At 47.5% G+C, this 71,411-nt stretch overlaps 3 protein-coding genes and 1 long non-coding RNA gene across 6 annotated transcripts; 2 read left to right on the forward strand and 2 right to left on the reverse strand.

Moving 5' to 3' along the window:
* Positions 1-487: 487 nt before the first annotated feature.
* Positions 488-9,575, forward strand: LOC109761236 (uncharacterized). Its single transcript, XM_073502068.1, has 5 exons — positions 488-656; positions 1,919-2,898; positions 8,832-8,892; positions 9,010-9,109; positions 9,198-9,575. The coding sequence occupies exons 2-5, from the start codon at positions 1,944-1,946 to the stop codon at positions 9,573-9,575; spliced, it is 1,494 nt and encodes a 497-aa protein (XP_073358169.1). The 5' UTR covers positions 488-656; positions 1,919-1,943.
* A 13,141-nt stretch (positions 9,576-22,716) lies between these two features.
* Positions 22,717-24,500, forward strand: LOC120966544 (uncharacterized). The gene is made up of 3 exons (XR_005760419.3): positions 22,717-23,546; positions 23,628-23,817; positions 24,140-24,500. It is a non-coding gene; the product is annotated as an uncharacterized lncRNA (long non-coding RNA).
* A 1,080-nt stretch (positions 24,501-25,580) lies between these two features.
* LOC120969265 (uncharacterized) lies at positions 25,581-34,695 on the reverse strand. Of its 3 annotated transcripts, none has more exons than XM_073501973.1 (12): positions 34,391-34,695; positions 30,918-33,139; positions 30,515-30,828; positions 30,339-30,438; positions 28,939-30,250; positions 28,668-28,857; positions 27,966-28,343; positions 27,765-27,878; positions 27,388-27,672; positions 27,255-27,317; positions 27,108-27,176; positions 25,581-25,988 (listed from the first exon to the last, which is right to left on the reverse strand). In XM_073501973.1, exons 5-12 carry the CDS (start codon positions 29,127-29,129, stop codon positions 25,770-25,772), a joined length of 1,509 nt encoding a protein of 502 aa, XP_073358074.1. In that variant the 5' UTR covers positions 29,130-30,250; positions 30,339-30,438; positions 30,515-30,828; positions 30,918-33,139; positions 34,391-34,695; the 3' UTR covers positions 25,581-25,769. The 3 variants fall into 3 exon arrangements, with proteins under 3 accessions (XP_073358074.1, XP_073358073.1, XP_073358075.1); XM_073501972.1 differs by having other exon boundaries at positions 30,511-30,828; XM_073501974.1 differs by lacking the exons at positions 30,339-30,438; positions 30,515-30,828; positions 30,918-33,139 and having other exon boundaries at positions 28,939-29,130.
* Positions 34,696-44,675: 9,980 nt separating this feature from the next.
* LOC141026103 (uncharacterized) lies at positions 44,676-46,634 on the reverse strand. The gene has a single exon (XM_073502069.1). The coding sequence runs from the start codon at positions 46,632-46,634 to the stop codon at positions 44,676-44,678; it is 1,959 nt and encodes a 652-aa protein (XP_073358170.1).
* Between the last annotated feature and the right edge of the window lie 24,777 nt (positions 46,635-71,411).

Genomic DNA, 71,411 nt, shown 5'->3' on the forward strand with positions numbered 1-71,411 from the left:
CATGTCAAAAAAAAGGAATCATGTATGTGCCAAACTAACTGTGAAAATCTAAGAATAAAAATAGGATTTAAAAAACAAATGGCCCAAAAAATAAAATTTAAAAGTTATTGTACTCCTATATGATTTCATACGTACTATAATAATTAATGAATAATGCGTGTGCAAAAGTTAAGTGCACCGCATGGTTCGAACTCAAGACCAAATAGGCTAGCCTAGCGTGCTATACCAGGTGGACATCAGACAAGTTGTGACATATGCCTCCTCAGATATTATCTATACAGACCTTCTCAAAGCACCGTTGACCAGCCCCGCCGCTTATATCCCCTCAGTCCTGCGGCTCACATTCACCTCTCTCTCAACGCCGGTCGCCGCCTAGATGTGTCACCTGACTTGCCACCGTCCTCCACTCTCGTCTCAGATTTGACCCCAAAGTCAAGCGGCAGGCAGCAGCAGCAGGTTCCCGTGTCGCCATGAGCTGGATGGGGAAGCGGGGGTTGGGTGGGGAGAGCCCGCACTGGCGGAGAAGACGGACGAGGACCGGCGGCCCCAGAGCTACCTCGCCGCCGCGTCCAGTTCGACCCTGCCTCCTGCAAGCACGGCGACTTCTTCGACACCGTCTGGGCGGGCCACGACCTAACCACGCCCAATCTCTTCAGGTCAGTACAGTACAGTACAGTAGGGAATTTGGGATTTTTTTTTTTGAAACTGAAATTGAGGAAATTTTGACACAAATAAATGTGGAGACTGAGTTGTTTGGTCAATTAGTTAATCAACATGTACACCAGAGACAATTTGTTCCAACATTGACACGATTTGTGATCTAGAGATAATGAGATATGCTCATGTTCTATTGCTACTCGAACCATGACATGTACCGTGGTTTTCGTGGGATAATATAATTGAGTCCATTCAATCCGTTGAGGAGGCCTCGTGGTTATCTATTTTTTTTCATGTTTCTCGCGTAGTGGTTAGTGCCCGCCTCGCAGCCGTGGACTCCTGTTACCGAATTATTTGGCGATCTGGCGCTGATTTTTTGGTGCGGCCACCAAAAAATTCTCGCGCGCCGGCGCACCACGCACCAAATCAGGTCCTAAACTAACCGCCATAGTCTCCTGGTCCTCTTTGAAAACAAACACATCCTCGTTCTCCAAACCAATCTAGCTCGAGGGGTGCCCGACGTCCCTCTGCTTCCACTCCGACTAGTCAGGAGTTCCTCTGCTTCCTTTACGATGGCCGATCAATCGGCACGCAACGATCACAGTGGGGCGCCACGGTATCATTCTCTTCTCCCTCCCCATTCCCCTCTCTCCTCGTCTCTGTCACACCCCCTTGAGTACTTTTCTTCTTTTCTGTCTTGCGTGATTGTGCTGATTGTCCATTATTTGTACGTTGCAATTTCTTTTCTGCACGAACCATCAGTATCGGTCTGTTGGCGGTTCATAATTTTAGTTTGGCAATTTTTCTTGTTGTACAAGTTGAACTTGTTTTCTTTCTTTTCTTTCTAAACCATGTTAGCCGGGAACTAATTATGTAAGAAACGGAGAGAATATTTGTAGAACCTTAAATCTAGGATTCAGCTGGTATGCTCACAAAAAGGTTATGTTTTATGTGTTTACTACAGTAGCAACTTATGCCCAACTAGTATGTTCTTCTGATGGCCATGAATAACCTGAATAGTTCCCTCAGTTTCTGGTTCAGAAAGTTGAAATAGGTATTAATAAACTTGCACATTAGTTAGCTTGTTTGGATAGAGCTCCTAGTGACCATCTTGTTAGTTATGGCCAATGTAGGCCAAATATAGAATTGTTTGATTGATGTTCTCATTGTTACTATATAATTAATATATATCACACTTTACGTTCATGATTAAATCCAATGCTTATACTATACCTCCTACTTCCATTCTACATTTTTGTAGCAATGTTGATGTCGACCGTAGTTGGATGTACAAAGAGAGACGAGGGAAGTTGACCAGTGATGCTTGGCAACATGGAGTAGATAATTTTCTAGATCATGCATTCTCATTGCCCGATGCTGCTGTAGACGGGAAATCCCATTGTCCTTGCAGCAAGTGCTTTTGCGGTCATAAGTGCACAAGGGATGTCATGACCACACACTTGTGCAACAATGGGTTCATGTTAGGATATGAGAGATGGACTAGCCACGGGGAGTCTGATGCACCTGAAAATGTAGAGCATGATAACGTGGGGGATGGAGATAGAATGAATGACATGCTAGTTGATGCAATTGTTGCTGAAGGAGTTTCTAAAGGTGATGAGCCAACAAAAGCTGCCAAAAAATTCTATGAAATGTTGATGGAAGCCGACAAACGTTTGCATGAGAAGACCACACAATCACGTCTATCCATTGTAGGAAGGCTAATGACTATTAAAACACAACATAATCTATCAGAAGCTTGTTACAATGAGATGATGACTCTTATACATGACATTGTTGGGGACGATGCTGCAAAAGATCTCCCAGCAAACTTCCATAGGTCCAAGAAGCTTGTGCATAGTCTAGCAATGCCTTACGTCAAAATTCATGCACGCCCCAATAATTGTATGCTTTATTATAAAGAGAATGAAAATAAAGAAAAATGCACTATCTGCAAAGAACCTAGATATGAGGAAACAACCGCAGGAAATAAATCTACGAAGATACCAAGAAAAGTTCTGCGCTATCTCCCAATTACTCCTAGGCTACAACGGTTGTACATGTCACAAGGCACTGCCAAGCACATGGACTATCACGCAAGGCCTCATAACAATGATGAAGTAATGGTTCACCCTTCTCATGGTGAAGCTTGGAAGGAATTTAATAAGGAATTTAAAAATTTTGCTGAGGAAGTAAGGAATATAAGGCTGTGTCTAGCGACTGACGGCTTCACACCTTTTGGTATTAAAGCAGCCTCCTACTCATGTTGTGTCACGACCGGTTTTCCAATAAAACATTTATTGAGAAACCGACCTTTTTATCGGACCAGTAGAGAAGAATCCTTCTTACTGGTGGACAAATCGTTGATACAGAAATCCAGAAGTACTAAATATAATACAAGGTTGAGCGGAGGCTGCTCAACAATTTATTACAAGCACGCCGATATTATACATAAAGGCGGATATGACACAAGGGGTATGGTGGCATAACCACTGACTCGTAATAAAAGTGGTGGTGGATATGTCACAGTGAAGAGGGTGACATGAATCCTAAACCTTACAACTCATCGAGCGCCGGAGTGAGGCTCGAAGACTTTTATTCTGGGTAGCGGAAGCGTATATAATACAAGTGGCCAAATTCCAGGATCGCACGGGACTGACTGGGACTCCTCTAGGCGTCGGACTCGCTATCGAACTCTTCATCCATAAGATCGCCTTCGTCAACATCTGGCCAAATCAACAAGCCAGGTGAGTACTATGAAAGTACTCGGAAGACAGTTTGGACATAAGATATAACAAATGCAAACATGGTGCACATGAGCAGATTTGTAATGCGCACTCAGATAATAAAATTGCACTGCATGGTAAATAAAAAGGAAGTCGGGCGGTAGTCCTCCCGAAATCCCAATGAAATAACTGAAGACCGATCGAGTGTCTAAAGCGACGCCTCGAAAAGGGTAAAAATAAAATTAACAATGCCGCAGTCGGGCGTCAGGCGACACAACATAAAGGGCTTATATTGGAATGTAAATGACAGTGCGTGCCACAGTCGGACGTCTGAGCGACATCACATAAAGGGCTTATATCAAAAGTAAATAACGAGAGTGCCTCAGTCGGACGTCTGTGCGACATCACATAAAGGGCTTATATCAAAAGTAAATAACAAGAGTGCCACAGTCGGACGTCTGAGCGACATCACATAAAGGGCTTATATCGAAAGTAAATAACAAGAGTGCCACAGTCGGACGTCTGAGCGACATCGCATAAAGGGCTTATATCAATAGTAAATGACAAGAGTGCCACAGTCGGACGTCTGAGCGACATCGCATAAAGGGCTTATATCAAAAGTAAATAACGAGAGTGCCTCAATCGGACGTCTGAGCGACATCACATAAAGGGCTTATATCGAAAGTAAATAACAAGAGTGCCACAGTCGGACGTCTGAGCGACATCACATAAAGGGCTTATATCGAAAGTAAATAACAAGAGTGCCACAGTCGGACGTCTGAGCGACATCGCATAAAGGGCTTATATCAATAGTAAATGACAAGAGTGCCACAGTCGAACGTCTGAGCGACATCACATAAAGGGATTATATTTCATTATACGAATTCAAGTAGCTCATAAATTTAATTCATCTCAAGGAAATGCTCAGGTACGTAATAATAAAATGGTTAGTCCATCCACATTCAACCTGGTTTACCACTCATGTTTGTTCACCGGGGATTTTTACTGAGACTGACTCAGAGACTGACGCTGAGACTGATATGGATATGTTTACCAAGGTCCTTGACCATGGACACGATTACTCGGAAGGTTTTGACTCTGCAGAGTTTTGTACTTTTAACCACAGCCAACGGATTTCAGTAGTCACAAGGGACTAGTTCCGTTTACGGTGTTTTAGGAGAAACACATCTAACCAGTACACACCCATTCCACATTCCGCTGCCAGGCATCACCATAGGCAACGTTTAAGAAAAACCTTGAGACGGGGAGGCTACAACCTCGCGTAGCATGGGATCAAATTTATATCGCGTGCTCTAAGGGGTGCCCCCCTCTCGGTCCCAACCGGAAACACCCATGCCCCCTGACCAGATGACTGGCTTTAATCCAGGGCCATGGAACCCTCATCACGGCCCCTCTATTTGGTGTGTACAAGGAAAGAGGTTTGCAACTTACTAAATCGTATTCTTTGCAGAAAACATGTGGCAGCACGAAAAGGGAATGAACGGTAACGTGGCTCGGTCCACGTTAATGTCGGAGTTTGACGGTTGACATAAGACTGGCATGCTTCAACAATACCATCTTACCACCTTTCATGTCACCACATGCTCAGGTTATCTCCCATCAAAAGATCGCATCAAGTTTCGAAGCATACTGGTATTTGCCTTGCATGCAATATAACACTCATTAATGCTCATGTAAACATGCCATGCACTACTGTTCAAGCAAACATGCAAAACACTTGTCATATCAAAGGTTCAAACATGCTTGCCTGGTTCAGAGTAGTCGGAGTCTAGCTCGGCGAAGTTCGCGGTTCCGTCACCTCCTCCGGTATCTACGGTATAAAGAAACCGCATACTAACGTAAATACCGTGTGTGTGTAAAAATTATTCCATTTTTTTCAAATAAATACTATAAAAAACTAGACAAAAATATAAATCTGACAGAAAAAGAATCAACCAAAAAGTATCTTTTGTTTAAAAGATATAAGAGTTTTAGTCCAAGGACTATTCTGTGATGAAACAGAAAAGACCCAGGGGCTAGTTTGAAAAAACAGAAAACGTTTCGGTTAGGAATATGCCAGCCCAGAAGGCAAACGCACTTTGCCCGACGGCGCTTTTAGAAAACAGTTCGAATAAGAGAGAGAGAGGCTGACGGGGGGGGGGGGGGGGTCCCACCCGTCAGGTTCAAACTTCGAACAGAGCTCGCCGGTGCCGAGGCTCGCGGTGGTCGCTGGCGTTGATCCACGGCGAGGTAGGGGGATCGGAGGGTACCTACAGGTTCACTGTGTCTTTCCGCGTCGGTGGGTGCTGGACTTGGCCGTCGGCGAGCACCACGTCGACGGTGGCCTTAACTCCGGCGGACGGCGGTTCGGGCGAGGATGATACTCTCCGACGGGAGCTGCAACCTTCAAATTAGGGCGCGAGTTAGAGAAGTGGATGCACTAGAAGGCTACTGGCATGGTTTGAGAGGCGGGGGTGCACGCACTTTAGCCAATCTTGCCGGATCCCGAAGCGGGTCGGGGCGGCCGGAGTCGGGGAAGAAGACCTCCCCGAGGTCTCCCCAGTGGCTGAGCGTGGTTCTGGTGATGTGGAGTGATGGTGCTTGGTCGAAGGCGAGCTCGGGGTCGCTATTTATAGCCGGCCCGAGGCAGTTGCCGTGAACGGATAACTCTGGCGGGCGATTACGGCGAGGCAGTGGTCGGGATGGAGGTTTAGGTGATTGGGCATCAACGTGATGGTCCACTGGTTCCGTTCAAGGGCTAAACTTGGTATGGTATGGGTGATACTCCAAGCTCTCGACGGAACGGCCTCACGGGCACGCCGGCGGCAGAGAGCGTGCTCTGTGCTGTCCAGGCCACGACGATGGCTCTGCAGCACGCACAGGGACGGGGACGGCCACGCGGAGGCTTCTGGTGGCTTGGGCGAAGCTGGACAGCGCCGTCCCTCGCTGCGCCTCTTTGGCAGCCGCGGCAAGTGCTGCTGCCACCGCTCACGGGGCGATGCACCTCTGCCAGCTCGCCGCCGACGCCCGCAACCGTCCAGGCGACCGTGCGGCGCGGTGGATAAGAAGGAGGAACAAGGAGCAAGGCGCCACTGCAGTTACTGGCGAGATCGACGAGAGGTTCTGAAGAAAACGACACTGACGACTGAAACTGTTCTCTGAAACTCTGAACTTGACAGTAACAGTGCACGCCAGCTGTTCGACGAAAGGTTTTGGGCATGAGGAAATTTTTTCTGGAGCTGGGACTTGGTGAGGTGACCTCTTGATGCATCTAGAGGCTGCCTGATTTTTCTCAGATTTTTAGGAGAAGAATACAAATGAATTTCACCAAAATTGGCAAATATGGTCCAAACTTGCAGCAAGCATATTTTGAAAATTTTGAACTGTGGACTAGTGGATCTTCATGGATCTTGGTTGAGGGTTCTAAGGACTAGCCAGGGAAACTTGTTTGGAATCAAAACCCAAAGGAAATCTAGTGGTTCCTTTGCAAATCTCTAAGGGCCAAAATAGAAGACAAAAGATTTTTGATTCAAAATAAATGGAAATAAATCCAAGGGGAAGTTTAACTTGCTGGATTTGAAGCTTGACTTGACACAAAGTGGGAAGATGGCTTTTGGGAGGGAGATTTCAACTTAGGTCATGGCAAGAGATAATTTTTGAAAGGGGAAGGATCACTCCATAAGCCATAGGGTTATTTTTAAAAGAAAAGATTTCAAAAACTTTCCCAAAGAAAAACATTTGTGTTGAGTCAACACAAGATGAAAAACCCTCAAGACCAAAGATCAAGTTTTGGATGAACCCAAAGAAAATACTTGTCATAAAAGAAAATTTTGAGAAGGAGAGTCCTTTAGAAAAAAATTTAGACCACCTCCTTCAAATCAAATAAAGAATTTGATAAAACCAAATAATTTTTTTGGGGTGTTACATGTTGGCCAGTATTTGTTGTGCCTTATAATCTTCCACCGGAAATGTGCATGAAGCAGAGTAACCTGATCCTTGCACTAGTTATTCCCGGTCCAGATCATCCAGGAAAGAACCTAAACGTTTTTATGCAGCCTCTAGTTGACGAACTTGATGATTTGTGGAGAAATGGTGTAGAAACTTATGATAGTTATCGAAAGCAAAATTTCACCTTAAAGGCAGCTTTGCTTTCGACTATTCATGACTTTCCAGCTTATGGATTGTAGCATGCTGGAGCACTCATGGAAAGCTTGCTTGCCCTATATGTGGATCTGACATAAAGACATTCTCATTGAAGAATGGGAGAAAGCCATGCTGGTTTGACTGCCATAGGAGATTCCTTCCCACTGACCATGCATTTCGTAGGAGTGTGAAATGTTTTCGCAAGAAAAAAACAGTTTTAGATCCTCCACCAAAGCACTTGTCCGGAGAAGAGGTGTATGAAGAACTCCAAAGTCTTGTCCATGATGAAACTGGCAAGAGTAAATTTGAGGGGTTTGGGAAGGAGCACAATTGATAGCTATAAGTGGTTTGTGGCAGCTAGAGTATTTTCGGAAGTTGCTGCTTCGCCATAACATTGATGTAATGCACAATGAGAAAAATGTATCTGAGGCTTTACTAAACACATGCCTTGATATTCCTGAGAAAACTAAGGATAACAACAAAGCACGCCAGGATGTTGATTTATATTGTGATCGACCAAAGCTACACCTGAACAAGAATTCAAGGGGTGTGTGGAAGAAACCTAGAGCAAAATATTGTGTCAGCAAGGAAGATAGAATGACCATCCTTAAGTGGTTTAAAGAAGTGAAGTTTTCTGATGGGTTTGCTGCTAATTTGAGTAAAACTGTCAACTTGAGTAAAAACAAATTCATTGGGCTGAAAAGCCATGACCAGCACATCATCATGGAGCGCCTCCTGCCAGTTGCCCTACGAGGCTTCATCCCAGAACCTGAATGGAAGGTCATAGCAGAGTTAAGTTTTTTTTATCGGCAATTGTGTGCCAAAGAAATTGCTCCAAAACGGATGCGTGGACTTGAGGAGGAGGTTCCTGTTCTATTATGCAAGCTTGAGAAAATGTTCCCACCAGGCTTCTTCAATGTAATGCAACACCTGATAGTGCATCTTCCATATGAGGCAAGGGTTGGCGGCCCTGTGGCATATCGTTGGATGTATGTTTTTGAGAGGTATGTTAGACTATATAACATTGATCTATACATTATGTTTTGATATATTTATGTCATTTATTGCTGAAACTTCTAATATTTTGTTATAGGGCAATGCACTATCTTCGTTTAAAAGTGTGAAACAAGGCAAGAGTGGAGGGTTCAATCGTTGAAGCTTGTATTGTGCAGGAGATCACGAATTGTGTTTCTCTTTACTTTAGTGATCATGTTCGCACTATATGGAAGAAGAATCCTCGATATAATAATGGAGGAACACGCGTGCAGAATGATGGTTGCACCTTAGATGTGTTTGAGCATGTAGGAAACCTACATGGGAGGCCTATTGCCCGAGAACTATCGCGTGAAGAGTTGAATGCAGCAAGGTTGTACATTTTGACTAACTGCTCTGCTGTTGATAGATTTCGTGAGTAAGTGATGAATACTTTGTAATTTTAGAATTGAAGTGTGCAAGATGTTTATAATCATACGCGGATTTGCAGAACATTTGAAGATGAAAAATATGCAAGTCATCCAAACTTGACATCGGAGGGCCTTGATGAAATGATGGCATCCGAATTTGTGGAATGGTTCGAGATTGCTGTAAGCACATTTTAATTAGCATTATATCCTCTCCATTCAACTACTACTATGTTTCATAATCCGAGTTTTTCTTTTCATTTCATTGTAGTGCAAAGAAGATCCCAATTCTGATGAGGACTTGTGGAATTTAGCTAATGGATGCAGCTCTAGAGCCTATTCCTATAGCTCCTATGATGTGAATGGCTTTCGCTTTAGATCAGAGATATCTGAGAAAAAACGTAGAAGGTTGAAAACGGTGAACACAGGGGTTTGTTTGTCATCCTTCATCTCAAAGACTGAACAACTTGAGTACTATGGTGTCATTGAGGAAATTATCAAAGTATCCTTCACAGCTGGTAGAAAAATTGAGATGGTACTCTTCAAATGCCGTTGGTTTGACCCCATCAAGGGTGTGAAGCCAAATGCGAAATTAGGTTTGGTGGAGATAAAGTGGTCTTCAAGGCTAAGTAATTTTGAACCATGTTGAGGATATAACCATTAGAGTCACCCGCCCAGGAGGGGCTGGGTTACGTCATAATGATCATCACGTGAAGCCCAGTACCAAGCTCGAGGATGGCGGTTCAGTAATGGGCTTAAGACCCGGAGGTGGCTTAAGGCCCGTAGTGATAAACCGCCGTCATGGCAAGACTTGTAGTGTAAGGCAAGGATAGTTAAGAGTCCGAGCCGGACACTGTTATGAGCCGGCTGGGACTCTGAGAGCCGCTGGGCGTCAAGCTCTCTATATAAAGGGACGACCCGGCGGCGGTTCAGGGACAAGTAAGATCAAATCGATAACCAGGCAGGGCGGTTTAGCTCCTGGTCGTCGAAACCCCAAGCAATACAACCTCAACTGGACGTAGGCTTTTACCTTCACTGTAAGGGGCCGAACCAGTATAATCCTCGTGTCCTTTGTCCCGCCTAACCCCTTTAAGCTTCCTAGCTGCGATGGCTCCACGACTAAGTCCTTGCACGAGGACATCTGCCGTGACAATTCCACGACAGTTGGCGCCCACCGTGGGGCCAACGCACGGTGGATTTGAGTTCTTGAAGGGCAGCTTCGAAGGGCTCAAGGGATACGCTGTGGGCCGGATGACCAAGAGTCGTCGCGGCAAGCTCTACATCGACGATGCAAACTGGGGCCCCGCCGCCGGCTCAATCGAGTACGGGTACCGGGTCCCCTTCGGCGGAATCCATGTCTTCATTGGCAAGATCGGTGAGCCGGGCCCTGAGCCGGACCTCTGCGCCGATCTCATCGAGACGGCTCAGCGTCCACGACCTGCCCGGACTCTGCCTGCCTTGAAGCGTGCTTTCGTGGGATGCGTCCATGGAGGACTCTGTGAAGGATCTGGATCTGGCGATGAGACGGCCGCTCGCTCTGACGGCGAGTCATCCACAGAGGAGACCGATTCGTTATACCAACTTCAAGATGGCAGGCTCAGGGGTTGTTCCGATGGCGACAGTATTCTGGACCCCTTTGAGCCGCCGAGCCGGGTTGGAATCTTTATGGCCGGTGCACAACCTGTTCAAAACCCCGCCGCCGGGGCAGGAGGCCCTGTGCACTCGCCGGCTCAGGTGCTGATGGATCTCACAGACAAGATGACGGCCCTGTTAACCACTACGGTCACCCCAGTGGATCAAGCTCAACATGATGCGGAGGTGGCACAGTTAAAGCTGGACATCGCAAGAGCCAAGGAAGATCTAGCAGCAGAAGGGATCAGGATGGCTACAGAGAGGGCGGCTCTCGACGCCCAGACTCAGCTGATTCAGGCGCAATCTTTCCGGCTCACGATGGATCAAAACACGTCCAATGAGATCATGAGAAGGAGGCATCAAAAGGCTCAATCTCGACTCCCTCCGGTTTACGATCCTCGAAACCTCTTCAACACGCCTGGTGCAGGGCCTAGTAACCCGCCAGACATCACGGCGCCCGGGGCTGGAACGCCAATTCAGCCCCAAGTGATGGGGCCTCCCCAGGTGAACACTACCCCGCCTCAGTACGTGCCGATACCACCGGGTCATTATGCCAACCCGTTGGAAAACATGGTCGCCGCGGCGGCGCGACTGGCGGCTCTCCCAATCGAGGGCGACTCTCCAACGGCGGTCGAAACCCACCGGGTCAGAGAACTCCTTCAGACGGCTCTGGCGCAACAGGAGGCATATTCATATAGCCGGGACAGGATTCATTCAACCCCCCATCCAGGCCGGAGCCCGAGTTATAGCAGACACATGGTCTCAGCGACCGGCTCAAGCAATGTCCAACGCCGTGACTTGCCTACTGGCCACGGCCCAGTTCATAATGGAGCTTTTAACACGGTAGACCAAGACAGAGCACGGCAAGAGGCGGAGCAGGCGCCTCAGTTGACGGCTTACCAGCCCCTCCCGGTTTATCCAACGGCTTCTATCGAAGCGGGTATACCTACAAGGACCGGAGGTGTCCCCTGTCTGGTGCCGGCTCTCCGTAATGAACGTCTGCCCAAGGATTTCAAAGGACCTAGGAAGGTACCTAATTACACGGCTGATTTACAGCCCGGGGCATGGATCGAGAGCTACGAGATGGCTATGGAGTTGCTGGAGGTCAGCGAAGCGGCAATGGCCAAATACTTCACCATGATGTTGGATGGGACTGCCCGCACTTGGTTGAAGGGACTGCCGCCTAATTCTATCGCGTCATGGGCAGAGTTAAAAGCCTGGTTCATCCAAAACTTCAAGGATACGTGTAGGCAATCTATGTCAATTATGGATTTGACTAACTGCAAGCAGCAAGAGGGCGAGTCCACAACCCATTGGGTTCGCCGGGTCAAAGAGATAATACATTCGTCTGATAAGATGGATGCCAGCTCTGCAGTTTTAATGTTGGAGCAAAATTGTCGCTTTGCGCCCCTGAAGATGAAGCTCGGGCGGCTCAAGCGCGATTGCAATGATATGGGTACGCTGATGGCGGCTCTGGTCAAGTACGCCGACTCTGATAGTACCAAGGATCCCGTGTCGGATGATGAAAGGACAGGGAAGGGAAAGAAGAACGGCAATGGCAAGGGCCCTCAGCATAACCCGGCGAGCCAGGGAGGTAGCAAACATAAGGCTAATGGCAGTATGGAGTTTGTGGCCAACGCCAATGCGCAGGGCAACAACCACCGTCGCAAGGGAAGACCACCTCCCCGAGCCGGGGGGTCAGGCTCGACACTTGAGCAGTTGTTGAATGAACCTTGTCCAAGGCATGGCTCTAGGGAGAAGCCGGCTACTCATCTATGGAAAGACTGCGCAATCATGAAGGCCTTCAAAAATTCCAATGCTTTTAATGGCAACAATGGGCCAGGCGGCGGCTCAGGCGCCGGCGGCTTTCATGGCCCGGGCGGCGGCTCAAATTCCAATTCTCAGAATTTTCAAGGGGGCTTTAATCAGCAGTCCGGCCAGGGTCATCAGCAGCAGCAGCAGGGGGGATACCAGATCAATCCAAAGCAGCTCAATGGCGGGCAGTATCATGTGTTTACTACCAGTTTGTGCAAGCGAGAGCAGACGCTCCATAAAAGGGCTGTGAATGCTGTTGAGCCGGCGGTTCCACGCTATTTAAGATGGTCTGAGCAGCCTATTGTGTGGAGTAGGGAAGATCATCCTCCCCGGGTGGATAATCCGGGTCACCTGGCATTGGTGGTGGCTCCTCAGGTTGGGGGGTATAAATTCACTAAAGTGCTCATGGACGGAGGCAGCAGCATCAACATCCTCTATTATGAGACCTTCCGTCGTATGGGTTTAACTGATAAAAACCTCAGCCAGTCCAATACTGTTTTCCATGGGGTGGTGCCCGGTAAGTCGGCGTATCCAGTCGGAAAGATCGAGCTGGAAGTAGCCTTTGGAGATGAGTACAACTACAGGGCGGAAAAACTAACCTTTGAGGTGGTTAAGATAAGAAGTCCGTACCATGCTTTATTTGGGCGGCCGGCTTACGCCAAGTTCATGGCACGACCGTGTTACGTATATTTACAGCTCAAGATGCCGGGTCACAATGGGACCATTACGGTTCATGGCAGCCGAAAGATAGCCTTGGAGTGTGAGGAAGGTGACGCGGCTTACGCTGAATCTGTTTGTGCAACGGAGGAGTTGAAGTTTTACAAGGACAATGTTGACCCGACGGATATGACGTCTTTGAAGAAGCCAACCACGGAGCATGAGCCGGTAATGAAATTTAAGTCAGCTGATGAGACTAAACTTGTTGACTTTGTTCCAGGTGACTCATCTCAGCAGTTCAGCATCAGTGCCAATCTGGATCCGAAATAGGAAGGCGCGCTCATCGAGTTCATCCGTGAGAATAGGGACATCTTTGCATGGAAACCTTCCGACATGCCGGGTGTACCTAGAGAACTCGCTGAGCACACTCTCAATATTGATCCGAAATTTAAGCCGGTCAGGCAATTCCTCCGGCAGTTTAATGAGGAGAGGCGGAAAGCCATTGGCGAGGAGGTAGCCCGGCTCTTGGCGGCCGGGTTCATTGTTGAAGTTTTTCATCCAGAATGGTTAGCTAACCCGGTGCTCGTGCTCAAGAAGAACAGCACCTGGCGGATGTGTGTGGACTATACGGATTTAAACAAAGCTTGTCCGGTTGATCCTTTGCTCTCCCCCGTATTAATCAAATTATTGATGCTACGGCGGGCTGTGAGCGTTTAAGCTTTTTGGATGCTTACTCTGGATACCATCAGATCAAAATGGCAGTTAAGGACCAGGAGAAGACAGCGTTCATCACTCCCTTTGGAGCCTTCTGTTATGTGTCTATGCCTTTTGGGCTCAAGAGTGCACAGGCGACTTACCAACGTTGCGTGCAGAATTGTCTTCATCACCAGATTGGGCGCAACGTTCATGCCTATGTGGATGATATCGTGGTTAAATCCAGGGAGAAGGAGACCTTGATAGATGATCTGAGAGAGACCTTTGATAATCTCCGGGTCTACAAGATGATGCTTAACCTGGCCAAGTGTGTTTTTGGTGTTCCTGCAGGCAAGCTCTTGGGTTTTCTGGTTTCTCACAGAGGCATTGAAGCTAACCCGGAAAAGATCAAGGCAATCACCTCTCTGGCTAAGCCGGCGTGCATAAACAACGTCCAGCGTCTGGCGGGTCGCATCGCTGCGTTGAGCCGGTTTATAAGCCGGTTGGGTGAAAAGGCCATGCCGCTGTATCAGCTGATGAAGAAGACAGATAACTTTGTCTGGAATGATGCTGCTAATGCTGCTTTTGAGGATTTAAAACGACAGCTGGCTGATCCACCAGTCCTTGTTGCTCCTGTCGACAAGGAGCCTTTATTGTTGTATATAGCCGCTAACACGCGAGCCGTTAGTGTGGCTATGGTGGTGGAGCGTAAGGAAGCGGGTAAGGAACATCCGGTTCAGCGGCCGGTTTACTACATCAGCGAAGTACTCATTGAGTCCAAACAGTGGTATCCACATTGGCAGAAGCTTGTTTATGGTGTGTTCATGGCAAGCAGAAAGCTTAAGCATTATTTCCAGGGCCACCCTATCACTGTGGTCAGTTCTGCCCCCCTAGGAGATATCATCCAAAATAGAGAAGCCACCGGAAGGGTTGCTAAGTGGGCTATAGAACTTGGGCCTCATGGTCTAAAATACGTGCCGCACACTGCTATCAAATCTCAAGCATTGGTGGATTTCATCAACGATTGGACAAAGCTGCAGGTGCCTGAAGAGAAACCTGATAATACATACTGGACTATTCACTTCGACGGGTCCAGGCAATTGGAGGGCTCGGGGGCTAGAGTTGTATTAGCTTCCCCTCGAGGTGACAAGTTTTGCTATGTGCTACGGTTGATGTTTCCCTGTACTAACAATGCAGCTGAGTACGAGGCCTTGCTCCATGGTCTTCGGATGGCTAAGGAGATGAGCTTAAGCCGGGTAAGGTGCTTTGGCGACTCAGATTTAGTGGCCCAGCAAGTGTCAGGCAAGTGGGATTCCAAGGACCCCCTCATGGCGGCTTATCGCCACGAAGTTGATGCCATTGCTGGCCATTTTCAGGGTTACCAAGTAGAGCACATCGATCGCAGGAAGAACGAGGCGGCTGATGCATTAAGCCGGCTAGGCTCTCAGCGAAAGCCGGTGCCGCCTAATACTTTCTTGGATATTTTGCATAACCCTTCTGTTAAGTTGCCTACAGAGGAAGTCTTGGCTGTTCCTGACCTGGAAGCACAGTTGGTGGCGGCTCTCCACATTATCCCAGATTGGACAATACCATACTTGGCTTACATGACCCGGGGAGAATTACCTGAGGATGAAACTTTGGCCAGACAAATAACCCGGCGGTCTAAGTCAATGATAATTATCAATGGCGAGCTGCATCGTCGCAGTGTCACTGGAACTTTCCAGCGTTGTGTTTCCCCTGAGGAAGGTCAAGAAATTTTACGTGAGATCCACGAGGGGGATTGTGGCCATCATGCCGGCTCAAAATCCCTTGTGGCCAAGGCTTTTCGTCATGGGTTTTATTGGCTGACGGCTCATGCTGATGCAGAGGACTTGGTCAGTAAATGTGACGGTTGTCAGAGGTTCTCACGACGGGCTCATGTACCGGCTCAAGAGTTGAGGATGATTCCAATCACCTGGCCATTTGCGGTCTGGGGGCTTGATATGGTTGGGCCTTTTAAAAGGTCCAAGGATAAGAAGACCCACCTCTTGGTGGCGGTCGACAAGTTCACAAAGTGGGTTGAGGCAGAGCCAGTTAGTAAGTGTGACGCACCACAGCAGTTCAGTTCATGAAAAGGGTGATATTTCGCTTTGGTTTTCCACACAGCATTATAACTGACAATGGCACCAATTTGTCTAAGGGCGCCATGGAGGAATTTTGTCAACGAGAGCATATTCGGCTCGATGTTTCATCAGTGGCTCACCCTCAATCCAATGGTCAGGCTGAGAGAGCCAATCAGGAGATCTTGAAGGGCATCAAGCCCCGGCTTTTGGTCCCTTTGCAACGGACGCCGGGTTGTTGGGTGGAGGAGTTACCCTCCGTGTTATGGAGCATCAATACCACTCCTAACAGGTCTACGGGTTACATGCCTTTCTTCATGGTTTATGGAGCGGAAGCGGTCCTCCCTAGTGAGATCCGTCATGACTCGCCTCGAGTGGCGGCTTATGTTGAGGCGGATAATGAGCAGGCGCGTCAAGATGCTCTTGACTTGTTGGACGAACAGCGTGATGTGGCAGCAGCTCGCTCGGTGGTTTACCAATAAGACCTGCGCCGCTATCACAGCCGCTGGGTTAAGTCCAGGGTCTTTCAGGAAGGTGATCTGGTGCTCCGGCTCATCCAAGATCAAACAGATGCACACAAGTTATCCCCGCCTTGGGAAGGGCCCTTTGTGGTCAGCAAGAACTTGCACAATGGGTCATACTACCTTATTGATGTTCGGGAGCACAAAGATTCACGTAAATCGGAGGAAGAGACCCGTCGGCCGTGGAACATAGCTCAGCTTCGGCCTTATTACACTTGAGCCACTGGCTCTCATAATGTACATATTTCTATAGCCATGTATATATTATGATGAATAATAAAGCAGGACCTCTGCCCTTTTTTCCCCTCCAAAGGTAAATGTGGCATTGTTATTTTCATTATGATATCATATGATCATTTGGAGATTGATCCGGCTTATGACAGTATTCGAATCTAGCCGTTAAATATATGATCACTTGGGGGCTTCCTGTTCAAACATAGGTCGTATTCGAACCAAAGAGAACATAGCTGTCGATACCCACTTGATTGGCATATTGCCGAGCTCATTGGGGAGTTTTTCTTGATCATATTTGAATCATAGCTCAACCCCCTTTGGGAACCGACGTGGATCGTATTCGAATCAGCGTCGTTAAACAACTCTCAAGGTCATTTGGGGGCTTCCTGTTCAAACATAGGTCGTATTCGAACCAAAATGAACATAGCTGTCGGTACCCTCTTGATCGGCAACGCCAAAGCCACTGGGGGCTATATGATCGCATTCGAATCTTAGCTTAACCCCTTTGGGACGGTTCTCTGGTCGTATTCGAATCAGAAGCCCCTAAGTTTTGATCTTGTGGTTTGCAACAAGTTCTTTTGATAATATCACAAGTGGGCAAGGGTGGTTCTTATTCCATCGGCTTAACTTTGATTAATAATGTTGATAGCATACAATAAGAATTATAGGTGCTGGTGAACCGGAGTTGAGTTCTCAACCTCATTATTTGGGTTATATAAACCGGAAGTGTACCTGAAGGCTTGCAGCCGCCTAGAGACTTGTGATTTGTATTTCTATGCAGGACAATTAAAGACAACTCTTTAAGATTAAGGAAAGTAGATAATCAAACATAACCCGGAGGAATATAAAAGAGCAGCTTCAACAGAGTTAAGAGCTGCACACGTGCACGATGGCACGACAAAATTAAGTGTTTGTCCTACTCTATTACAGGGCTCCCCGAGTCCAAAAGGTGAGTCATTGTTTTAAGGCGTAACCATGAGCCGCCTGAGAAATCAAGGTGCTTGTTGGGTTGAAGCTCCCGGCTCATCCCTCTCCGCTCCTCCGGCTGTTTCCATGACCTGGAAGGTTGATGATTTCCAGTCAATGCCACTCAAGGCTTCAAATTGAGCCTCATCATCAATTAACCCGGCCGGGTCAACTTCTGGGGCGAAGGTATGCTTACGCGTCGGAGGGATTAGGCTGACTGCTTCATAGCGTGGGGTTGGGATCCTCTGATTCTCCGCGTCATAGCCCGGCTGATACTTGGTAAGGTCTGTGTCATTCCCAATCAAGGTGGCCACCGGGCGCATGCTCTTCACACAGGCGGCGAAGTCTTTCTGGTCAAAGGGGGTGCCGTCTTCCTTCAGGCTGGGGTATCCAAGAGCGATGTCGGCCGGGTCTAGCTCCGGTAGAAACGCCTTGGCCCGGCTCAGAGCAGCTATAGCTCCGGCTCTTGCAGAAGCCCGTCTCAGCTCTTGGAAGCGCTGAGGAAGTACGGCAAGCCGCCTGAGTACATCTGCCAGGTGAGTGGGAACTTCATTGGACAGAGCCACAACGGCTAAAGCACGTTGTGACCCGGTGTAAAGTTGCTCCACCAAAGTGTAAACCGCCTTCAGCTTGGTCAGCATGCTCTGGTTGAGGTTGGAACTCCTGGGACCTGCGTTACAAAGTCGAGTGAGCTGTTGGCAGTTGAAATGTTTCTGGGAACTAAATGATGTGAACTGATTAGAAATTTACCAAAGATTGCGGAGACCATCTGAGAGACATGGCGTTTTAAGCCGGACAGCTCGGCGGTTCTCTCAGTAAGAGTGGCCTCCGCCTGTTCGGCCCGGCTGAGCAAAGCAGCTTTTTCATCTGCCCAGGCTTTCCTTTCTGCTTCAAATTTTTTCTTCAGTTTCTCTTGTGCAGATACACTGAGTTCAAATTTGGAGTTGGCTTTGTGGGTTTCACTTTCCTGGGTCTTCAACCGGTTCTTCAAATCAGAGATTTCCGATTGAAATTTCTTACAGGCGGCCTGTACAAATTCCGGGTTACAGTTCAGGTGATTACAATGCAATATTAAGTCCCAAGCACTTTGCAAGCAAAGACACTTGGCACTTGGGGACTAATGTATGCCGAAAGACTCTATCTACAGTGCCGGTTCATGAAAGTAAGTCCCGAGCACTTTGCAGGCAAAGGTGCTCGGTACTTGGGGGCTAATGTGCAAAGTTGCTCAACTACTTGATTAAAACATAAGGTAAAAGACCGGTTCACCTAGGCTGTTTAACCAGGTAAGCCGGTATTAAGTCTACAACATATTCTATCATAAGTAATAGACTTGGGGGCTAGCATGGTAAGGATGACTATGGAGTAAGCAAGAGAGTTGTACCTCAGATTTTTGCTGTATCTGCTTCACCATGTCAATTTCTAGGTCCTGGCTGTTGTGCACTTGACCAATATAACCAGCGACAATATCTCCAATGCTCAGATTGGTATAGTTAGTAATGTCTAGCCTGGCTCTACGGCGTTCCAGAAATTCCTCCTTAGCAGAGCACTTAGCCAGCACGGTGGGTCTTCCCGGTTCAACAAATTCGGTCCGGGTAATCACCACATCCGGGTCATCTGGGTGAGCCGGGCTGGGGATCTCCGGGTTATCAGAACCCTCCATAACTTGCTCGTCAGATGGGGCGGTGGTGGTTTCTGGAGTTGGTGCAGACGGCGGCTCAGAGGCAGAGGCGTTGGGTTCAGTCAAGACCGGCTTTTCGACCGGTTTATTTTTCTTTGCCCTCTTGCTGGGCTTTGCTTGTGCACTGAAAGTCAAAAGGTTAGTGCAAAAACATGAGTAAGATAAGCACAAAATAAGCTGATCATCATTACCCGGGTGCGGTCTTGAAAGCCGGCAAGTTAGATTGCATGGAGTCACCGGAGGAAGGTGAAGTTTCCTGATAGTTTGAATCAGAAGAATTGAGTGGTTGACGAGTGACGCCCGCCAAAGGATGAAAAGAATATAAGTTGGAGATAACCTCGGTCCGGCGCTTCCTTGATGCTTCAGGTAAGCCGGAGGAGAGGTCCGCATCCTTGTTGGTCCGGGTTTGCCTCCGGCTCTCATGAATCTGTCGCTTCAAAAGAAATTGAGGATCTTGATAAGCTAAAGGATGTGAAAATCTTACTTTCCGGGTTACTCTTCGGACTTCCAGCCTTGGCAAGGGCTCCGAGTCGGAGGAAAGTATAGTTACCTCTTCAATCACCGGGTTACTCGCTCCGGTATCCTCCTGCTGATAGTCAGTGTCAATAAGGTGGTTAAAAACAAACAAAAAACAAAAGAAGAGCATAAGAATCAAGGGCTACCTCTGACTCGGAGGTGTCATCCAGCTGAAGCAGGTCTGAGGCGCTAGGCTTACTCCCCTTTTTGCGGGGAGCGGCTCTCCTGGCGGCTTTTTTAGCCTTCCTGGCTTTTTTAGCAGCCTCATGGTCATACCTGACCTTCCAGAACTTATCATTAGCCTGAAAAATACAACAAAGGTTTCTTGAAGTTGAGACGATAATTGTTAAAATGGAAAGTAAGGTGCTCAGATCAGTAGCTTACCGCCGGAGCCGGGTTAGCTTTGCAGAAGGGACTTAAGCCTGTTCTCCCGCAATCTGCTAAGCTCTCGTTCAGAAGGGACTTGGTCATGTCATCAACGACGTCCTCAGGTAAGTCGTTGGGGCTGTGTCGAAGAGGATAATCCTTCCGGCCCGTGTAATCACACATTAAGCCGGGGCGGCGGCTTAGAGGAATCACCCGCCAGGCAATCCAGACCCGGACCAGATCAACGCCGTTAAGGCCATTTCCCATAAGAGCTTTGATTTTGTTGATGGTGGGGATAAGTGGTTGACGCTCAGCTTGAGATAATTTGTCTGGCAGGGGGTGATTTGACTCGAGACGTAGGGCGCGAAAGCCGGGCAGAGGGTTCTCATCAGCCGGAGAAGTATCCTGGCAGTAGAACCATGTCTGGTTCCAGTCCTTTGGGTGGCTTGGCGGCTCAGCATAAGGAAAGAGACAATCCCTCCGTCGTTGAATTGAGATTCCACCAAGTTCCAAGCTAGGCCCGTTGGCGCATTCATTCTGGCGGTTCAGGTAAAATAACTCCCTAAAGAGTAGCAGGCTGGGTTCTTCTCCAAGGTATACCTCACAGAACACTTGAAAGTTACAAATGTTTGACACGGAATTGGGTCCAATGTCTTGAGGTCGCAGATTGAAAAAGTTCAGAACATCTCTGAAGAATTTTGAGCCAGGAGGAGCAAAGCACCGGCTCATGTGGTCAGCAAATATAACAACCTCTCCGTCTTTTGGTTGAGGTCTCTCTTCGGACAGGTCAGGCGCACGGTAGGACATGACCTCCTTTTTAGGCAGGTAACCCGTTTTTTCAAAGTCATCTAAGGTGCTTTCAGTAACGTTGGACCTCACCCAGTTGCACGTAATGGGCGCCTTGGGAGCCTTGGGCGGCATTGTGGAAAATGGAAGCCTATGACAAAGGAAAATTTCCGGTTCAAATTTAAGCCGGAGAAAGATTTCAGTTTAGTACTCAAGATGGCGGCTTATGAAGGGGCCTAATGATATATGGCTAATGGTGTCGGGTTATCTAAGCCGCTGTCGATATCATAAGTAATTCAAGTTATTTAAAACTCTATTATGAATGAGCCGGAAATTTCGCAAAGCATGGCCTCTTTTAAGCCGGCGATATGAGCCGCCCTGGCTAACAGATGCAGTTCTTTTTTCTAAGTGTTGCACAAACAAGTTTCACAGATTGCAGGGGTAATTTTGGATCAAACGATTGTCCAGAAAGAAAAAATTTCTAGACCTAAAAACTGATACAGAGAAGTTCATAAGCTCTAAAAATGAGGTCTTTTTGCGAGCAAGAGGGATCTGCTAGCATAAAAATGGGTGAGAAACTACTACCGCAGGAATTTTGTACCATTTTCGGATCAAAAGGAACCTCGGTGGAGGAACTGCGAAGAAACCGAGATGAAACTATGAAGAACAGGGAAGAAAACATGGAACCCTAATGCGAATCTACTGTACGGGGTAGCAAAGATTTACTGGTGCCGATGAGCAGCGGAGGTCGCCGCCGTTTCTCTGGACCGACTCAGGGTGATGCAGCGGCCGAGGTTGATGAAGACGAGGGGCGCGGCGGCGGCGGCGGAGCTCGGGCTCTAGAGCGTCAGAGGAGGAAGATGATGAAGGGGAAGAGTGACGAAGGCCTATGGGCCGGGCCTATTTATAAGGGACGGCTCATAAATGGGTGCGAGAAACGAGGAGGCTGGAGACATGATTATCTTGCCGCAGAAACGCCTCTATTCTCGGGATGGTTATTAAGATAAGATCTGTTGGGATATGACAGAATAAAAAATGAATTTAATGGAAGATGACGTCATGGCGGGTTACCAGGAATCCAGAAGATGACGTCACGGCGGGTTATGACCTTCGCACAAGCAGAAGCCGGAAGATTTCTTCTTAAGGGGATTGAAGATTGACATGAACCGGTTCAAATCAATCTGGGGCCTAATGTTGAGGATATAACCATTAGAGTCACCCGCCCAGGAGGGGCTGGGTTACGTCATAATGATCATCACGTGAAGCCCAGTACCAAGCTCGAGGATGGCGGTTCAGTAATGGGCTTAAGACCCGGAGGCGGCTTAAGGCCCGTAGTGATAAGCCGCCGTCATGGCAAGACTTGTAGTGTAAGGCAAGGATAGTTAAGAGTCCGAGCCGGACACTGTTATGAGCCGGCTGGGACTCTGAGAGCCGCTGGGCGTCAACCTCTCTATATAAAGGGACGACCCGGCGGCGGTTCAGGGACAAGTAAGATCAAATCGATAACCAGGCAGGGCGGTTTAGCTCCTGGTCGTCGAAACCCCAAGCAATACAACCTCAACTGGACGAAGGCTTTTACCTTCACTGTAAGGGGCCAAACCAGTATAATCCTCGTGTCCTTTGTCCCGCCTAACCCCTTTAAGCTTCCTAGCTGCGATGGCTCCACAACTAAGTCCTTGCACGAGGACATCTGCCGTGACAATTCCACGACAAACCATTTGCCATGGCTCACCAAGCTACACAAGCTTATTACTTGCATTACGCATCCTCCAGGAGAGATCTTCGTGATTGGAGGGTTGTTTACACTATTCAGCCAAGTACCAACTTGACTAACTTTGAGGACTGCGCAAATGACCCATCTGCTACAGATGAATATTTCCAGGAAGGTGGTCAGCTGGGTTGTTTTTCTGTAGATGGTGGCAAATTTGTTGATGAATCTACTGAGCCAAGAAAGGAGTCAGATGATGTGGAGCTTGATCCCTCTAAAATTTATGTAATAGAAAATCAAGGCAATAATTATGAGGGAGAAGAATCTTCAGAAGATGAATTGGACGAGAGTACTGATGAGGAAGAAGAAGATTTACCTGAAGAGGAAGGACAAGAAGAGACATATGAGACCGAAGATGAGGATGATGCAATAGAGCATGACTCTGAATATGACGATGATGATTACTGAACATTTATAGTTTTTGCACTTGTCATTTTCTGTCTTGGTACCAATAAATATTATATAGTGGCACAACTAGTGAATAATATAGTATGTTTACTATTGGTAGTAATACATATTACATAATGATTTAGTGAAACAACTATTGAACAATATATTATGGTTGATAGTATTTATAGTTTAGTTGTTACATAATGTTTTCTGTTGTTTTCTTCTTCTACTGTCATGCCTTTGGTAATCATCTACTAATTATTTTTTTATGTAGCTAATAAGAATGTATTTGTCACTATGTAAATAGGATGACCCGCTTGCATCATAGGCGTGTCTCAATGGCTAGGTCGAACAAGTCTTCTTCTAGTGCCTCCGTAGGAAACAATGGATCAACTCGGCCAACTGCACAAGCTAAAAAGCCTAGAACACCAAGAACTAGGACTTCAGCCGGTCTCAGACTAGAGGAAATTGACCGACCGCTTATAGTTCCCGTTGGCATGTAAGTATTAAATATTCCAATTGATTTACTTGTTGGAGCAATGTTCATGTGCTAACTACATTTGATCTTTATTTATAACAGGGCATGGGAAAGGCACCCATACAGCGCTCGTGATCCATCAACGGTGCTAGGTGCCTTAGTGCGCCAGATGTATCCACCGCCAATTGGTCCAAAAAATGATCAGAAACCGGTATTGTGTTGGGAGGACTACAAGTGGTCCCCTGGTCCAGAAGTAAGAACAGCAGCTTCCAAAATAGTGGAAGAATTTTGGGTAAGCACACACACACACACACATGCATACACACACACACACGCACGCACACACACACACATTGTTTCTTTAAATGCTTTGAGAATTTTGAATCAATTTTTCTAGTACTTAGAATTCTGAAACAGAGTGAACATATTATATTTAGACATAAGAAGTCTAAAACTGGTGGATGGGTGGTAGTTAAAATTCTTTATTTAGGTCAAAACCATGACAAACTACTTGGTTTATCTATGAAGTTGGAAGCTTTGATGATTATGCATATGCTCACTTCCACAAATGCACTAGTAACTAACAAAAAATGTTTTGGGATGGTTTTTGGCAGTGGCGTTTCAAGTGTGACCCATCGGAGCAAGAGAAGGCAGATGGTGTTTTGGAGGAGAACTTAACTAGGAAAGTGAAGCAGATGCTACATGAGGAAAAGGCGGCAGCCATCAAAAGATTAAAGAAGAAGGGACAATTGCCTACAGAACTAACAGAAGAGGATGAGGATGGTAACCGCTGGCCAACTAAGGAAGCTTTAATTTCTGCAAAGAGAGTTGACTTTGGTACAGACGTTGGTTGGCGTCTACTATGTGAGCACTGGAGTAGTACTGAATTTAGAGGGTTATCTTTAACCAACAAGAGGAACAGACTTGCTAATGGGGACACGGTCTTCCATTGTAGTGGTGCTAGAAGTGTTGTCGCCACACGTAAATTTCTGGTACTATTTTCGTCAAACATCTTTCTGCTTACTGTTTAATAAGGAAGTTTCATTTACATTAGATGATGTGTCACACTTGAAATGCAGAAACTCAAAACCGGGAAAGATCCTGGAATTTTTGGTGCTTGGCTTCACACGCACAAATTGCATCGAGGGACTGATGAAGAGCAGATATGCAGTCAAAGAACTGCTGATCATTGGGTCAGTAAAATATTGCAACTTAGTTCCTTATAATCATCATGAGAACTATGTGCATAACACTGCAGTTTACCATTAATTTTTAATTTGAAAAGGAGGATTTTGATAAGGCAATGAAAAATGGTTTTAGTAACACGTCAATTTCTGGTACTATTTTCGTCGGTTTTAGTAATAGTTGACGGTGATCAAACATATCCGACGGTGATTGGACCCTCGGTTATAAGGGTCCAATCACCGTCGGGTATGTTTGATCACCGTCAACTATTACTAAAACCGACGGTACACCGTCGGCCATCTCCCGTCGGCCTTGCTTCGTCGGCCATTACAGTAATGGTCGACGGTACAGTCGGGTAATATTGTCACCTAGGTAGTAAGCCGACGGTGAGCCGCCGGGCATGTTATTGTGACCTGCTGGCTCATCTTAGCCCGACGACATTTATAGCCGACGGTTCCTCGTCGGGCATTTACTCTCCGACGGTTATTGCTTCCCGTCGGTTTTCAAAATAGTCGACGGTACATTTGTCCCGCTGGACTTAGTTATGACCATGAGGAGAACCAAACCGTCAGCTCATTAGATGGTCGACAGTGTATACGACCTTTTAGGAAACCTGTTAGCCGAGGGTGAGCGAACACCGCCAGGAAACCTATTAGTCGAGGGTGAGCAAACACCGTCAATTTGTCAATTTATAAATTCACCAACAGTCTGAAGTCCCCATTGGCATTCTGTATAACCGAGACATATTTTCCACCATAGGTCATTACTCACCCCTCATATATTTCTTTCACCAAGGGGTGTTTCATTCCATAGCAATAATTCAAAATATTGGCATTCCAACAAATGCATCTCATACACAAGCACAAGGTATTGAGTTGCATCCAAATTGCATTAACCATAATTATCAAATGTCGAATGCAGAACAAAATAGTAACTGAGATAGGCCACATTTTGCATAAGATAAATTGTCTACTAAGACAAATTTGTCCATAAGATAATAAAGTGTTTCAAATATCTAACATAACTACATTTTGGCATGACTTGAAGATCATTAGACTTTTATAGCCAATCATCATCATCGCCATCGCCACCGCCATAGCCAGAGCCATAGTCATCCTCATCTCCATAGTCATCATATTCCCCATCGCCATAGTGATCGTAGTGCTCATCACCATACAGATCACCCTCGCCATAGTTATCATATCCCCCATTGCCATAGTAGTCATCCTCATCATCATTTCCATGACTTGTACTGCCTCCAGTCCTGCTTCCCATTCCCTAAGTAATGACAAGACTAGTTGTCAGTATAATGTAGCTGAAATTTAAGTGACCTACAGGGATCAAACTTAATTGTTCTAATTGATAGGTTATCTGCTAGCTGCTATATAACAGTATGATTATCCAACAATATGATGCCTATTCATCTTTCGATCCTTCACATGAAACTTTCAGAGGAAACATGAATCGCAGGAACATATATTACATACACATTTTCCAAGTACTGTGCATATCTATCTACGACCCCACTATCAACAGTGTTTACATTTTGCAGTCACATGACAAAGCCGAACGAGTAAACTAACATACCACTATTGGCTAGTTTGGGCATATAGTAAACTAATTAAGAATGGCATGTAAAAAAAGCATAAACTAGCAGCATGTGCCCCAAGGTGAAATAATATTTGCATGTATATGTATTATAATTGAAATGCATATGTACAGAGGCTTTACCGAACATGGTTCAACAATGCTTAGATAAAGGAAGAGTATCCGTAAGAAAAATATTCCGGATGGTTAGCCTAAATTCTTTCATGTCTACTAATTCGTTCCCTGCGACCTGAATAAATTATACATGAAGTACAAATAAATTATTGTTCATACTATCATATTTTTCCTATTTATGATTTTTGAATTAACATGGTTCAGTTTATCTAGTTTTGCACATAAGAAATGATAGCAAATTTAAATATGCAAGCAAACAAGGCATATGTACAGAGAAACAAGCAAGCAAGGCATATGTACAGAGAAACAAGCATGGCAACTGTAGGCTATCAAGTGTGGTCTTCACTGCATTTTTTTTCTCATAGATGTGCAGATAAACTTGTTCTATCAACCATCAAGTATTTACATGCAACATCAGTCATTTCTCTTGGGTGATATAATCCTTTAGAGGAATGCGCCAATATAGTTAACCATGCATTTCTTTTCTAAATCTATAATTAAAATATATGAAGGATCTGCATCTGCTGCTACTTTCCATGACCAAAAATCCTGCACCTGACTTGCACACACAAATTCTTTCTTGATGTGCTAATACATATGCAAAGACAAACACATAAATGGTGGAACAACGAGAGGTCATCCCCAGACTTGCGAGCACGACGACAATGAACTAACCTTTTCGGTTTGGTGTTGAGGCACATCACCTCGTCCCCTTTGAAATCCGCCTTCAGAATATGATGGAGACTATGTATCATAGACAAAAGAAACATTACTTAATGGTTCAATTGCTAAAAGCCTACCATTGAGATGGGTATAACTTACCAAGTCATCTGCTGCTGATTGCATTATGCCATCAAAGTCGACTCCCCCTTCCTCAGCCAAAGACTACAAACATCAGCATGTCAGCACAAACCTATGCACTCAGACTCCAATTTACAAGAGAAGACAAGATTACCTGAACAACAAGCTCAATGCCTCGAAGACGCTTGATCTCCTGCTTCAAATGTTTGTGTTCTCTTTCTAGACGCTCCTCCTTAGGAGATTGCACCGGCTGTGAGGCCATCGCCCTTTTAGACTTAAACTTCGCCTTCTCTGCTTTGCTAAACAACTCATTAGCAATTCCCAGCCTGCCATGTGGCATTCTGCCTGCTGCTTCGTAGATGATTTGTCCATCTAAATCCGGGTGCTCCTCTTCCCAATTTTCTCCATGGGCATTTTTCATTGCCTTATCAAAATCCTCCTTTTCAAATTAAAAATTAATGGTAAACTGCAGTGTTATGCACATAGTTCTCATGATGATTATAAGGAACTAAGTTGCAATATTTTACTGACCCAATGATCAGCAGTTCTTTGACTGCATATCTGCTCTTCATCAGTCCCTCGATGCAATTTGTGCGTGTGAAGCCAAGCACCAAAAATTCCAGGATCTTTCCCGGTTTTGAGTTTCTGCATTTCAAGTGTGACACATCATCTAATGTAAATGAAACTTCCTTATTAAACAGTAAGCAGAAAGATGTTTGACGAAAATAGTACCAGAAATTGACGTGTGGCGACAACATTTCTAGCACCACTACAATGGAAGACCGTGTCCCCATTAGCAAGTCTGTTCCTCTTGTTGGTTAAAGATAACCCTCTAAATTCAGTACTACTCCAGTGCTCACATAGTAGACGCCAACCAACGTCTGTACCAAAGTCAACTCTCTTTGCAGAAATTAAAGCTTCCTTAGTTGGCCAGCGGTTACCATCCTCATCCTCTTCTGTTAGTTCTGTAGGCAATTGTCCCTTCTTCTTTAATCTTTTGATGGCTGCCGCCTTTTCCTCATGTAGCATCTGCTTCACTTTCCTAGTTAAGTTCTCCTCCAAAACACCATCTGCCTTCTCTTGCTCCGATGGGTCACACTTGAAACGCCACTGCCAAAAACCATCCCAAAACATTTTTTGTTAGTTACTAGTGCATTTGTGGAAGTGAGCATATGCATAATCATCAAAGCTTCCAACTTCATAGATAAACCAAGTAGTTTGTCATGGTTTTGACCAAAATAAAGAATTTTAACTACCACCCATCCACCAGTTTTAGACTTCTTATGTCTAAATATAATATGTTCACTCTGTTTTAGAATTCTAAGTACTAGAAAAATTGATTCAAAATTCTCAAAGCATTTAAAGAAACAATGTGTGTGTGTGCGTGCGTGCGTGTGTGTGTGTATGCATGTGTGCGTGTGTGTGTGTGCTTACCCAAAATTCTTCCACTATTTTGGAAGCTGCTGTTCTTACTTCTGGACCACGGGACCACTTGTAGTCCTCCCAACACAATACCGGTTTCTGATCATTTTTTGGACCAATTGGCGGTGGATACATCTGGCGCACTAAGGCACCTAGCACCGTTGATGGATCACGAGCGCTGTATGGGTGCCTTTCCCATGCCCTGTTATAAATAAAGATCAAATGTAGTTAGCACATGAACATTGCTCCAACAAGTAAATCAATTGGAATATTTAATACTTACATGCCAACGGGAACTATAAGCGGTCGGTCAATTTCCTCTAGTCTGAGACCGGCTGAAGTCCTAGTTCTTGGTGTTCTAGGCTTTTTAGCTTGTGCAGTTGGCCGAGTTGATCCATTGTTTCCTACGGAGGCACTAGAAGAAGACTTGTTCGACCTAGCCATTGAGACACGCCTATGATGCAAGCGGGTCATCCTATTTACATAGTGACAAATACATTCTTATTAGCTACATAAAAAAATAATTAGTAGATGATTACCAAAGGCATGACAGTAGAAGAAGAAAACAACAGAAAACATTATGTAACAACTAAACTATAAATACTATCAACCATAATATATTGTTCAATAGTTGTTTCACTAAATCACTATGTAATATGTATTACTACCAATAGTAAACATACTATATTATTCACTAGTTGTGCCACTATATAATATTTATTGGTACCAAGACAGAAAATGACAAGTGCAAAAACTATAAATGTTCAGTAATCATCATCGTCATATTCAGAGTCATGCTCTATTGCATCATCCTCATCTTCGGTCTCATATGTCTCTTCTTGTCCTTCCTCTTCAGGTAAATCTTCTTCTTCCTCATCAGTACTCTCATCCAATTCATCTTCTGAAGATTCTTCTCCCTCATAATTATTGCCTTGATTTTCTATTACATAAATTTCAGAGGGATCAAGCTCCACATCATCTGACTCCTTTCTTGGCTCAGTAGATTCATCAACAAATTTGCCACCATCTACAGAAAAACAACCCAGCTGACCACCTTCCTGGAAATATTCATCTATAGCAGATGGGTCATTTGCGCAGTCCTCAAAGTTACTCAAGTTGGTACTTGGCTGAATAGTGTAAACAACCCTCCAATCACGAAGATCTCTCCTGGAGGATGCGTAATGCAAGTAATAAGCTTGTGTAGCTTGGTGAGCCATGGCAAATTGTTCAAAATTACTTAGTCTTGAAGACCACTTTATATCCACCAAACCTAATTTCGCATTTGGCTTCACATCCTTGATGGGGTCAAACCAATGGCATTTGAAGAGTACCATCTCAATTTTTCTACCAGCTGTGAAGGATACTTTGATAATTTCCTCAATGACACCATAGTACTCAAGTTGTTCAGTCTCTGAGATGAAGGATGACAAACAAACCCCTGTGTTCACCGTTTTCAACCTTCTACGTTTTTTCTCAGATATCTCTGATCAAAAGCGAAAGCCATTCACATCATAGGAGCTATAGGAATAGGCTCTAGAGCTGCATCCATTAGCTAAATTCCACAAGTCCTCATCAGAATTGGGATCTTCTTTGCACTACAATGAAATGAAAAGAAAAACTCGGATTATGAAACATAGTAGTAGTTGAATGGAGAGGATATAATGCTAATTAAAATGTGCTTACAGCAATCTCAAACCATTCCACAAATTCGGATGCCATCATTTTATCAAGGCCCTCTGATGTCAAGTTTGGATGACTTGCATATTTTTCATCTTCAAATGTTCTGCAAATCCGCGTATGATTATAAACATCTTGCACACTTCAATTCTAAAATTACAAAGTATTCATCACTTACTCACGAAATCTATCAACAGCAGAGCAGTTAGTCAAAATGTACAACCTTGCTGCATTCAACTCTTCACGCGATAGTTCTCGGGCAATAGGCCTCCCATGTAGGTTTCCTACATGCTCAAACACATCTAAGGTGCAACCATCATTCTGCACGCGTGTTCCTCCATTATTATATCGAGGATTCTTCTTCCATATAGTGCGAACATGATCACTAAAGTAAAGAGAAACACAATTCGTGATCTCCTGCACAATACAAGCTTCAACGATTGAACCCTCCACTCTTGCCTTGTTTCACACTTTTAAACGAAGATAGTGCATTGCCCTATAACAAAATATTAGAAGTTTCAGCAATAAATGACATAAATATATCAAAACATAATGTATAGATCAATGTTATATAGTCTAACATACCTCTCAAAAACATACATCCAACGATATGCCACAGGGCCGCCAACCCTTGCCTCATATGGAAGATGCACTATCAGGTGTTGCATTACATTGAAGAAGCCTGGTGGTTACATTTTCTCAAGCTTGCATAATAGAACAAGAACCTCCTCCTCAAGTCCACGCATCCGTTTTGGAGCAATTTCTTTGGCACACAATTGCCGATAAAAAAAACTTAACTCTGCTATGACCTTCCATTCAGGTTCCGGGATGAAGCCTCGTAGGGCAACTGGCAGGAGGCGCTCCATGATGATGTGGTGGTCATGGCTTTTCAGCCCAATGAATTTGTTTTTACTCAAGTTGACAGTTTTACTCAAATTAGCAGCAAACCCATCAGAAAACTTCACTTCTTTAAACCACTTAAGGATGGTCATTCTATCTTCCTTGCTGACACAATATTTTGCTCTAGGTTTCTTCCACACACCCCTTGAATTCTTGTTCAGGTGTAGCTTTGGTCGATCACAATATAAATCAACATCAAGGCGTGCTTTGTTGTTATCCTTAGTTTTCTCAGGAATATCAAGGCATGTGTAGTAAAGCCTCAGATACATTTTTCTCATTGTGCATTACATCAATGTTATGGCGAAGCAGCAACTTCCGAAAATACTCTAGCTGCCACAAACCACTTATAGCTATCAATTGTGCTCCTTCCCAAACCCCTCAAATTCACTCTTGCCAGTTTCATCATGGACAAGACTTTGGAGTTCTTCATACACCTCTTCTCCGGACAAGTGCTTTGGTGGAGGATCTAAAACTGTTTTTTTCTTGCGAAAACATTTCACACTCCTACGAAATGCATGGTCAGTGGGAAGGAATCTCCTATGGCAGTCAAACCAGCATGGCTTTCTCCCATTCTTCAATGAGAATGTCTTTATGTCAGATCCACATATAGGGCAAGCAAGATTTCCATGAGTGCTCCAGCATGCTACAATCCATAAGCTGGAAAGTCATGAATAGTCGAAAGCAAAGCTGCCTTTAAGGTGAAATTTTGCTTTCGATAACTATCATAAGTTTCTACACCATTTCTCCACAAATCATCAAGTTCGTCAACTAGAGGCTGCATAAAAACGTTTAGGTTCTTTCCTGGATGATCTGGACCGGGAATAACTAGTGCAAGGATCAGGTTACTCTGCTTCATGCACATTTCCGATGGAAGATTATAAGGCACAACAAATACTGGCCAACATGAGTAGGAGGCTGCTTTAATACCAAAAGGTGTGAAGCCGTCAGTCGCTAGACACAGCCTTATATTCCTTACTTCCTCAGCAAATTTTTTAAATTCCTTATTAAATTCCTTCCAAGCTTCACCATGAGAAGGGTGAACCATTACTTCATCACTGTTATGAGGCCTTGCGTGATAGTCCATGTGCTTGGCAGTGCCTTGTGACATGTACAACCGTTGTAGCCTAGGAGTAATTGGGAGATAGCGCAGAACTTTTCTTGGTATCTTCGTAGATTTATTTCCTGCGGTTGTTTCCTCATATCTAGGTTCTTTGCAGATAGTGCATTTTTCTTTATTTCCATTCTCTTTATAATAAAGCATACAATTATTGGGGCATGCATGAATTTTGACGTAAGGCATTGCTAGACTATGCACAAGCTTCTTGGACCTATGGAAGTTTGCTGGGAGATCTTTTGCAGCATCGTCCTCAACAATGTCATGTATAAGAGTCATCATCTCATTGTAACAAGCTTCTGACAGATTATGTTGTGTTTTAATAGTCATTAGCCTTCCTACAATGGATAGACGTGATTGTGTGGTCTTCTCATGCAAACGTTTGTCGGCTTCCATCAACATTTCATAGAATTTTTTGGCAGCTTTTGTTGGCTCATCACCTTTAGAAACTCCTTCAGCAACAATTGCATCAACTAGCATGTCATTCATTCTATCTCCATCCCCCACGTTATCATGCTCTACATTTTCAGGTGCATCAGACTCCCCGTGGCTAGTCCATCTCTCATATCCTAACATGAACTCATTGCTGCACAAGTGTGTGGTCATGACATCCCTTGTGCACTTATGACCGCAAAAGCACTTGCTGCAAGGACAATGGGATTTCCGGTCTACAGCAGCATCGGGCAATGAGAATGCATGATCTAGAAAATTATCTACTCCATGTTGCCAAGCATCACTGATCAACTTCCCTCGTCTCTCTTTGTACATCCAACTACGGTCGACATCAACATTGCTACAAAAATGTAGAATGGAAGTAGGAGGTATAGTATAAGCATTGGATTTAATCATGAACGTAAAGTGTGATATATATTAATTATATAGTAACAATGAGAACATCAATCAAACAATTCTATATTTGGCCTACATTGGCCATAACTAACAAGATGGTCACTAGGAGCTCTATCCAAACAAGCTAACTAATGTGCAAGTTTATTAATACCTATTTCAACTTTCTGAACCAGAAACTGAGGGAACTATTCAGGTTATTCATGGCCATCAGAAGAACATACTAGTTGGGCATAAGTTGCTACTGTAGTAAACACATAAAACATAACCTTTTTGTGAGCATACCAGCTGAATCCTAGATTTAAGGTTCTACAAATATTCTCTCCGTTTCTTACATAATTAGTTCCCGGCTAACATGGTTTAGAAAGAAAATAAAGAAAACAAGATCAACTCGTACAACAAGAAAAATTGCCAAACTAAAATTATGAACCGCCAACAGACCAATACTGATGGATCGTGCAGAAAAGAAATTGCAATGTACAAATAATGGACAATCAGCACAATCACGCAAGACAGAAAAGAAGAAAAGTACTCAAGGGGGTGTGACAGAGACGAGGAGAGAGGGGAATGGGGAGGGAGAAGAGAATGATACCGTGGCGCCCCACTGTGATCGCTGCGTGCCGATTGATCGGCCATCGCAGAGGAAGCAGAGGAACTCCTGACTAGTCGGAGTGGAAGCAGAGGGACGCCGGGCACCCCTCGAGCTAGATTGGTTTGGAGAACGAGGATGTGTTTGTTTTCAAAGAGGACCAGGAGACTATGGCGGTTAGTTTAGGACCTGATTTGGTGCGTGGAGCGCCGGTGCGCGAGAATTTTTTGGTGGCCGCGCCAAAAAATCAGCGCCAGATCGCCAAATAATTCGGTAACAGGAGTCCACGGCTGCGAGGCGGGCACTAACCACTACGCGAGAAACATGAAAAAAAATAGATAACCACGAGGCCTCCTCAACGGATTGAATGGACTCAATTATATTATCCCACGAAAACCACGGTACATATCATGGTTCGAGTAGCAATAGAACATGAGCATATCTCATTATCTCTAGATCACAAATCGTGTCAATGTCGGAACAAATTGTCTCTGGTGTACGTGCTGATTAACTAATTGACCAAACAACTCAGTCTCCACATTTATTTGTGTCAAAATTTCCTCAATTTCAGTTTCAAAAAAAAAATCCCAAATTGCCTACTGTACTGACCTGAAGAGATTGGGCGTGGTTAGATCGTGGCCCGCCCAGACGTTGTCAAAGAAGTCGCCGTGCTTGCAGGAGGCAGGGTCGAACTGGACGCGGCAGCGAGGTAGCTCCAGAGCCGCCAGTCCTCGTCCGTCTTCTCCGCCAGTGCGGGCTCTCCCCACCCAACCCCCGCTTCCCCATCCAGCTCATGGCGACACGGGAACCTGCTGCTGCTCCTGCCGCTTGACTTTGGGGTCAAATCTGAGACGAGAGTGGAGGACGGTGGCAAGTCAGGTGACACATCTAGGCGGCGACCGGCGTTGAGAGAGAGGTGAATGTGAGCCGCAGGACTGAGGGGATATAAGCGGCGGGGCTGGTCAACGGCGCTTTGAGAAGGTCTGTATAGATAATATCTAAGGAGGCATATGTCACAACTTGTCTGATGTCCAGCTGGTATAGCACGCTAGGCTAGCCTATTTGGTCTTGAGTTCGAACCATGCGGTGCACTTAACTTTGCACACGCGTTATTCATTAATTATTATAGTACGTATGAAATCATATAGGAGTACAATAACTTTTAACTTTTATTTTTTGGGCCATTTGTTTTTTAAATCCTATTTTTATTCTTAGATTTTCACAGTTAGTTTGGCACATACATGATTCCTTTTTTTTGACATGGCACATACATGATTCTTGGTATGATCATAATACATTTTTTTTCCGAAAAATGGCCATAATACCTTGGATGATCCATTGGTGTGTTGTATTTGGTTCCACCACGCACCTTTTTTTTTCTTTTGCATGGTAATACGTGTCTCATTCATATCATAAAGATCAAAGTACAAGCCACGCAAGGATCGACATGAAAAAGCTGAAAAGATAGCAAAACATCTCTGAGCTAGACACCAACGCTCTGTCACCTGCCCCCAGCACGACCACAACATCCACCGAAGAGAAGAACGACGGATCACCTCCTCACCCAAGCTCGACGCGGCTCCATCGCTGATATGCAGCTTTGTGGACCTCCAAGGTGGCTCACCAAAACTGAAGTCATTGTCGCCCGGCACGCTATCGAACTCAAGGTCTGGCACCCCACCACGACTAAGACGGCGAAGGAGGAAACCACACTTTCCATCCATCAACCACAAACCCAGCACATGTTCCGTCTTCCAGATGTCGTTGATGCAGTCCACAATCTACATCCGCTCCTGGACTACATACCTCCCAAGCTCCGCGCTGATGTCGGGGCAGACGCCGGCCCGAGGACACATGTCCACCACGAGGATGTCGCCGCCACACCATCCTTGCTTGAACCGGCTGGTTTTCAAAACCACCCCCAACCGTAGGGCCAATCGACTTGTCGGGGAAGGAACTGAAGAATCTTTATTCAGCGTCGTCATCGCTGCCGCCGAAGCCAAGACGATGAGCAACCTAAAAACAAAGCTACTTTAGCCTAAAACTATCCACATACACACACACACACACGGATCCGGCGACCCCCTAGCACTGACGATCGAGGTCGTCGGCGGAGGGGAGCCGCCGAAGGACTGCGGCGATCGAAGGAACTCTCCTTGGGAGAAACGCTGGCGAGATCGCCCTTTTTCTTACCGAGGAAGAAAGAATGACCACCGCTTATAATGGTTGATTTGTTGTGTTTGTGGTGTCTGATAAGGATTGTACGTAAAGAATCATATGTGTATATATAATGACTCTTTTTTTAGTTTTGAAATACGGAACTCGGGCTTGTAAGTCATGATAGTACTAGTACTTCATGACCAGCCATACGTGTTTACTAAGGACCTAAAATGGTGATGAAAAATACGAACGGGTTCATATTGTACGAACATAGCCTCACCGATGCAGGGGACGACAATACTTTGAAACGGTAAGGCCTCTGTGGCTCCATGTGGCAGACTCTGTAGAAAGGGTGATGCCTCCCTTTTACTTTCTTGGTTGGGAGGAAAAAGAATGGTCACTGCTTCGGACAAAAAGGATCATATTTACGTATAGGATCGTATGCATAGCATTCCACTTTCTTAATTTTAAAATACAACACTCATCCTCGTTATAATTTAAGATGTAATTAATACTTCACGACACATTTGCATTTAAGTAATAATATACGTGAAGGTCGCGGGGTCCCTCTAGACAAAGTTGCATTTATTAGAAAAACTAATTAAAGATACGTGCTAGGCAAGTTACAGAAGTACATGACCAAGAAATTAGCAAAGTAGTACTTTTGTAAGTGCAATTTTTTAAACATCATATTTGTATTATCCTGTACCAATTTTTTAAGCATCCTATATATTAATTGTGAAAAAGAATATAATGCACTCGCTTACAATAGCAATGCTAGATGTTAGTTCTTGGAATCTTCTTATACTGAATTATTTGGAATATAACATCGGTCATTCTACATATGTTGTCCATTGAAACATATCATCGAGAGGGAAAGTCAAACGCCGGTTATCACTATACACCGTCGGGTATTTTCTCAAATAACCAAGAGGCACATATATACCGCCGGCCATGTCCTCTCATAGGTGAGAGTTTTGTTTTCACCTCCGGCTATTAAATTTCACCGCCGGGCATTACATGTAATCCCCGTGGGTGTGGCAAAAACCATCGGGCGTTACATGTAATCCCCGAGGGTGTACCAAAAACCGTCGGGCATTACATGTAATCCCCGAGGGTGTACCAAAAACCGTCGGGCATTACATGTAATCCCCGAGGGTGCACCAAAAACCGTCGGGCATTACAATTAACCGTCGGGCATTACATGTAATCCCCGTGGGTGTAGGGAAACCCGTCGGGCATTACATGTAATCCCCGTGGGTGTAGGAAAAACCGTCGGGCTTTACGATGAACCGTCGGGCATTAAGTTGGATATCCGAGGGGTGAATTTTCAGCGTCGGACATTCTAGTATACTGTCGGGTATCTGTGGTAATACTCGTGAGTTGACAGTAACCGTCGTCCATTATAACTACCGTCGGCTATTACTGTAATACCCGACAGTCCGTCGGCTATTAGATTTCACCGTCGGAAATATGGGGATTTCTAGTAGTGTTTATTTCCTTATTCTCATGATAAATGTTTATTATTCATGCTAGAATTGTATTAACCGGAAACGTAATACTTGTGTGAATACATAGACAAACAAAGTGTCACTAGTATGCCTCTACTTGACTAGCTCGTTAATCAAAGATGGTTATGTTTCCTAGCCATTGACATGGGTTGTCATTTGATTAACGGGGTCACATCATTAGGAGAATGATGTGATTGACTTGACCCATTTCGTTAGCTTAGCACTCGATCGTCTAGTATGTTGCTATTGCTTTCTTCATGACTTATACATGTTCCTATGACTATGAGATTATGCAACTCCCGTTTACCGGAGGAACACTTTGTGTGCTACCAAACGTCACAACGTAACTGGGTGATTATAAAGGTGCTCTACAGGTGTCTCCGAAGGTACTTATTGGGTTGGTGTATTTCGAGATTAGGATTTTGTCACTCCGATTGTCCGAAAGGTATCTCTGGGCCCTCTCGGTAATGCACATCACTTAAGCCTTGCAAGCATTGCAACTAATGAGTTAGTTGTGGGATGATGTATTACGGAATGAGTAAAGAGACTTGCCGGTAACGAGATTGAACTTGGTATTGAGATACCGACGATCGAATCTCGTGCAAGTAACATACCGATGACAAAGGGAACAACGTATGTTGTTATGTGGTCTGACCGATAAAGATCTTCGTAGAATATGTGGGAGGCAGTATGAGAATCCAGGTTCCGCTATTGGTTATTGACCGGAGACGTGTCTCGGTCATGTCTACATAGTTCTCAAACCCGTAGGGTCTGCACGCTTAACGTTTCGATGACAGTTATATTATGAGTTTATATGTTTTGATGTACCGAAGATTGTTCGGAGTCCCGGATGTGATCACGGACATGACGAGGAGTCTCGAAATGGTCGAGACATGAAGATTGATATATTGGAAGCCTATATTTGGATATCGGAAGTGTTCCGGGTGAAATCAGGATTTTACCGGAGGGGTTACCGGAACCCCCCGGGGGTTAATGGCCCATAGTGGGCCTTAGTGGAGATGAGGAGAGGCGGCCAGGGCAAGGGCCGCGCGCCCCTCCCCCCTAGTCCGAATAGGACAAGGAGAGGGGGGCGGCGCCCCCCCTTTCCTTCCTCTCCTCCACCTCTTTCCCCCTTCTCCTATTCCAACAAGGAAGGGAGGGAGTCCTACTCCCGGTGGGAGTAGGGCTCCTCCTGGCGTGCCTCCTCCCTGGCCGGCCGCACCTCCCCCCTTGCTCCTTCATATACGGGGGCAGGGGGGCACCCCAAACACAACAGTTGATCTCTTGATCTCTTAGCCGTGTGCGGTGCCCCCCTCCACCATAATCCACCTCGATAATATCGTAGCGGTGCTTAGGCGAAGCCCTGCGTCGGTAGAACATCATCATCGTCACCACGCCGTCGTGCTGATGAAACTCTCCCTCAACACTCGGCTGGATAGGAGTTCGAGGGACGTCATCGGCCTGAACGTGTGCTGAACTCGGAGGTGCCGTGCGTTCGGTACTTGATCGGTAGGATCATGAAGACGTACGACTACATCAACCGCGTTGTCCTAACGCTTCCGCTTTCGGTCTACGAGGGTACGTGGACAACACTCTCCCCTCTCGTTGCTATGCATCACCATGATCCTGCGTGTGCGTAGGAAATATTTTGAAATTACTGCGTTCCCCAACAATTTCTATGCAGCTGGGGCTCAAAACCAATTTGGACCGCCCGGGCAAACGTTGAACCAGCGCTTTTCAACTCAAAAGGCATTCGTACGAAACAGTACGTACCACATGGGGTGATGAACGTGGTCTTTTCTTTGTCTCCCTTCATCATGAAGATCTGGTGGTATCCTTAATAAGGGTTGAGGAATGACAGCAGGTCGCACCCGGCAGTGGAGTCCACAATCTAGTCGATGCGTAGCAGAGGGAAAGGATCTTTTGGACAAGCTTTATTGATATCTGTGTAGTCGATACACAGCCTCCATTTCCCATTTGCCTTACGCACCACCACTGGATTGGCCAACCACGTGGGGTGGAGTACTCCTCTAACCAGGCCTGCTGCCTCTAACTTCCTGATCTCCTCGATGATGAACTCTTGTCGCTCCAAAGCTTGCTTCATGACCTTCTGCTTTACGGGTAGCGCGTGAGGACAGACAACAAGATGGTGCTCAATCACCTCCCTGGGAACGCCGGGGATGTCGGATGCTTGCCATGCAAACACATTGACATTCGCCCGCAGGAAGGCGACGAGCGCGCTTTCCTATTTGCTGTCGAGGGTGGAGCTTATAGTAAAAGCCCCGCACATGATGTCCTCCTTGACGGACACCTTCTTGGTTTCCAGTGGTGCAGCCTTGGATTTCTTGCTCTTGCCGGTGGAGCTCTCTGGCACGTCCTCGATGGGAGCGCTGCACTCCGAAGAGGCATGCTTGCTGGAGTGGGTGCCAGAAGTCTTGCCGGTCTTCTTCCCTCCCGAGGCTCCAGCGGTAGGAGCAAGTGCCTTGGCGGCAGTTGCTGCAACCGCCTCTCGGTAGAGTTGGTCGGCGCAAATGAGCGCGTCCTTCTTGTCGGAGGGGACGGTGATGATGGTTAGCGGCCCCGGCATCTTCAATGTGTTGTAGGCGTAGTGTGACGCTGCCATAAACTTGGCCAGCGCTGGGCGGCCAAGGATCGGCGACATAAAAAACGATCTTCTCCGTCCTATAGTTCAGTTCGCCCCCGAATGTGACAGGGAACGTGATTTTACCTTTCGGCTAACTCCTCCCTGGGTTGAACCCTTGAAACGTGCCCGTCTCCTCGAGGTCTCTGTCGGGGATTTGTAGCCTCTTGATCACGGCAGGCGAGATCAAGTTCAGTCCGGCCCCACCATCAACTAGCACTTTTGTTACCTTGAGGTTGCGTATTGTTGGTGAAACCAACAACGACAAACACCCGACCGCAGTTGTGCGATCAGGGTGGTCCTCGGTATCAAAAATGATAGGGGTGCTGGACCACTTCAGTGGCTTCTAGGCATCGAACGATGGCTCTGCCGTAGTGATCTCACGCGCCCACTATTTCAGTTGGCGGTGAGAGGAGTGCAGCGAGGCACCGCCGTCGACGCACATGGCCTCCGTAGCTTTCTGGAACTCGTGCTCGCCGGACTCATCGTCCTCATCATGGTCATCATCTTCCTCCTTCTTATCGCGGCCCCGAGCGGGCCTTTCTTGTTGATTGTCTTTGCCGTGACGACCTCCTTGGCTACCACGCTTCTTGCCGGACCCCTCAACACCATCCTGGCCCTTCTCCTTGTCCCGCCTTTCATATTCAGCTTTCTGCTTTTCTGCAAGCAGCTCGACCTGTCGGCGGTTCTGGAGGTCATGGCCCTTGGTGCGATGGATCTTGCAGTACCGCTTGTCGGAGCCTCCTGGCTTGTCGGCGGCCGCCAAGGCCCAGCAGGCGACGCACCCGGCAACCTCCTTGCCGGGGTCGTCAGCCTTGGCCTTCTTGGCGGCGCCGGGGTCGCCGGATCCCTCAACGGCAAGCACAGTCTTGCCCTTACACTTCCTGTTGCGGTGCCGGCCCCTCTTCGTCGGGGCGGTGTCATCTTCGTCCGTGGAGTCGGTTTCCGCCCGGTGCCCTCGCGGGAGTACTTCCTTCCGTCCTCAGCCCGAGCACATCTATCAGCCAGAACATAAAGTTTGACTACATCCTTGACCTTGTTCATCGCCAGCTCTTCACGCATCTTGCGGTTGCGTACATTCTGATGGAACGCACTGATGACAGCGGCGGGATGAACATCTGGGATGGTGTACTGCACACGGCAGAATCTTTGTATGTACTTACGCAGGGACTCGCCATCCTTCTGGGGGATGACATGCAAGTCACTTGCCTGGCCAGGAGCTTGGTGGCCTCCGGTAAACGCACCAACAAACTCGTGGCACAGATCCGACCAAGAAGAGATGGAATCCACTGGCAGGTGCATCAACCACGACATGACGTTGGGCTTAAGCGCCAATGGAAAGTAGTTGGCGAGCACCTTGTCATTGCGAGCCCCGGCGGCTTGCATCGCGATGGTGTAGATGCTGAGGAACTCCGACGGGTGAGTCTTGCCGTTGTACTTTTCCCCAACATCAGGCTTGAACATGCGGTGGGAGGGCCACTGGAACTGCCGCAGCTCTCGGGTAAAGGCCAGACAACCCACCTCGTAAGGCAGGTTGCCAGAGCCCCCCGGTGCTGGGTGGTCCATAGCAGGCGCCGCACGCTGATCTGACTGATGGCGCGCCTCCCGCCGTCGCTCAATGGTAGTTCGAGCGTCTTCTTGAGCTCGCTCTTGAAGAACTCGACGTTGGTCGCAGCGGGTTCGCGGGTCGGACGACACTGTGGAAACATTGTCACAGGCGTCGGCCCGACGAGCTGGTGGCTGCTATCGCGGCCGTGGAGGAGGAGAGTGCACCGTGGTCGCAGCGTCCCCGGTCCTCCCACCGCCGGCATGCACCAGCTCGAAAGAACGCCGGCATGAGGGTCCCACTGGGAGCGGCTCGTATTTGTTGGCGAAGCTGATGAGGCTTCGGATGGTGGCCCTCCACTCATGGAGCTTCTCCGTAGCAGGGGAGAAGTCGAGGAGCAGTTGCACGTGTGCCAACGCTCCTGCTGGCGTGGGCGGCGGCGAAAGCTGCGTGGACCGTGACACGCTCCGACTTCTAACCAAGTTAGAAGGAGATCTGTCACGTTCTCGCGGTCGCATGCCGCTTCCGCCGGCGTCCAGGTGCGCACGCCGGCCTGGTGCGTCCTGAGAGTGGTGCACAGGGCTCTTCCCGCCGCGGTGCCCGGGAGCTCCGACGTCGCGGTGTTTCTCATCGCGCGCGGCCTACGAAGGCCGCGACGCGGGTGCAAGCTGGGGTGCCGTAGAGGTTGCCGCGCCGCCCGTGGGCAGCACGGCCCCGCTCCCGGACCCAGCGCCGTGTGGCTCGTCGTCTTGGACTCGAACGATGCCGCTCGCCTGGCTCCGATTGCCAGAGTGTCATGGATGCTCGCGGGCCATGTCTCCGGCACCATCCGTGGCCACTCGGTCGCCTGTTCGCGCTGGCGCGGACGGGCCGCTCCGGATGACCCGATCCCTGTGATCCGCTTCTTCTTGGGGGCCATGGTGATGATGAAGTCGATGCGCTAACTTCCAAACCGGATTTTCACAGCTTGCGCCCCCTACCTGGCGCACCAAAGATGTCAAGGGAACGACACCTATGGGATCACAGGGAATCCCTACTACGGTTGGCAGGGCGTGGGGCTATGGAAAGAGCGGGTATAGGAGATCAACACGGGGGAATTTTATCCAGGTTCGGGCCGCAAGCGATGCGTAATACCCTAATCCTGCTTTGGTGTGTTTATCTGGTATTCTTGGACTAGCTACAAGACGTGCAGGGTCCAAAAAGTCCGAATGCTTCTCCAGTATGCCTCGGGCCTCCTTTTATAGCCAAAGGGGTCACCACAGTGGCACACATGAGGTGGAAAGTATGTACTGTAAATAAGTCTATCGCCTAGCACCGTTGGACAAATGCATTTAATGCGCTGCCGACGTGCCCTCTCACTTTATCGAGGACGACAAGGAAGCTCGTCCCGTTCGTCGCCGCCTCGCCTCGTTCCGACGCGCGTCCAGGCCGACGAGGCGTGCAGCGCCACGCTGGCTGGCTGCTGAGCTGGTGCGGTGGCAGAGTCTTCACGAAGATCTGCATGCCACCACGCAGGTGCTTGCTGAGTTGGTCTGGAAGCTGCACGTTGCCATGCAGGTGCCTGCCTAGTTGGCGGGCTGACTGCTGTGTTGGAACGGCGGTGGAGCCTCGGTAGGTGTGGGCCTGGCTGTGGCCTCACAGATGTCTCCGGCAAGGGCCTTGCCGGGGTCTTGTAGGTGTCCCCGGCAAGGGTCTTGCCGGGGGTCTTGTGAGCGTCCCCGGCAAGAATCTTGCCGGGGGTCTTCGTCCTCTGGTTCTCATCTAGATGTGTAGGCCTTTGGTCTTTCACAAAGATCTGCATGCCACCATGCAGGCGCCTCCCGAGCCTAGGTTCCAATGTTGTCGATGGTGTCGGAACCTTTGGGCTCGAGGGTGGCGCCCTTGCTGGTGTTGGGCAAGTCGGCCCGGCAAGGCTCTTGCCGGGGCTACGTAGGCTGCCCCGACAAGGCTCTTGCCGAGGAAGGCCCACCTTGTCCCTTTGCTCCTCGCGCCTCTGGCTTGGTGCTGCTCTGGTTGTGTTGTGTTTTTGCTTCCTCTGCCCCGCCAAGGGTGGCAGCAGGCGCGGCTACAACTGCCCGCGCACAAGTAAAGGGGCACAAAAGGCCCCTACTTTTGTGCACCGACACCGTTGCAATGACCTCTCTACCCCAAAAGCCAGCCGCATAAGCGGATTTCACCGAGAACTGCCCACTGGCCTCCCACGACCAAGATATCTCATCAGGCACATCCTCCATGGGCTCCCAAGCTGAAACAGTTTGCCATAGTGAGAGAAACTCATGCAGCACATCCGGACCTATGTCCGGGCCAACATCTAATGCCCAACTTCCATTCTCCACCGCCGGTCCAACTAGTCGGGAGGCTCTAATGCATGGTGGAACCAAGCCGTAGAGGAGCGGCGCAATTTCCTGTATTCTCCTCCCTTCGAGCCACCGGTCCTCCCAAAAAAGCGTCGTGTGGCCAGAATTGGCAACACTCCTCATGGCCGCCTGACAAAGCATCTTCGACTCATCCAGGACTTTGATCTTGAACTCACACCATGGCCTTGTCACATCTGGCCTTGCTAGCCATGGCCATCTCGCTTGCATTGCTACATTCATCCAGCGTAGATTCGGCAATCCAAGTCCACCTACCCACTTCGGTGTGCATACCGCATCCCAAGCAACCGCACAATTACCACCATTAGCTTCTGCACGTCTGCACCACAAGAATCCTCTACATATCTTGTTCATTGCAGCAATGGTTTTCATTGGAAGATCCAATGCCATCATTGTGTGGATAGGCATGGCACAAAGCACAGATTGGACCAACGTTAACCTGCCACTCTTTGGCATAAGCGCTGCCTTCCATTTCGGTAACCTATTAGCCATTTGATCCACCAAGTACTTCAACTGCATCGCTGATTGCTTCCTTAACGAGAGTGGCAGCCCCAGGTACTTGATCGGGAAAGATCCCAGAGGGCATTGAAGCTCGGCACTTGCCATGGAAATCTGTTCCTTAGAGCATCTGATAGGTAGAGCTGCAGATTTTGCATGTTGATCACAGGCCTGACGCTTCCCCAAATAGCTCAAAAATACACTTGGAAGCCGCAAGATCCACCTTGTTGGGCTTGACAAAAAATACAACGTCGTCCGCAAAGATTGATAGTCGCTTCTCAATGCCCACACGCGCCAAGGGTGCCAGCACCCCTCGGGTCACGGTCAACTGCACCATCTTCTGCATTGGCTCCATAGTTAGAATGAATAGCATTGGGGAGATAGGATCCCCTTGCCGTAGCCCTTTGCAGTTGTAGATCGTGTCACCCGGGTCACCATTTACCATAACTTTTGTGGTGGATGTTGAAAGGATCCCACGAATCCATGATCTCCACCTTGGCCCGAAGCCCATATGCTGCAACACCTCAATCAAGAAGGGCCATTGCACCGAGTCGAACGCTTTTGAAATGTTCGGCTTAAGCAGAACAGCGGAGTTTCTCAATGCATGCAGCCGTCTTGCCGTGCTTTGCACAAGCATGAAATTATCATGTAATGATCTGCCCTTGACAAAAGCACTTTGGTTGTTACCAACCAATTTAGGCAGACCCTCCACCAGTTTACATGCAAGCACCTTCTCGAAAATCTTCACTGCCCCATGCACAAGATTTATGGGTCTGAAGTCACTCACCTCCAGGGCTCCTTCTTTCTTGGGCAGAAGAGAGCCTAAGGACTTGTTGATGGCCGACAGGCCCCTCATGCCACCCTTGTAAAAACAATCCATGGCTCTCATGAAATCTTCTTTGACTATACTCCAACATGTTGCGTAAAACCTGCTAGTAAAACCATCCAGACCCGACGCTTTATCCCGGGGCATCGACTTGATCACCCCTTCAACCTCCTCCTCGGTAAACGATTGGTCGAGGTGCAACAGATCAAGGCACAGAAGGCCCAGCTCCTCCAAGTTCAGCGCGTGCCTTCTAGAGTTTGAGGCACCAAAGGCCGCGCCAAAGTACACATCCACAACTGATGCAACTTCTTCCTGCCTAGAGTATAGTTGATCATTATACCTCACTGTCCGCATGACGTTCTTCCGTTGCCTATGACTTGCTTGCTGGTGAAAAAGCCTCGTCTTCCCGTCGCCCTCACGTAGCTGTAGCATTCTCGATCGCTGCCTAGCGATTGTTCTCTCCAACGAGCTCAAGCCTAAGAGCTTCCTCTTCAAACACTTACGCAACTCCCTCTCCGCATCCAATAGCACCCTTGCCTCCATAGCAATATCCAATTGCTTGATAACCTCAAGTGCAATGGCAATTTGTAGCTTCACGTTACCAATCCAGCGATCACTCCACTTTTGAAGGCTCAACGTTGTGGCCCTTAGCTTGTTTTGCAACGTAAGGTAATCATTAGAGGCCGCAGGTGTCGTAGTCCAAGCCAACTTGACCACATCGAAAAATCCTTCTGCACGAGTCCAGAAAGACTCAAACTTGAACCTCCTCTTAGTACAGATGGACACATTCATGTCCAACATTAACGGGCAATGATCCGAGACCGCGGTGCCCAAAGCCGAGAGAAAGCACGTCGGATATGCCTCATCCCACTCGTTTGACACGAACACATGATCGATCTTCTCCATAGTGGCCACCTTCCTCTCATTAGACCACGTATATCGTCTACCATTTAGGTAGAGCTCCTTTAGCTCTAGCACGTTTAACTTCGCCCGGAACCTGCCCATCATCCTGCGATTGATCAAAGCATTGCTTTTGTCTTCCTCCTTAGCAATGAGATTGAAATCTCCAGCCACCAACCAGGGCCCAACGTGCAAGTCACGGATGTCGATTAGATCTTGCAAAAACTCCACCTTGTCGGCCTCATCCTGCAGCCCATACACACAGGTGAGCCACCATGGCCGCTCGTCTTCCGGACACATCACAAGTGTTGTGAGTGTATGGTCAGTATAGTGTGGATTCGAGAGTTGTGCAATCGTAGCGTCCCATGCCACCAAGATCCCACCTCGTGTCCCCATGGCCGGCAAGTAGAAAAAGTTCTCATATTTAGCGCCAAGGCACTAGCGTACAAAGGTCATTGGTACATCATGCAATTTTGTTTCCTGGAGACAAACAATAGTCGGGCTTGTCGAATTGACAACCTGGAAAACAGCGTTCCGACGGGCCGGAGTGTCTAGCCCATAGACATTCCACACGATCATCCTCAGAGGCTACACATTAATGTGTTGGGGAACGTAGCATGCAATTTCAAAAACTTTCCTACGATCACGCAAGATCTATCTAGGAGAAGAATAACAACGAGAGGGGGAGAGTGTGTCCATGTAAAGCGTTAGTTTAATGCGGTTGATGTAGTTGAACATCTTCACGATCCAACCAATCTAGTACCGAACGTACGGCACCTCCGAGTTCAGCACACGTTCAGCTCGATGACGTCCCTCGAACTCTTGATCCAACAGAGGGTCGAGGGAGAGTTCCATCAGCACGATGGCGTGGTGACGGTGATGTGATCCGCGTAGGGCTTCGCCTAAGCACCACGACGCTATGACCGGAGGAGTAAACTGTGGAGGGGGGCACCGCACACGGCTAAGAGAACAAATGTTGTGCTTTGGGGTGCCCCCTGCCCCCGTATATAAAGGAGCAAGGGGGGAGGTGCGCACCAAGGAGAGGGGAGTCCTACTAGGACTCCAGTCCTAATAGGATTCGCCCCCCTTCATTTCCTTCTCATGGAGGGGGAAAGGGGGAAAGGAGAGGGAGTAGGAGAAGGAAAGGGGGGTGGCGCCCCCTTCCCTAGTCCAATTCAGCCTCCTCCCTTGTGGGGGTGCACCAGCCCCTTGTGGGCTGGTTAGCCTCCCTCCTATGGCCCATATCTTTCCCGGGGCGTTCCGGTAACCCCTGCGGTACTCCGGTATGTACCCGATACACTCCAGAACCCTTCCGGTGTCCGAATACAATGTTCCAATATATCAATCTTTACATCTCGACCATTTCGAGACTCCTCGTCATGTCCGTGATCTCATCCGGGACTCCGAACAAACTTCGGTCACCAAAACACATAACTCATAATACAAATCGTCATCAAACGTTAAGCGTGCGGACCCTACGGGTTCGAGAACTATGTAGACATGACTGAGACACATCTCCGGTCAATAACCAATAGCGGAACCTGGATGCTAATATTGGTTCCTACATATTCTACGAAGATCTTTATCGATCAAACCGCAATGACAACATACGTTATTCCCTTTGTCATCGTTATGTTAGTTGCCCGAGATTCGATCGTCGGTATCATCATACCTAGTTCAATCTCATTACCGGCAAGTCTCTTTACTCATTCCGTAATGCATCATCGTGTACAGACTCATTAGTCACATTGCTTGCAAGGCTTATAGTGATGTGCATTACCGAGAGGGCCCAGAGATACCTCTCCGATACTCGGAGTGACAAATCCTAATCTCGATCTATGCCAACCCAACAAACACCTTCGGAGACACCTGTAGAGCATCTTTATAATCACCCAGTTATGTTGTGACGTTTGATAGCACACAAGGTGTTCCTCCGGTATTCGGGAGTTGCATAATCTCATAGTCAGAGGAATATGTATAAGTCATGAAGAAAGCAATAGCAATAAAACTTAACGATCATTGTGCTAAGCTAACGGATGGGTCTTGTCCATCACATCATTCTCTAATGATGTGATCCCGTTGATCAAATGACAACACATGTCTATGGTCAGGAAACTTAACCATCTTTGATTAACGAGCTAGTTAAGTAGAGGCATACTAGGGACACTCTGTTTTGTCTATGTATTCACACATGTACTAAGTTTCCGGTTAATACAATTCTAGCATGAATAATAAACATTTATCATGATATAATGAAATATAAATAACAACTTTATTATTGCCTCTAGGCCATATTTCCTCTAGTCTCCCACTTGCACTAGAGTCAATAATCTAGTTCACACCGCCATGTGATTCAACACCAATAGTTCACATCACCATGTGATTAACACCCATAGTTCACATCTCCATGTGACCAACACCCAAAGGGTTTACTAGTGTCAATAATCTAGTTCATATCGCCATGTGATTAACACCCAAAGAGTACTAAGATGTGATCATGTTTTGCTTGTGAGAGAAGTTTAGTCAATGGGTTTTCCACATTCAGATCTGTATGTATTTTGCAAATTTATATGTCTACAATGCTCTGCATGGAGCTACTCTAGCTAATTGCTCCCACTTTCAATATGTATCCAGATTGAGACTCAGAGTCATCCAGATCGGTGTTAAAGCTTCCATCAACGTAACTCTTTACAATGAACTCTTTATCACCTCCATAATCGAGAAATATTTCCTTAGTCCTCTAAGGATAATTTTGACCGTTGTCCAGTGATCTACTCCTGGATCACTATTGTACCCCTTTGCCAAACTCATGGCAAGGTACACAATAGATCTGGTATACAGCATGGCATACTTTATAGAACCTATGGCTGAGGCATAGGGAATGACTTTCATTCTCTCTCTATCTTCTGCCGTGGTCGGATTTTGAGTCTTACTCAACTTCATACCTTACAACTCAGGCAAGAACTCCTTCTTTGACTGATCCATTTTGAACTCCTTCAAAATCTTATAAAGGTGTGTACTCATCGAAAGTCTTATCAAGCATCTTGATCTATCTTTATAGATCTTGATGCCCAATATGTAAGTAGATTCACCGAGGTCTTCCTTTGAAAAACTCCTTTCAAACACTCCTTTATGCTTTCCAGAAAATTCTACATCATTTTCGATCAACAATATGTCATTCACATATACTTATCAGAAAGGCTGTAGTGCTCCCACTCACTTCTTGTAAATATAGGCTTCACCACAAGTCTGTATAAAACTATATGCTTTGATCAATTCATCAAAGCGTATATTCCAACTCCGAGATGCTTGTACGAGTCCATAGATGGATCGCTGGAGCTTGCACACTTTTTAGCACCTTTAGGATTGAGAAAACCTTCTGGTTGCATCATATACAACAAATCGATTAAGGAATACAGTTTTGACATCCATTTGCCAGATTTCATAAAATGTGGCAATTTGCTAACATGATTCGGACAGACTTTAAGCATCGCTACGAGTGAGAAAATCTCATTGTAGTCAACACCTTGAACTTGTCAAAAACCTTTTGCGACAAGTCGAGCTTTGTAGATAGTAACACTACCATCAGCGTCCGTCTTCCTCTTGAAGATCCATTTATTATCAATGGCTTGACGATCATCGGGCAAGTCCACCAAAGTCCACACTTTGTTCTCATACATGGATCCTATCTCAGATTTCATGGCCTGAAGCCATTTGGCGGAATCTGGGCTCATCATCGCTACCTCGTAGTTCGTAGGTTCATCATGGTCTAGTAACATGAATTCTAGAATAGGATTACCATACCACTCTGGTGCGGACCATACTCTGGTTGACCTACGAGGTTCGGTAGTAACTTGATCTGAAGTTTCATGCATCATCATTAGATTCCTCACTAATTGGTGTAGGAATCACTGTAATTGATTTATGTGATGAACTACTTTCCAATTCGAGAGAAGGTACAACTAACTACCTCATCAAGTTCTACTTTCCTCCCACTCACTTCTTTCGAGAGAAACTCCTTCTCTAGAAAGGATCCATTTTTAGCAACAAATGTCTTGCCTTCGGATCTGTGATAGAAGGTGTACCCAATAGTTTCTTTTGGGTATCCTATGAAGACACACTTCTCCGATTTGGGTTCGAGCTTATCGGGTTAAAGCTTTTTCACATAAGCATCACAACCCCAAATTTTAAGAAATGGCAGTTTAGGTTTCTTGCTAAACCATAGTTCATATGGTGTCATCTCAACGGGTTTAGATGGTGCCCTATTTAATGTGAATGCAGCCGTCTCTAAAGCATAACCCCAAAACAATAGCGTTAAATCGGTAAGAGACATCATAGATCGCACCATATCTAATAAAGTACGGTTACGACGTCCGGACACATCATTACGCTGTGGCGTTCCAGATGTCGTGAGTTGCGAAACTATTCCACATTGTTTCAAATGAAGACCAAACTCGTAACTCAAATATTTGCCTCCACGATCAGATCGTAGAAACTTTATTTTCTTGTTACAATGATTTTCCACTTCACTCTGAAATTCTTTGAACTTTTCGAATGTTTCAGACTTATGTTTCATTAAGTAGATATACCCATGCCTGCTCAAATCATCTGTGAACGTCAGAAAATAACGATACCCACCGCAAGCCTCAACACTCATTGGACCGCATACATTAGTATGTATTATTTCCAATAAGTCAGTAGCTCGCTCCATTGTTCTGGAGAACGGAGTCTTAGTCATCTTGCCCATGAGGCATGGTTCACAAGCATCAAATGATTCATAATCAAGTGATTCCAAAAGTCCAGCCGTATGGAGTTTCTTCATGCGCTTTACACCAATATGACTGAAATGATAGTGCCACTAGTATGTTGCACTATTGTCGGTGTCAAAACCGGCCGATCTCGGGTAGGGGTTCCCGAACTGTGCGTCTGAGGATCGAAGGTAACAAGAGGCAGGGGACACGATGTTTACCTAGGTTCGGGCCCTCTTAATGGAGGTAATACCCTACTTCCTGTTTGATTGACTTTGATGAGTATAGGGGTTGCAAGAGTTGATTTACCTCGAGATCGTAATGGTTAAACCCTAGATGTCTAGCCTCTATGATTTGTCTTAGCCTCTACGGACTAAACCCTCCGGTTTATATAGACACCGGAGGGGCCTAGGGTTGTACAAAGTCGGTTAAGGAGAGTCCCATCCGGACATGGGGAAGGCCTTCTATCTTGTATCTTCACGGCCCACCACTCCGGCCCATGTCACATAGCCCGGACGCCCGGGGACCCCCTAATCCAGGACTCCCTCAGTAGCCCTTGAGCCAGGCTTCAATGACGATGTGTACGGCGCGCAGATTGTCTTCGGCATTGCAAGGCGGGTTCCTCCTCCGAATACTCCAAAGCAGTTGAACAAGAGAACTATATCTGGCTCTATATAACAATTACAACCCTGAAGCACAAGGGCAAAATACTTAAACAAAGTAAGTCATATCCACTAACAGCTTTTTCGGCGAGACGTTATGCCTGGCCTTATTATTATTTCAAACCCTTTTTTAGCCTCCCGCTTCGCGTTTCGAGGCGCGGTCTTCCTTGACACCTCTTGTCAAAGCAGAGATCGTATCCCCTTTGTCACATCCCTAGCTTCTCGTATTTCACTTGGACTAGCTTGGTTGTTGCATCATGTTTAAATTTCATGAAACTTGAAATGGGGATTGATCAAACCCTAGCACCAAAAAGAATTCAAATAGGTTTAAATAAAATCTGGTGCAAAGAACCCAAAATGTCATGGAAAATGTTCATGATTTCTAATAAAGGTGAAAACCTCTGCCAGAAATGATGAGCATATTTCTTGGCCATTTATGGATTTTTGAGCTAAATCATATTGTATTTGAATTGGAGCATTTAATGCCTATAAATATTTTAAATGCTTCAATACTTCTGGAAACAATTGGGGGCTGTTGGAAATAATTCAAATAGTGCCCACAATTATTATCAGGATTTTTGGAAATGCTCTGGCATTTTTAATAAAGCCAAACACAATTACAGAAAATAGAAAACAGGAAATGGAAAAGAGAGAGAGAGAGATATAGGCCTCAGGCCACTTACCTGGACTGGGCCGGCCCACCTGGCCCATGCCAGTCACCACCTACCTTTGCCAGTAGGCAGAGGAGGGGGACAGCGCACCGCCACCGAGCACGCGCCCGCGCCACCTCCTGCTTCCCGCCGCTTCCCCGACGCGGCTGTGAACGCCACGCACCTCCCCTCGACCCCCTCGCTCCTCTCACTCACTCTCCGCTCTCTCCCTCGCCCTCTGCTCCCTCTCCCGAGCACACCCGAGCGGAGCTCGTCGCCGCCGTTCGCTGCCACCGTGACCACCGTGGTCCTCTCGCCCCTTTCCCGTGTCCAAAAGCTCCATGACGACGTAAAGCTCCTCCACGCGGAAGATCTCGACCCCAAGAGCACCGTGGTGATGCCTTCGAGCTCGTCTTCCACCTCGGGCGCCACCGATCACCGCCGTCGATTCGCGACGTCTGGCGCGACCCCGAGCCCACTGACCTTCTGTGCCGCCTCCCTGTGAGCTCCTCATCTCTCCTCTTTGCTCGCCCCCTCCGTTCCCGTCCTCTAGCCATCGTTCCACAAGTGCCCGAAGCTCGCCGCCGACGGCCATGTCACCGTCGTGGCTTCAGACGCCGTAGCTTGCCCCTGAGCACGTCATCGTGCTCGTGTTGCTCCCAGGAGACGAACGCACCTGCTAGCTCACCTTCCCAAGCACCATAGCAAGTAGCCAGTCCTGCCCGAGCTCCGGCCGCCGCTAACCTCGCCGCCGCCGCCGCAACAGTCCATCCCCGGCAGCCACGCGGCCTCCCTAGATGCGCACGAGCCTGGGCTTCCCCCTAGTGCCCTCAGCGCGCTCTACCGCTGCCCTAGCGCCACTCCGGCGAGCCGCCGCCGCACGGTGTGGCCGCCGTTGTTAAGCCGCCGGCTAACCACGCCATTAGGGCCTAACCACACTGCTAATCACACAACGCAGTCACTGACAGCGGGCCCCACGGTGGGTCAAATCCCAGTCAACACGGGATTAACTTCCAGTTAACTCTGAGCCAATGACATGTGGGTCCCAGCCGTTAGGGTTGACCCTGTTGACCCTGCTGACGTCAGGCTGACGCAGGAAATCATTTTCTGGATTAAAAACAATTCAGAAATTCCAGAAAATGTTTAAAACTTCTAAAAATCATAGAAAATCAACTGTAACTCAGAATGAAATAAATTATATATGAAAAATGATCAGAAAAATCCAAAGAATCTGAATATGGCATTTTCATGCATGTTAGAACAACTTACAGCTGCTGTTTAGGCCAAGTCATATAAATGGCATTTAAACCCTCACATATGGAGTTTGAATTCGAACCTAGGGTTCAAACCAACTCCATTTAACATGTTGCTAGTTGCATTAGCTTAAAACACAGCATATTGACATGTCATGTTCATGCATCATATTGTGCATTGCATTGATTGTGTTTCCCTTCTCTGTTGCCGGTATTTGTTCCCCTCGGTAGACGCTGTTACGACGTTGTGATCGTTGACACTAATGAAGACTCAATGCTATCTTCAGAAGTGCCAGGCAAGCAAAACCCCCTTGTTCATTCCGATACAATCCCACTCTCTCGCTCCTGCTCTCTTTTACTGCATTAGGACAACAACGATTCATCTGTTACTTGCTGCGGTAGCTGAACCCCTTTATCCTCTGCATGACCTGTCATTGCCACAGTAAATAGATGAAACCCACTAGCATGAGTAGGAGTTGTTTGAGCCCTGATGTGCCTACTCATTCATGCTTGTTTGTCATGCCTGCTATTGCTTAGAGTTGTGTCAGGTCTGATTCATCGGGAATGAATTGGAAAGTGGTGAACATGTCCTACTGTGTGAGAGCTAAGGGTGTGAACACGATTTGGTAAAGGTAGCGGTGAGAGGCCATGTAGGAGTACATGGTGGGTTGTCTCATTGAAACCGTCCTCAGGAACTGAGTTCTGTATTTGTGATCCATGAACAGTTACTACCACACATTGGGTTCCGGTAACTCGACCCCTCTCGGCTTATTAACCGCCTCGATCTCTGTCCAGGAGTTGCAACTAGTTTCTGGTGTTTGTAGGTTGTGTTAGTAGTCTACCTAGTGGTACCCGGTACAGGTGGGCTTGGGACAGACTAGGCACCGTGGCACGGTGTACCAAGCATAGATCCATCCGTCGAGGTGGGCTTGGGAACCCTGTTCACATCGTTTGGGGCCGTGAGCGACACCCCGGCCGGATCTCCTTGCGGATGGAACCCGAATAGGCGATAAACCTGGACTAGAGACTTGTGTGGTTAGTCAGGTCGTGGCCGACTCCCTCGCCAGGCTTCCGCTTGAAGGTTGCCGAGGTACTGTGACACCCAAAATTTTATTTGGATTTTTCAAAAGATTTTATTTGACTTGAGGGAGGTGATTTAAATTTTTTCTTCCAAAGAAACCTCCCTTTCAATATTTTTTTTATGGCAAGAGTTTTTTTTATTTTGGATTCACCCAAGACTTGCTCTTGGTCTTGGAGGTCCTTGCCTTTTTATTTTGACTCAAGACAAAATACTTTTCACTTGAGAAAAATGCCTTTTGAAAATCTCTTTGAAATTTGCACTGTGGCTTTTGGAATGATCCTTTACCACTTTCAACAATCCCCTCTTGCCATGGCCTTAGTGCAAATCCACTCTCCTAAACCTTCCCTCATCTTTGGATCATGTTTTGCATCAAATCCAGCAAGTTGTACCTCTCCATATAATTATTTTCCATTTAAATCTTATCAAATAAATTTCTGTCTTCTATTCTAGCCCTTGGAGATTTACAAAGGAGCTACCATCTCTGCTTTGATTTTTGCCCCCGAACCAACTCCCCTTCCTAGTCCTTTGAACCCTCAACCAAGATCCATGAAGATCCACTGGTCTTCAGTTCAAAATTTTCAAACTACACTTGCTGCAAGTTTGGACCAGATTTGTCAAATTTGGTGAAATTCATTCAAATCCTTCTCCAAATATTCCAAGTAAAATCAGGCAGCCTCTGGGTACATTGAGTGGTCACCTCACCAAGTCACAGCCGCAGGAAAATTTTCTCATTGCCAAATCATTCTGTCGAACACCTGCAGTGCATTGTCAATGTCAAGTTCAGTAAAGTTCAGAAACAGTTTCAGTACACTGTCGTTTTCTTCAGAACTTGTTGTCGATCTCGACAGTGCCTCGATGTCGCCTTGCTCCCCGTCCCCTCCCCCTTGTTCCTGCACCGCACGAGCGCCTGGACGCTTGTGGACGTCGGCGACGAGCAGGAGGAGGTGCGCCGCCCCGTGACCGACGCCAGCGGCGGCTTTGCGGCCGCCAGAGAGAGGCGCGGCGCCGACGGCGCCACCCAACGCCGCCCAAGCCACCGGAGCTCGCCGCGTGGCCTTCCACTCCCCAGAACGCGCTGCCACCCTCGTCGTGAACCGCTGGGCGCGGAGCACGCTCTCTGCCGCCGACGTGCCCGTGCGGCCACCCCACCGTGGACCGACGCCATTACGCCAAGACCAACCCAGTTTAGCAGTGGAACGGCACCAGTAAACCTCACTGATGCTGCCTGGCCACTCAAACCACCTGCTCAACCACTACCTCGCCGTAATCGCTCGCCGGAGATTCTCCGTTCACGGCCACCCCCTCGATCCGCCTATAAATAGAGGCCCCGAGCTTCAACTCGAACCCACACCACCTCTGCACTCCACCTAGAGCCCGCCTAGCCACTGGAAGAGCCCCGAGGAGGTCTCCTTCCTCGACTCCGGCCGCCGCGACCGGCCACGGGATCTAGCTCGATTCGCCCCCGTGCGTGCACCTCCGCCTCCCATCTCTTGCCAGTAGCTTCCCTATGCATCCACTCTTCTGACCCGCGCTTCAATTTGAGGTTTGCAGCTCACCACCGGAGTTCCCCACCATCACCCGAACCGCCGTCCGCCGGAGAAAGTGTCGCCGTCGACGTGGTGCTCTCCGTCGGTCGAGTCCACCACCCACCGACGCGGAAGGACACACTGAAGCTCTTGGTACCCCCCGATCTTCCTGACTCGCCGTGGTTCGACGCCGGCGTCCACCGCAGTCTTCGGGCGCCGGCGAGCTTTTTGAACCTGACATGTGGACCCCCATGTCAGCCTCTGTTCTATTCTCCCTTGAACCGTTTTCTGTTGGCGCCTTCGGGCAAAATACGTTTTCCCTTTTTAGCTGGCGCATTTCTTTCCGAAGCGTTTTCTGTTTTCTCAGTTTAAACCCTGGAACTTTTCTGTTTCATTACAGATGAGTCCCTGGACAGAAACCTTTATAACTTTTTAATAAAAAGGGATTTTTGAGTGATTCTTTTTCTGACAGTCTTAAAATTTTGTCTAGTTTTTTTATGGGAGTTACTTGGAAAATTTTTGGAGAAATTTTTATGCACGCGTTGGTTTTCACGTTAGTGCCCGTTTTCGTTATGCCGTAGGTTCCGGGAGAGGTGACGGAGCCGCGAACTTCGCCGAGCTAGACTCCGACTTCTCCGAACCAGGCAAGCATGTTTGAACCTTGGATATGATAGGTGTTTTGCATGTTTGCGTGACAGTTTGTGCGTGGCATATGAGTGTCAGTGAGTACCTCGTTGCTTGTGAGGCAACTACCCGCTTTTTCCAAAGTCGCGATGATCTCTGGTGAGAGATGGCCTAATCATGTGGTGACATGAAGGGCAGCAAGGTGGTACTGTTGTAGCATACCAGCCTTGCATCATCCGACGAATTCCGACGTTAACATGGACGGAGTCACGTTATCGTTCTTTTCCCCTCCGTGCTGCCACATGTTTCATTTGCCAGGGTGCGGTTTAGTAAGTTGGTAACCTCTTTCCGTGTACACACCAAACAGAGGGGCCGGGATGATGGTTCCTTGGCCCAGGATTAAAGCCAGTCATCCGGTCAGGGGGCATGGGTGTTTCCGGTTGGGACCGAGAGGGGGGGCACCCCCTTAGAGCGCGCGTATAGAAATTTGATCCCATGCTACGCGAGGTTGTAGCCTCCCCGTCTCAAGGATTTTCTTGAACGTTGCCGAGGGTGATCCCTGGCTTCGGAATGTTGAATGGGTGTGTACTGGTTAGACGTGTTCCTTCCAAAACACCGTAAACGGAACTAGTCCCCGTGACTACTGAAATCCGTTGGCTGTGGTTAAGTACAAACTCTGCAGAGTCAAATTCTTCCAAGTCATCGTATCCATGATCAAGTAGTGTAATCAGTATATCAATATCTATCCGCGTGGAAAACTTGTCCCCGGTGAACAAGCTCAAGTGGTAAACCCAGTTTAATTATCATTACTGTGGATGGACTAACCTTATATTTGTCTCGTACTTGTAATAATTTATAGTCTCGAGCTACTGAATTATTGAGCTACAATATAAGCCCTTTATGTGACGTCGCGCAGACGTCCGACTGTGGCGTGTTTTTGTTTCTTACTTTAAATATAAGCCCTTTATGTGGTGTCGCCCCGACGCCCGACTGTGGCATTATTATTCTTGCAGTTTCCTCTCGAGGAGTCATTCAGACACTCGTTTGGCACCAGTATTATTATTTTTGCAGTTTCCTCTCGAGGAGTCATTCAGACACTCGTTTGGCACCAGTATTATTATTTTTGCCGTTTCCTCTCGAGGAGTCATTCAGACCCTCGTTTGGCACAAGTATTACTATCCTTGCAGTTTCCTCTCGAGGAGTCATTCAGACACTCGTTTGGCACCAGTATTACTATTCTTGCAGTTTCCTCTCGAGGAGTCATTCAGACCCTCGTTTGGCACCCAGTATGTACTATCTCTATGTCTGAACGCACTGGTTAATTTGTTCATACGCTTCATGTTTACATTTGTTATATCTTATGTCCGAACTGTCTTGCGAGTACTTTCATAGTACTCACCTAGCTTGTTGATTTGGCCAGATGTTGACGAAGGCGATCTCTTGGATGAAGAGTTTGATAGCGCGTCCGACGCCTAGAGGAGTCCCAGTCAGTCCTGCGCGATCCCGGATATTGGTCACTTGTATTATATACGCTTCCGCCACCCGCAATAAGTCTCCTCGAGCCTCACTCCGACGCTCGAAGAGCTGTAGTCTTCAGGAGTCATATCACTCGCTTCGCGGTGATATTTCCACCACCGTTATTATCGTGAGTTAGTAGTTATGCCACCCTATCCGCCGTCTTGTTTTATCGGCGTGCATGTAATAAATTGTTGGGCAGTCTCCGCTCAACCTTGTATTTTATTCAGTACTCCTGGTATTTTTCTTCTGTGACCAAGATATTGTCTACCAGTGAGAAGGAATTCTTCCTTACTGGTCCGTAAAAGGGATTGGCCTCTCAATAATTATTTTATTGAAAACCGGTCGTGACAAGCTTGGTATCAGAGCCAGGCTGACTGTAGGAAGCCACTAGGTGCGATCGCTAATCGGTTATTAGCGTCTTTTGTGCTTTTCAGCATTTTGCAATTGTAGCTATTTTCTGTTGGTCATCATAAATTTATGACATGACTACTCAGAATTTTTGCCTACTTTTGTAGATGGCTGGCAGCAGCTGTGAGAATCGAGTGTTCACGAACGTGCCCGAGGGGTTTGTCAAGCTCCTCGTCTCCATCACCAAGCTCGCGATCGGGCCAGCAGCTCGCCCGGAGTTCACGCTCTATCAGCACAAGCTCAGCGACGACGTGTCTATGCACCAAGCTGTGGTGCAATTCAAGGGAGGACGTTCTGCAGCTCGCCACTTCCGTTTTGTGGGAAGGGCCATGCCTACGGAGAGGCATGCCATGCAGATGGCTGCCCATGAGGCGATAGCTCGTCTTCGGGACATCCTTCCTACGATGAAGACTCGTCGCTACCGCTACCTCCCATGCCATGTGCCATACACCAGTCACTATGCATTCGCCTGCCATCGGGGAGAGCGAGATGAAGCCATCGAGATGGTTGTGGAGTATCTCAAGGCTCTGGAGGAGTCTTTCAACAACCTCGTAGACGATCTTGTGGCTGCCCGCATGGACTTAGTCCGGGGCGGTCCTGCCAGCAGGAAGGAGCTTCTCCACATGGCACCGCCTCTGACTTTCGTCTCGTCTTCAGCCTCTTATGCACCGGCCGTTTTGGCCACTGCTCGCCGTCTGCCTACCACTGAGGAGTTCGACCGAGTCATCGCTCCTACTCCAGTCAGAGCTGCACCGCCTGCCGCACCCGCTCTACCACCTGTCGCTCCCGCGCCATCACCGCAGCGCAGCGTTACGCGCCAGGAGCCAGCTAGAGAGGAGGTGGAGGTTGATTCTCCTGGACCGCTAAGTCTTGCCATCGGCAAGGGGAAGGAAATCTTCACCATCTCCGACTGAGAGCGTCGAATAGCCGCGCGTTATGTCTGCTTGTATGATGTGTTGTTTTATCTGTGCGCTAGTTTGTATTGGTGTGTTTGCTGCCTTCCGGAGGAGTACGCTAGCCTAAATAACATGTCAGGAATGTGTACGCGCATCTTGAGTGCTGTATCATGTGTTTGCTTTTCGCCTGTAAGATATATGCTAAGCAGTTCCTCTGCGTGCAAAATCGCTTATGTTTCCTTGAAAACCTTGAGGTCTTTTAAATTGTTGCCTTGCAAGTTTTTCCTTGTGCTACACAGTTTTTCTCATGGGTTTTGCAAAATAATACCCCAGACTGGAAAAATGTCTCGTCCGTGGACTCGCTCCATGCCCAATCAGCCAGAAGAGGTTTATGGGACACAGACTAGCAACAATTTCACTCAGGGTCAGTCCAGTCAACAGGACAGCGAAGCAGCCCTGTCTCAAGTCTGCCGCCTCTTCGAGCAAAGCCAACAACAGCACCAAGAGATGATGAATCATGTCATCAATATGGGAAACCACTGCGAACCCCATCAACCACATTCCAAGTTATCTGAGTTACAGAAGACTCGCCCTTCAACTTTTGCTCACACCGATAGGCCGCTGGAAGTCGATGATTGGCTTCGTGACATTGAAAGGAAACTGATTATTGCTCAGTGTTCATATCATGAGAAGGTGCTTTATGCACCACACTACCTTACTGGAGCAGCTGCAGCATGGTGGGAAAACTTCCTACACATGCATCCCAGTGAACACAACATCACCTGGGAAGAGTTCAAGGAAGGCTTCCGTGGGGCACACATCCCCAGGAGCATCATAAAAATCAAGAAGAGAGAGTTTGATGACCTGAAGCAGAGAGGCATGTCAGTGACAGAATACAATGGTCAGTTTACCCAGCTATCCCGTTATGCCAACGACGAGCATATGACAGAAAACAAGAAGATGGAAAAATTCCTGGACGGCCTGGCACCAGCACTAAAATGCCAACTGGTTGTACACACTTTCACGGATTTTAAAACCCTGGTTGACAAGGCCATTACCTTGGAGAATGAGCGCCGTAGTCTGGAAGATCTCCGTAAGCGAAAGAGGGACAAGACGACTCTTGCTCGCATCAACCGAAGCAAGACTGGGGTTCCAAGGACAGAAGCAAGGAGATCCACGACTGCTCATCCAAGGCCCGTCAGACAATTTCATGCCAGAGACAAGGAGTACACATACCATCCAGGGGTCACCTACTATGCTTGTGGTGAAGAAGGGCACTATGCTAAACAGTGCCCAAAACCAAGGAACTCGGCCCCCGAGCCAAACAATGGTGGAAACAATCCAGCCCCCAAGCGCAACAATTTCAATCCCAACAACAACCACAAGAAGGGTCACCTGAACCATGTGACCAGGGAAGAGGCGCAGAATGCCCCAGACATCGTGCTCGGTACGTTCCCTGTCAACACAGTACCTGCCACGGTTTTGTTCGATTCTGGAGCTTCCCATTCGTTCGTTTCGAAGAGTTTTGTTTTACAACATGATTTTCCGATACTTCCCTTGGAAAAATCTATGATCATCAAGTCCCCCGGAAATAAGCAAATCGCTCAGGGTTACTGCCAAGGAGTGGTCATTGAGTTCGAAGGACTACAATTCCAAGCAAATCTCATCGTGTTGGAGAGTAAAGGACTGGATGTCATTTTAGGAATGGACTGGTTGACCACCAACAAAGGATTCATTGACTGTTTCAATCGGACCGTGATTCTCACCCACCATCATGGCAAGACAATAAAGGTTACAGCTCAAGAAAGACCACGGTCACGGCAACCAAAACTGAACAAAGTGGACATTTCTGAACTGAGAAAAGTTCCAGTGGTATGCAAGTTTCCTGATGTGTTCCCTGAAGAACTGCCAGGCATGCCACCAGACCGAGAGATAGAATTCAGCATCGAACTAGCACCTGACACCACTCCCATCTATAAGAAGCCTTATAGAATGGCACCCTCAGAATTGGTGGAGTTGAAGAAGCAGATAAAGGAATTATTGGACAAAGGATTTATTCGAGCAAGCTCCTCACCTTGGGGTTCGCCAGTGTTGTTCGCCAAGAAAAAGGATGGGACACTGAGACTGTGTATAGACTATCGAGCCCTCAATATGGTCACCATCAAAAACAAATATCTGATGCCACGGATAAATGATTTGTTTGACCAGCTCGCACAAGCCAAGGTATTCTCAAAAATTGATTTGAGATCGAGATATCATCAACTGAAAGTACGGACAGAAGATATCCCCAAGACAGCATTCACTTCCAGATACGGATTATATGAGTTCACAGTGATGCCTTTTGGTCTAACAAACGCCCCCGCATATTTCGTCCACCTCATGAACAAGGTGTTCATGAAATTCATGGACAAATTTGTTGTGGTGTTCATCGACGATATTCTGGTATACTCAAGGACACCAGAAGAGCATGCTGAGCATCTCCGAATTGTTTTGGGAGAATTGAGGAAACATCAGTTGTACGCCAAATTTAGCAAGTGCGAATTTTGGCTAAGACAAGTTGGTTTCTTAGGCCATATATTGAACCAAGAAGGCGTGGCCGTAGACCCAGAAAAAGTCAAAGCCATACTTGACTGGAAGCCATCCGCCAACGTTACAGATGTGCGGAGTTTCCTAGGAATGGCCGGATATTACAGAAGATTTATTGAAGGATTCTCCACTGTGGCAAAACCTATAACACAGTTGCTCAAGAAAGACAAGAAATTTGTATGGACGGAAGCATGCGAGAAAAGCTTCCAAGAACTCAAGAAGAAACTGACAACCGCACCAGTCTTAACTGTGCCAGACATACACAAGAGTTTTGAAGTGTATTGTGACGCATCCCGAAAAGGTCCCGGGTGTGTGCTGATGCAGGATGGCAAAGTTGTCGCGTATGCCTCCAGGCAGCTGCGAAAACATGAGGAAAATTACCCAACACATGACTTGGAGCTAGCAGCAGTTATACATGCACTCAAGGAGTGGAGGCACTTTCTGATGGGAAATCGCTGTGAAATATATACGGACCATAAGAGCCTCAAATATATTTTCACACAGCCAGAGCTAAATTTACGCCAACGACGCTGGTTGGAACTGGTTAAGGACTATGATGTCGGTATTCACTACCATCCAGGGAAAGCAAATGTAGTGGCCGATGCCCTTAGTCGAAACCCCAGCCCGGACAATGACGGTCCGCAAAACTTGAGGCCTGAGTTTCAGCAAGAGTTCGCTAGGCTCAACATGATGTTAGTCTCTGAGGGCACCGTATCAAATCTGGAGATACAACCCACCCTGGTGGAACAAAATAAGAAGGCTCAACAGGGACATCCCAGCATCGAAGGTATAAAGAAGAAAATGAACCTTGGAAAGACTTCAGAGTTCGTCACAGACAGCGAAGGAACATTATGGTACGGAGACAGACTTTGCGTACCTAACATTGAGGAACTCAAGCAACAAATCTTAACCGAAAGCCACACCGCTCCATACTCGATCCACCCTGGAGGAACCAAAATGTACAAGGACATTCAGGAAAGATTTTGGTGGCACGGTATGAAAAGAGATATAGCCACATTCATTGCTTGTTGCGATTCATGTCAGCGCATCAAGTCCGAGCATCAAAAGCCAGCAGGGCTACTCCAGCCAAACAAGATACCGGAGTGGAAATGGGATGAAATAGGAATGGACTTCATTGTCGGATTACCCCGATCTCAACGCGGAAGTGATGCCATATGGGTCATCACAGACCGACTAACCAAGGTTGCTCATTTCATTCCCGTGAAGACTACCTACTCCACACAAAGACTGGCCAAACTTTATCTCTCTCGTATAGTTTGCTTGCATGGAGTCCCAAAGACCATAATATCCGACCGAGGCACACAATTCGTCTCCAAATTTTGGGATCACCTACAACAAGCTCTGGGCACGCGACTAGCTTTCAGTACAGCGTACCACCCTCAGACTGATGGACAAACGGAACGTGTAAACCAAATCCTAGAGGATATGCTGAGAGCCTGTGTGCTCACCTATGGATCCAGTTGGGAAGAGAGTTTGCCGTATGCTGAATTTGCTTACAACAACAGTTACCAAGCCAGCTTGCAAATGGCACCCTTTGAAGCATTGTACGAACGGAGGTGTCGTACTCCACTGAATTGGTCAGAAACAGGTGACAGTCATATCTTCGGCCCAGACATGCTTAAAGAGGCCGAGGAGAAAGTTAAGCAGATCAGGGACAGACTCAAGACCGCGCAGAGCCGACAAAAGAGCTACTACGATCAAAAACATCGTGAGGTCAGCTTTGAACCCGGTGATTCCGTATGCCTCCGAGTATCTCCTATGAGGGGTCTGCAATGGTTCAAAATTAAAGGGAAGCTAGCCCCGAGATTTATTGGACCATTTTGTATAACGGCACGAAGAGGCACGGTCACCTACCAACTAGACTTACCCAAGGAGCTGTCAGACGTCCATGACGTGTTCCACGTCTCTCAACTGAGAAAATGTGTAAGTAACCCAGAGAAGCAGGTACTCCATGAAAACATTGATGTGCAACCAGACCTCACCTACAGAGAGAGGCCAGTAAAGATTTTGGAAGAATCTGAACGGAGGACCCGTCAGAAAACGACAAAATTTTTTAGGGTTCAGTGGAGCAACCACACCGAGGATGAAGCTACATGGGAAAGGGAAGATTTCCTCCAGGCAGAGTATCCATATCTATTGGAGGATCAGCAGAAATCTCGAGGACGAGATTTTTCCTAAGGGGGTAGGTGTTGTGACACCCAAAATTTTATTTGGATTTTTCAAAAGATTTTATTTGACTTGAGGGAGGTGATTTAAATTTTTTATTCCAAAGAAACCTCCCTTTCAATATTTTTTTTATGGCAAGAGTTTTTTTTATTTTGGATTCACCCAAGACTTGCTCTTGGTCTTGGAGGTCCTTGCCTTTTTATTTTGACTCAAGACAAAATACTTTTCACTTGAGAAAAATGCCTTTTGAAAATCTCTTTGAAATTTGCACTGTGGCTTTTGGAATGATCCTTTACCACTTTCAACAATCCCCTCTTGCCATGGCCTTAGTGCAAATCCACTCTCCTAAACCTTCCCTCATCTTTGGATCATGTTTTGCATCAAATCCAGCAAGTTGTACCTCTCCATATAATTATTTTCCATTTAAATCTTATCAAATAAATTTCTGTCTTCTATTCTAGCCCTTGGAGATTTACAAAGGAGCTACCATCTCTGCTTTGATTTTTGCCCCCGAACCAACTCCCCTTCCTAGTCCTTTGAACCCTCAACCAAGATCCATGAAGATCCACTGGTCTTCAGTTCAAAATTTTCAAACTACACTTGCTGCAAGTTTGGACCAGATTTGTCAAATTTGGTGAAATTCATTCAAATCCTTCTCCAAATATTCCAAGTAAAATCAGGCAGCCTCTGGGTACATTGAGTGGTCACCTCACCAAGTCCCAGCCGCAGGAAATTTTTTCTCATTGCCAAATCATTCTGTCGAACACCTGCAGTGCATTGTCAATGTCAAGTTCAGTAAAGTTCAGAAACAGTTTCAGTACACTGTCGTTTTCTTCAGAACTTGTTGTCGATCTCGACAGTGCCTCGATGTCGCCTTGCTCCCCGTCCCCTCCCCCTTGTTCCTGCACCGCACGAGCGCCTGGACGCTTGCGGACGTCGGCGACGAGCAGGAGGAGGTGCGCCGCCCCGTGACCGACGCCAGCGGCGGCTTTGCGGCCGCCAGAGAGAGGCGCGGCGCCGACGGCGCCACCCAACGCCGCCCAAGCCACCGGAGCTCGCCGCGTGGCCTTCCACTCCCCAGAACGCGCTGCCACCCTCGTCGTGAACCGCTGGGCGCGGAGCGCGCTCTCTGCCGCCGACGTGCCCGTGCGGCCACCCCACCGTGGACCAACGCCATTACGCCAAGACCAACCCAGTTTAGCAGTGGAACGGCACCAGTAAACCTCACTGATGCTGCCTGGCCACTCAAACCACCTGCTCAACCACTACCTCGCCGTAATCGCTCGCCGGAGATTCTCCGTTCACGGCCACCCCCTCGATCCGCCTATAAATAGAGGCCCCGAGCTTCAACTCGAACCCACACCACCTCTGCACTCCACCTAGAGCCCGCCTAGCCACTGGAAGAGCCCCGAGGAGGTCTCCTTCCTCGACTCCGGCCGCCGCGACCCGCCACGGGATCTAGCTCGATTCGCCCCCGTGCGTGCACCTCCGCCTCCCATCTCTTGCCAGTAGCTTCCCTATGCATCCACTCTTCTGACCCGCGCTTCAATTCGAGGTTTGCAGCTCACCACCGGAGTTCCCCACCATCACCCGAACCGCCGTCCGCCGGAGAAAGTGTCGCCGTCGATGTGGTGCTCTCCGTCGGTCGAGTCCACCACCCACCGACGCGGAAGGACACACTGAAGCTCTTGGTACCCCCCGATCTTCCTGACTTGCCGTGGTTCGACGCCGGCGTCCACCGCAGTCTTCGGGCGCCGGCGATCTTTTTGAACCTGACATGTGGACCCCCATGTCAGCCTCTGTTCTATTCTCCCTTGAACCATTTTCTGTTGGCGCCTTCGGGCAAAATACGTTTTCCCTTTTTAGCTGGCGCATTTCTTTCCGAAGCGTTTTCTATTTTCTCAGTTTAAACCCTGGAACTTTTCTGTTTCATTACAGATGAGTCCCTGGACAGAAACCTTTATAACTTTTTAATAAAAAGGGATTTTTGAGTGATTCTTTTTCTGACAGTCTTAAAATTTTGTCTAGTTTTTTTATGGGATTTACTTGGAAATTTTTTGGAGAAATTTTTATGCATGCGTTGGTTTTCACGTTAGTGCCCGTTTTCGTTATGCCGTAGGTTCCGGGAGAGGTGACGGAGCCGCGAACTTCGCCGAGCTTGACTCCGACTTCTCCGAACCAGGCAAGCATGTTTGAACCTTGGATATGATAGGTGTTTTGCATGTTTGCATGACAGTTTGTGCGTGGCATATGAGTGTCAGTGAGTACCTCGTTGCTTGTGAGGCAACTACCCGCTTTTTCCAAAGTCGCGATGATCTCTGGTGAGAGATGGCCTAATCATGTGGTGACATGAAGGGCAGCAAGGTGGTACTGTTGTAGCATACCAGCCTTGCGTCATCCGACGAATTCCGACGTTAACGTGGACGGAGTCACGTTATCGTTCTTTTCCCCTCCGTGCTGCCACATGTTTCATTTGCCAGGGTGCGGTTTAGTAAGTTGGTAACCTCTTTCCATGTACACACCAAACAGAGGGACCGGGATGATGGTTCCTTGGCCCAGGATTAAAGCCAGTCATCCGGTCAGGGGGCATGGTTGTTTTCGGTTGGGACCGAGAGAGGGGGCACCCCCTTAGAGCGCGCGTATAGAAATTTGATCCCATGCTACGCGAGGTTGTAGCCTCCCCGTCTCAAGGATTTTCTTGAACGTTGCCGAGGGTGATCCCTGGCTTCGGAATGTTGAATGGGTGTGTACTGGTTAGACATGTTCCTTCCAAAACACCGTAAACGGAACTAGTCCCCGTGACTACTGAAATCCGTTGGCTGTGGTTAAGTACAAACTCTGCAGAGTCAAATTCTTCCAAGTCATCGTATCCATGATCAAGTAGTGTAATCAGTATATCCATATCTATCCGCGTGGAAAACTTGTCCCCGGTGAACAAGCGCAAGTGGTAAACCCAGTTTAATTATCATTACTGTGGATGGACTAACCTTATATTTGTCTCGTACTTGTAATAATTTATAGTCTCGAGCTACTGAATTATTGAGCTACAATATAAGCCCTTTATGTGACGTCGCGCAGACGTCCGACTGTGGCGTGTTTTTGTTTCTTACTTTAAATATAAGCCCTTTATGTGGTGTCGCCCCGACGCCCGACTGTGGCATTATTATTCTTGCAGTTTCCTCTCGAGGAGTCATTCAGACACTCGTTTGGCACCAGTATTATTATTTTTGCAGTTTCCTCTCGAGGAGTCATTCAAACACTCGTTTGGCACCAGTATTATTATTTTTGCCATTTCCTCTCGAGGAGTCATTCAGACCCTCGTTTGGCACCAGTATTACTATCCTTGCAGTTTCCTCTCGAGGAGTCATTCAGACACTCGTTTGGCACCAGTATTACTATTCTTGCAGTTTCCTCTCGAGGAGTCATTCAGACCCTCATTTGGCACCCAGTATGTACTATCTCTATGTCTGAACGCACTGGTTAATTTGTTCATACGCTTCATGTTTACATTTGTTATATCTTATGGCCGAACTGTCTTGCGAGTACTTTCATAGTACTCACCTGGCTTGTTGATTTGGCCAGATGTTGACGAAGGCGATCTCTTGGATGAAGAGTTTGATAGCGCGTCCGACGCCTAGAGGAGTCCCAGTCAGTCCTGCGCGATCCCGGATATTGGTCACTTGTATTATATACGCTTCCGCCACCCGCAATAAGTCTCCTCGAGCCTCACTCCGACGCTCAAAGAGCTGTAGTCTTCAGGAGTCATATCACTCGCTTCGCGGTGATATTTCCACCACCGTTATTATCGTGAGTTAGTAGTTATGCCACCCTATCCGCCGTCTTGTTTTATCGGCGTGCATGTAATAAATTGTTGGGCAGTCTCCGCTCAACCTTGTATTTTATTCAGTACTCCTGGTATTTTTCTTCTGTGACCAAGATATTGTCTACCAGTGAGAAGGAATTCTTCCTTACTGGTCCGTAAAAGGGATTGGTCTCTCAATAATTATTTTGTTGAAAACCGGTCGTGACAGGTACACGACGTGTACATGGTGGTAAGTGGCGAGAGCGTGTGTGACGAAGTACACCCCTGCAGGGTTAACATCATCTATTCGAATAGCCGTGTCCGCGGTAAAGGACTTCTGGGTTGCCTATAACAGTTCATAGACAAGTGAAAGTGGATACTCTAAAATGCGCAAGATAAGCGTGAGTGCTATGGATGGCGTTCTCGTAGGGAGACGGGAGCGGATCCATAGTGGTGTATTGATATGGTGAATATGTGGACTCGTGTGCGCCACCTCGAAAGAGTTACTTGCAGTCGTAGTTCAGGATAGCCACCGAGTCAAAGCTGGCTTGCTACAGTTAAACTCCACCACCCCCTTTGTTGATACCGATGCATATGTAGATAGTTCTGATGTAAGTCTTGCTGGGTACATTTGTACTCACGTTTGCCTATTTTATGTTTTGCACAGAGACGTCAGTCTCGGTAGTAGTTCCGTGTGGACTTCGACGTTTAGCTTGATACCTCAGCTACGATCTTGTGCCCTCGGCAGGATCTGGTAGATAGTCAGGCTTCTCAGCCTTTTTCATTTGTAGATGTCTGTACTCAGACATGTTAAGCTTCCGCATGTGCTTTGACTTGTATGCTCTGAATGTTGGGTCATGAGACCCATGTTTGTAATATCTGGCTCTTCGGAGCCTAATGAATAAATACTCTGAGTCGTAGAGTCTTGTTGTGATGCCATGTTGTATTTGCACATATCAAGCATATTGTGTGTATAATTGAAATGCTTGGTATGTGTGGGATCCGACAACCTAGTTGTTTATCCTTGGTAGCCTCTCTTATGGTGAATGTAGTCTTGTGCTTCCATGAGCCATAGTAGTCCGCTACAGCCCGGTTCACCGGAGTCCTGCTAGCCCAGCACTACTGCTCCGGAACACTTGACTGGCCGGCATGTGATTCACTTCGTTCCTGTGTCTGTCCCTTCGGGGAAATGTCACACGGTGACATCCGGAGTCCTGCCTAGCCTGCTACAGCCCGGTTCATTGGAGTCCTGTTAGGCCGGTGCTACAGCCCGGATTCGCACGCTGCTGACCGGCACGTTCGATGTTGATTCATGTATGCCTGTCCCCATACGTTAGTGCCGCTTTGGGTTCACGACTAGCCATGTCGGCCCGGGTTCTCTGTCATATGGATGCTAGCGACATTGTCATATACGTGAGCCAAAAGGCGCAAACGGTCCCGGGCCATGGTAAGGCGACACCCGTGGGAGTATCGTGCGTGAGGCCGCAAAGTGATATGAGGTGTTACAGGCTAGATCGGTGTGACTTGGAATCGGGGTCCTGACACCCTTATTGCGGGATTCTCAACAATACGGGTTTGGGTAATCCAACCGTGCCGTTTGCACGACCCCTTGGGAATAGGCGAGTTTTAAGGCTCGCAAGGGGGCGCTTGATATTCACTGCCTTTATAAGAGGATAGGGATCCATCTTTTTACCTCACGCCTTCTTCTTCCTCAGCCCTTCCATCCTCGAGCTCCAACGCCCAAGTTTTGATCTTTCCCGTCGCCACCAAACACTCCAGCCATGTCCGGATCCGGCTTGCAGGGCAAGTGGATGGCTTCCTCCGTCACGGAGAGGAACGTCAAGGAACTCCGGGAAGCGGGGTACGTGGCCGCGGACATCGCCCACCGGCTCCCTGCCAAAAAGCAAATCATCCCCACTCTGAAGCCTAATGAGAGGGTAGTGTTCATCCCCACATTCTCCGCAGACTAGGGTTCCCTCTCCACCCTTTCGTCCGCGGCCTCATGTTCTATTATGGGCTAGATTTCCATGATCTAACCCCAAATTCCTTTCTCCACATTTCGGCGTTCATCGTCGTGTGTGAGCCGCTCCTCCGCATTCCCCCCACTTCGGCCTATGGCTTAAGGTCTTCAACGTGAAGCCAAAGGTGGTTGACGGGCAGCACGCAGACTGCGGAGGCGCCATGGTGAGCAAGCTCCCGAACGTCACCTAGCCAAAAGGGGCCTTCATGGAGACTGTCAAGATATGGCAGCAGGAGTGGTTCTACATTACCGAACCCCGCAGTGCCAACTGGGCGGCCGCTCCTGAGTTTAGATCCGGACCCCTGATGCGGCTTGCATCATGGATTAACAAGCGTCTGGATTGGGCATCATCCGATGAAGTGATGATGCTGCAGAAGCGCATCAAAAATATGATGGAGAAGAACACCAGCCTTGCTGATGTGATCCAGGTGATGACGTTTCGCCGGATTCTTCCCTGCCAGCGCCGATCTCTCCACATGTGGGAGTTCAATCCAGCGGGCCCTCGGACCCTGCAGCGATTCTTCGGCACGACGCACGAAGAAATCTGGAAGCAGCTTTTCAAGGCCCAGAAGTCGTGGCCGGAGATGACCGAAGACATCGGCCTCGACTATGCTCATCCGGCCACTCCAGTAAGTTTTATGATTTTCGAACATAACTTCAATTTGTAAATCCAAGGGGTATGCCGAGCCTTCCATTCTTCCTTCAGGGCTGGACAAAGAAGGTGGAGCGGATCCGATGTCCGGCTCCACTGCCCGAAGACCCAGCCATTCCTCTTCTAACGAAGATGCTGGTCCCAGCGCCATACCAGGCACCGGAGAAGAAGGCCAAGAAGAAGGGCTAGGAGGCCAGAAGTGGCCTTTGCCACAAAGGTACTTCAGACGCTGCGTCCGGAGATACCGAAGCTCCCTCCTCCCACGAGGGGGATGAAGATGAAGAGGAAGAGGAAGAGGAGGAGAGCAACTCTCCCCTTAAGGGGGGAAAGAAGAAAAGCGGGGGCTTCCGTGGACCTAGAGGCGGAGGCGTCCAAGAAGGGGAAGATCTCCCTTTCGGACGATTCGGAATCGGACGCCGAAGCCATCCCCGAGTGGCACCCCAGGCCGAAGCCCCTGGCCGAATCGTAAGTATTCAAAGATACTATACATACATCCGGCCTTTTATAAATTGTAGGATAAGATATCATTTATGTATTTCAGTCCGGCCCGTGATCTCCCC

The sequence above is a fragment of the Aegilops tauschii genome, chromosome 6 (assembly GCF_002575655.3).
Source record: "Aegilops tauschii subsp. strangulata cultivar AL8/78 chromosome 6, Aet v6.0, whole genome shotgun sequence".
NCBI lineage: Eukaryota > Viridiplantae > Streptophyta > Magnoliopsida > Poales > Poaceae > Aegilops > Aegilops tauschii.

Coding starts and splice junctions, on each gene's coding strand:
- LOC109761236 (XM_073502068.1), top strand. CDS start 1,944: ATGTACAAAGAGAGACGAGGGAAGTTGACCAGTGATGCTTGGCAACAT. Junction 2,899..8,831: donor TGACGGCTTCACACCTTTTG/GTATTAAAGCAG, acceptor TTGAGCATGTAG/GAAACCTACATGGGAGGCCT. Junction 8,893..9,009: donor GAAGAGTTGAATGCAGCAAG/GTTGTACATTTT, acceptor GCGGATTTGCAG/AACATTTGAAGATGAAAAAT.
- LOC141026103 (XM_073502069.1), bottom strand. CDS start 46,634: ATGGGGACACGAGGTGGGATCTTGGTGGCATGGGACGCTACGATTGCA.
- LOC120969265 (XM_073501974.1), bottom strand. CDS start 29,129: ATGACCCGCTTGCATCATAGGCGTGTCTCAATGGCTAGGTCGAACAAG. Junction 27,879..27,965: donor TCGCCACACGTCAATTTCTG/GTACTATTTTCG, acceptor CTTGAAATGCAG/AAACTCAAAACCGGGAAAGA. Junction 27,177..27,254: donor AATCAGCAGCAGATGACTTG/GTAAGTTATACC, acceptor TATGATACATAG/TCTCCATCATATTCTGAAGG.